This window comes from Mustela lutreola, chromosome 6 (genome assembly GCF_030435805.1).
Source record: "Mustela lutreola isolate mMusLut2 chromosome 6, mMusLut2.pri, whole genome shotgun sequence".
In the NCBI taxonomy this organism is placed as follows: Eukaryota; Metazoa; Chordata; class Mammalia; order Carnivora; family Mustelidae; genus Mustela; species Mustela lutreola.
In genome coordinates this window covers 68417296-68489384 of record NC_081295.1, presented here as the reverse complement: position 1 = coordinate 68489384, position 72089 = coordinate 68417296, and the positions used below count along the sequence as shown (strand labels likewise).

Sequence of the window (72089 nt, the reverse complement as noted above, 5' to 3'; positions counted from 1 at the left end):
CTGATGTGCTTACACCATCCGTTGTCTGAAGACTGAACTTGTAAGATTTAGGTGTCAAATCGCTTGCACCATTCCCAGTCCCCTGTCAAAGTATGAATTGCACTATCGTGGAGCCACATGGTTTCTCAGTCTTGGCACTTTTTAACCTTTTCATCCAGATAATTTTATGGAGGTGGAGGAGGGAGTTTCCATTAGCAGGATTCCTGCCTCTACTTAGTAGATACCAGAAGCATACTCTTGCCCCACCAAACGGTGATGACCAAAAATGTCTCCAGACATTGCCAAATGACCTCTAGGGGGCAGAATCATCCCCAGCTGAGAACCACTGGGCTATATGCCACACCAATATCCACTCTTAAGTTATGTAATTGATACTGTTTATAGATCTATTTTATGGAACTATGAGGTGTCGCTCTCGGCCGGCAAGAACGACTCGGAGACTCACGTAGCAGCGAACCTTCTTCTTTAATCGCTTTTTTCTTCTTCTCCCTCTACCCTTGGCGCATGCGTTTTTATACAGGCAGTGTTAACCAATCAAAATGCAGTGCTCATGCACCTCCCGCGAGAGTGGACCTAAATGAACAGCCAATCATATTCAGTCCCTTACAGCTCTTATAGTGGGCCTCCTGTACTGGCTCCCGACAATGAGGGGTTGAAAAGAAGCTTACACATGACTCACTGAGAAAGAATGTCAGACCAACCAGATCAGCAACACTTGTAACCGATGATACATCCAGAACACACTTGACCACAGACTACAGTATACAAGTTAATCAGGAGGAAGTGAAGTGGGAGGTGCATCATGTGGTATGATACAATGGATTTCTCTTTGTGTGTGATTTTTTCCTGCTTTTAAAGGTAACGAATGTGTTCATTACAGGAAAAGGGTAACATATAGATGTAAGAAGAAGAAAAAACAAAAATTAGATAATGATTATTGTCGAAATTGTCATCACACTGTTTCCACTTGACTCTCCTTTCTCTGACGTGAAGGACCAAGGACCAAGAAAGACTGTATCTTCAGACTAAGTAGTAGAACAAAGAGGTTGCATGGAGCAGAACTACAGCTGACTCCAGCTGACAGGAAACAAAAGCAAGAATTTGATCTTTATTTTATGTCACTAAGTTTATGGATTATTTGTTACTGCAGCATAACCTCATAAAATCTACCATATATTTTATTCTCGTCTATAAACATGATACATATATCATGAATAAAGTATAAACATAGTATTTAAGTCTACACATTTCTAGTTTTATATTTATATTTTAAATAATTGTGGTAATTTTCACTTATGTTTCTTTGTGATTTACTTTTTTCTCTTTAATCATTTTCAAATATAATTATTCCTCTCTTACATTAATTTGAATAACTGTCTGGAATTCTATTGTATTAAGCCAACTCCCTATGTTATTACAATTTTTTAAATATTTTATTTATTTATTTGACATATAGAGTTCACAAGTAGGCAGAGAGGCAGGCAGAGAGAGGAGAAAGCAGGCTCCATGCTGAGCAGAAAGCCCAATGTAGGGCTCCATCCCAGAACCCTAGGATCATGACCTGAGCTGAAGGCAGAGGCTTCAACCCACTGAGCCACCCAGGCGCCCCTGTTAATTACATTTTACTGTATTTTCAATTAATACCCTTATCCATAGCATCCCTACACAGAAATCTTTAATCTTTATGTGCATCTCTGATTAGTTTCATAGGATAAGTCAAGGAAATAGAAAACTGGGCAAAGAAGGTAATCACTTGTAAAGCTTTTTTTAGAAATTGCAAATTTGCTCACCATAATTATCACACTGGTAGTCTCCCTCCAGGGTAGACCCAGGTGTTACTTATTCATACCCTTCAAACCTTTGAAAATGTCATAGAAGGGCGCCTAGGTGGCCCCATTGGTTAAACAACTGACTTTTGGCTTTAGCTCAGGTCATGATTTCAGGGTCCTGGGATTGAGCCCTGCGTTAGGCTCCATGCTCAGTGTGGAGACTGCTTGTCCCTCTCCCTTCCCCATTGCCTTTCCCCCCACTCACTGGAGCATGTGTGTATTTGTGCTCACTCTCTCTTTCTTTCTCTCAAAAATAAATAAAGATAATCTCTAAAAAAACCAAAAATGTCATGGAACAAAATACTTTTTTTTTTTTCCAGTTTCTTTTCCTGGCTTGTTAGTGACATTATTTTTTGCATATTATTTTAAGTGTGTTGCTCCCTATTTTCAAAGTAAACAGGAAACAGGTTTATGAAACCCGATTTTCCTACTCAAGTTGGAAGAATAATCCAATAATACACTCTAACAATAAAATGCAGTAGAAATGTCAGCATGGAAAAAATTCATGTAAACATGATTTCAAGTGACCGTTGAAGGGAATGAAAAGGCAGAGAACAGTGTTCTATGCCTCACCCATCTGTGCATTCACTCAACAAATAAGTAACTAGAAGAGCCAGGCATTGTGTTGATTTTGAGGATACAGGGTCACATAAACTAGATAGGCTTCCTGTCTACACTGAGCTTGCAGCCTAATGGCCGAATAATTACACCAGCAAATCCATTGATTTGATGGTGTCCCAACAGGATAAGGTCAGAGCCAGTAATCACATGACAGAAATATCCAACCATGTCAGAGGCCCCTTCAAAACGTTCCTGTAAGGGAACATGTTATTTAGCAAGTAGCAGATAGAAGATTCAAATCCAAGTCTTCCTGATGCTCCAACTCTGTGCTCAGCCAAAGATGTGTATAGTATAATTTAGGAGGGTAGTACATAAGACATGTAGAAAGAGAATATATTGACAAAACAGTATCACCTTATATTTCAGGTTTGTAGATGTACATCTCTAGTCTAGAAAGGAATGTGTCTTAGCTCTTCAGTGATACTGCTTGGTTAACATTTCTGTTTTTATTATTAGCTCCTCTCATGATTTCCCTATAGTACATTGAAAAGTCAAGTTTTGGGGCAAAAATTATAATTAACATGTGTTTATGTGCGCAATATATTCATTTTATCTTCATGATTAAATGTTAGTTATTGAAGCGGAAATGGGTTTTTAAAAGCTGGATTGCTGTTTGGGTATGAAAAGCAAGTTAAACCTGACAATAAGGCATGTGCTTTAAATTTCCTTGGTTTGCAGCACTGTTTATTCTGGGGGCAATGCTATGCTTATGTCAACCTTTCTTGCTCTTCCCCACAAACTGTTACATGGTAGACTGACATCTGCCAACCTTGAAGAAACTATCTGAAAATAGCATATTTATTTATTTATATATTTATATATTTATTTATTTATTTTTAAGATTTTATTTATTTATCAGAGAGAGAGAGGGAGAGAGAGCAAGCACAGGCAGACAGAATGGCAGGCAGAGGCAGAGGGAGAAGCAGGCTCCCTGCTGAGCAAGGAGCCCGATGTGGGCTGGGATCATGACCTGAGCCGAAGGCAGCCGCTTAACCAACTGAGCCACCCAGGCGTCCCGCATATTTATTTTTTGATCTAATGCTGACCAGTCCAGCCTCCAAGATCCTCATTAGATAATGTGTGGTAAAAGCTTTTAATGTCTGGGATGACATTATATTGTGGATCACCAAAATTTAAAATTAAGTATTTTATGGAGAAGAGACCATCATAATTAAAGTGCAACTTTGCAAAGAGTAAGCTATTGTTTTCCTAATTCAGGGTCTCAACATCTTCATTAGCTTATTTTAAGTGTAGCCTAAACCAATGGTTCACCAGATGACAAAAAATATATTTTAACTGAGTTTGACACATTTTATATTTTAGTTGATGGTGTTGATTAATCTTGATGTTTGACTCTTGGTTAAGCAGAGAGGCATGTCTTTTTTTTTTTTTTTAAGATTTTATCTATTTATTTGAAAGGGAAAGCAAGCTAGAGAACAAGTGGGGAGTGGCAGTGAGAGAGGGAGAAGCAGACTCCTTGCTGAGCAGGGAACAGGGAGTCCAATGCAGGGCTTGATCCCAGGACCCCAGGATCATGACCTTAGCTGAAAGCAGACGCTTAACTGACTGAGTTAAGTCAAGTCTGACTGAGTCAAGGCAAGTCTTCCATGTATATATTTGTTATCTTTATTTGCTATGTGGCTGTTAAATAGACAGAGGGGCACCTGGGTGGCTCAGTGGGTTAAAGCTTCTGCCTTCGGCTCAGGTCATGAACCCAGGGTCCTGGAATCGAGCCCTGCATCAGGCTCTCTGCTTAGTGGGGATCCTGCTTCCTCCTCTCTCTCTGCCTGCCTCTTTGCCTACTTGTGATCTGTCTGTCAAATAAATAAATAAAAATCTTAAAAAAAAAGAAAAAGAAAAAAAAAAGAGACATTTAGAAGGATCCCTTGAAGGCTCAGACAAGTTCTTGAACAAGATAAAGGTTTAATAGTTATTTGAGACATTAGATAATTTGGGGGTGGGGTTTCTGTACACTCTTCAGGGAGGAATGACTTTCCTACTGTATTCTCTAGACCCCGCTCTCTTCCTTGATGCCACTCCAGATAGGGGCTTCCACCTGCTTCCAGCCAGTCTCCACCAAACCAAACATTTCCATTCATTCATTTATTTATTGGTTCGTTCAACCAATGTCTGTGGATAATCTACTACATTCTAGTTCTTGTGTTACACTGGGGCTACATAAGAAATCCCCAAATCCATGTCTTTTATTGTAGTCTAGGAAATCACAATACATACGTGTGTGATGCATTGCGGCATACAGATATATTCATTCGCTTTATGTCATATGATTTACAACAGCTCTGTGAGGTAGAGAAGACAGATATTGCTTGCAATTTGTAAATTAGATAGCTGATTATTGTATGTGTGTGGTTTATTTAATTTGTTTATTTGACAGAGAGAGAGAGAGAGCTCAACAGGGGTGCAGCAGGAGAGGGAGAAAACAGGCTCTCCCCTGACCATGGATCCCGATGTGAGGCTTGATCCCATGACCGTGAGACCACTACTGGAGCTGAAGGCAGATGCTTAGCTGACTAAGCCACCCAGATGCCCCCTTAATTATTGTGTTTTTGAGAATTGTATCTATACTATACTAGAATGAGGAACTGAAATTGTGTCTATTTGGTACCTGTCAGTGTTGATCTAAAGAATTGTGGTCACAGTGGGATGGTACGGAGGGAAGCATGTTTGATTGAGGAGATGGGGAGATGAGGAAGTAGAGACAAGGATTACTTACAAACCTCTTTTGAGGAAGTAGGGAATAGGGTGACAACTGAAGGCAGACATGAGGTCAAGGAAGGTTGTTAAGAGTTTTTTTTTTTTTTTTTTTTTAAAGATTTTATTTTTAAGTACACCCAACGTGGGGCTCAATTCACAATCCTGAGATCAAGAGTCACATGACATACCAACTGAGCCAGCCAGGCACTCCTCTTAAAAGTTTTCTGAAGCACGGTCATACACTGATAAGAATGAGTCAGTGATAAGGAGAATATTGATGATGCAGGAAAGAGAGAGAGGCAGGGAATAATTGCTAGAAAAGAATTCTCTGAAGAAGTTTGAAGAGGATGAGATCTGTGATAAAAAATAGCCTTAGAAGAGAAGAGAAAGGGTTAATTCAGTTTAGCAGGTGGGAACAAAAAGTATGGCCATGGTGAGGAGGATGGCAGATTTGGTGATTGGAAATGAGATGATTTTCTTCTAACTGACATTTTCCCAGTGAGATAAGAGAACAGTTAGCTAAGGAGCAAGTAGATATTGTCTGAGGTGTAGGAAAAAGGAAAGGCAAGGAAAGGTCATTATATATTCCATTTTATATTTTTAATGTAATAACTTTCTCCCCTTCAACTTCCTCTATAATGATAGAAAACAGTCACCCCCTAGAAATTTACATAATTGTAAAAGTCTTCACTGTTGTCGTTATTATTTATTTACTCTACAGCCATCCATAGAAAGTTTTACTTTAATGTGAGATCACATAGACTACTTGAACATTCCGCCTTACGGGACAAATTTACATTGTGCCACAGGCAAAACAGTGCTTACTATGTTCAGCTTTTTATTGCTCATAATGATGGTTTACTAGTTTTAAGGTTCAAAATATTTGCTGAATTAATGGTGGTTGTTTGTTATTGAATGCTGCGATAATGTCTTATAAAGTTGAGTGATAGTTCTTATAAATTTTCAGCAACATTTTTATATTTCTTTTTTTTTTTTTTTTTTTGATTTTATTTATTTATTTGACAGAGATCACAAGTAGGCAGAGAGGCAGGCAGAGAGAGAGAGAGGAGGAAGCAGGCTCTCTGCTCGGCAGAGAGCCCGATGCGGGACTCGATCCCGGGACGCGAGATCATGACCTGAGCCGAAGGCAGTGGCTTAACCCACTGAGCCACCCAGGTGCCCCAACATTTTTATATTTCTAAAGGCTACATTAGGAATGGATATTGTGCGGGCCAATTCTCCATGGTGTTTCTCCAGGTCTTGTGACAGCTTTCAATCCATACTCTGTTTTCAAGGGCATTTTCTGTGCACATGGCATAAGACTTTAAAGAAAGAGATCTTTCTGGAATAGAGGGAGAATCTGCTTCCTGACTAAACTGATAAAAATAATAGCTCTCTCTGGAAAAGTTTGGGCAGATATGTTTAGCAACTCCTTATAAGATTGGGGTTTCCCTAAGCTCAGAATTCCCCAGCTGTGATATATACTCAGTAGGATGCAGTACCCACTTAGACCCACTTGCTTTACTCTTCCCATGGGACTTAGGGAACAAGGGGAACCAATATGAATGAATCTCATGTTGCCTGCTGTGCTGTGAGTAGTAAAGTAATTCGTCTCTGACCCAGGAATTTCATGTCTTTGAAGAGCATTTATGACTGTGGCCAGCTAACTTGTTAACTTATAAATAAACACTACAGTCTTTTCACAGTTCCTGACATTTCAAAGGCTGATGTTGGCCCCGTCATTTAGCAGCATTTAAAAATGCAAAGTGTTTTTTCTTTTTCTTTAGAGTTACTTTTGACCCTAATCTTTTCTTTCCATTTTATTATTTTTAAATTTTAGGATTGAATTAATACACATAGTTATCTCAACCAATGTGTAAGACACACAATGTGTCTTAAAGTCCTTCATTAATAATGATTAAATGTTTGACTTTTAAAAATTATAACTTTTCCTCCATTTTTTAAAAAAGAACAGTTATTCTAAGAAGAGTTTTCTTCTGGGTGGAAATAGTAATTGTTTCTGAGTCACAGCAAGCAAAAGATTGAATTTTGAGCTCTGAAGATCACATTCCAGCTAAACAATTTCCCAAGGAACAGAAAGCCCAAGTACTTCCCTAAATATCAAGCAAATGACAGCAATAATTGGTAGGGGACTGCTTTGAACTGACGATGGAGAGCAGCTCACTGTGGTTTACCAAATTTAGACTTGGTAAAATGAAACCTAGTAGGTACAGGCAGAGGAGACACCAGGGTCAGTCAATGGGGCAGGCCAAGGACAGCCCAGCTGGCTTCTTTCAAAGACTACAACCAAAGAGAGGGTCTTGAAAGTCATCAAAGAGGGAGAGACAGGAGCAACATAAAATACTCTGGAGATGGCAAGGGAAAATTGCATCCTGTGCTTTTAGGACGGCAGGATGTGGGTTGACAGAATCAAACATGGAACTTTTCTACTCAAAAATGAGTCAGGGGATAAGACTGGTGATCAAAGGCAGGAAGTAAATAAAGGTCCCAATGCAGCTGGGACCCATGATGCATACCACACAGTGAAACCCAACTGAATTGTTTCCCAACTGGTAAGGAAACATCATGAAATAAATGAAAAGATGCCTAATTCTGGAAAATGTGGTGGGTCTTAGTTAGGTCTCCTGAATTGTCCAGGTTAAAACTTCATTAAATATAATTATTAACCATTTAAATATGCATTTATTCATTTTAAGGAACTTAATGTAAATCTAAGGAGTTAAAATTATAGACCATTAAAACACTCTTTTTTATTAAGCCCACTTCTAAATAAAGGTGTTAGGAATGAATTCCATTTATTTTAAAATTTTTATTTATTTATCTATTTTTCAAAGTAAACTCTATGCTCACTGTGGGGTTTAAACTCATGACTTGAGATCAAGAGTCACGTGTTCTACCCACTGTGCCTGTAGGCACCCCTGTTAAACTACTCTTGTTTGTGACATATTCTTGTACTCTTGTTGTGACGTAAACTAATTCATGAATCATTGTATTGGATTTCTTCTTAAATGCATTCAAGTAAAAAAAATTCATAAAAATGATAAAAAAAAAATGATAAGCTTTCACAAGTATTACTTTTTTGAGGGGTGATAAAATATCAAATAAAGCTATGCTGTTGTACTATTTCTACCTTTTTATTAGAAGCATGTGACCTTTGAGATCTTTTTTTGGATAATACTAGATGAGTACTTCTTTTCTTTTTTCTTGTTTCTCTTTTCTTGAGAAACAAGTTAGAATAGATCATCGGTAATAAAGTGTTTTTCCTTAATGCCAATTTAAAGGAGTTAACAAAAGGACCTTGATTAAAATTTTAATTCTCATGTTTATAGAATGTTGGCTACCCCACCGAAATAAATTGCCTCCACAAGAAAGGGCAATCAAATCAATGGGAGAGTTTGAAGATGAGAAGCTGTATGAAGTTTGCTCCATATGCCATTTATTTAATGAATGTTTAATGCAAGACAGGTGCTTATCTATCTGTCCTTATGGAGCTTACATTCTGGCAGGGGGAGACTGACAACCAACAAATCAAATCATATGCCAGGTGGTGATAAGTGTCATGGAGGAAAATAGAACAGGGAAGAAGGAATGAGGGATGCTGGGAGTGGGATGGGGATGTTGTCTGTCAGACATTGAAAGCACACATCTGATAGCAATGTTCCCTTGCTCGAGCCTTTCAAAGCCACCCCATTACCTTCAGCACCAAGATCACACTTCTAAGACAGATATTCTCCACCCTGCATGGTTTGACCCTTGATGAACTCTCCATTCTCAACTGCTTCAGTGCCTTCATGAACACTCTTCATTTTGGCCATATTTAGTTACACAAAATACCAGATTACGGCATGCTGTCTCATGCGTCTAGGCCTCTACTTTTTTATGCACCTTAGAATACCTACTCCTTCCTTCCCGGTTCTGTTTACCTAGTAAACTTCTTCTTACCCTTTAAGACTCAGATCTAGTATCATATCTTCTTAGAAGTGCTCTTGGATCCATTTTTCTGCTATCAGGTCAGTTTCAAGCGCTTCCTCTTTTCAGGACCCTGTAAATGGCTCACCCCAGTGCAGCCTACTTATAATTCCACAACACTATACTCCATGCTTCTCTGTTTTAACACCCTTCACACCGTTATATATGGAAGTTTGGAGCTACGTGGGTATAAATAAGTAATATCCTCATTTTGAATTGGTTTTCACTGCATTGTGCATTATTTGAGGATAAGATTTGCGTATGTTTGCATTTACACTCTGTGCATGATCATAGTCCCTGGCACATGGGATGCATTTCATAAATATTTTCTCATCAGTACATTTTATAAATCAACATTCCAATCAAGTTCTCGATATTGATTGACTTAGCCGCAAAAATCCCTTATAGTGGGGCGCCTGGGTGGCTCAGTGGGTTAAGGCCTCTGCCTTCGGCTCAGGTCATGATCTCAGGGTCCTGGGATCCTGCCCCGCATCGGGGTCTCTGCTTCGCAGGGAGCTGCTTCCCATCCTCTCTCTCTCTGCCTGCCTTTCTGCCTACTTGTGATCTCTATCAAATGAATAAATTTTTAAAAATCTTAAAAAAAAATCCCTTATAGTATTTTCTACACACTAGTATAAAGATATAGTAACATGAATATATCCACCCCAATTTCTTTCTTTTTTTTTTTTTTTTTAAACTTTTTGTTATTAGGGATGCCGTGTCACATTCTAAGGACATAATAATATATAACATCCATTGAACTCATACTATGAGCCAAGCACTGTTCTAAACATTTTACATGTAACAACTTATTCATTCCTCATGACAGCCCTGGAGATGGGTTTTATCAATTTCCCCATCTTGCATGGCCACAAAATGCTTAAATAACTTGTCCAAGATCTGTCATACAAGTAGATTTCAAACACAGGTAGCCCAACTCTCGTTCTTGTGTTTTTCACCACTATACCATGTTGTCTAATTTTTATTAAGCCTCAGAAATTTAAATTACTCATTCCTTAAGAGAAAGAAAAAGAAGCAGCTGAGAAATATTGGCAGAGAATTTGAACGACTGAAATTTTTAAGGGTTGTTTGGAATGGTGTGGAGGGTGCAAAGTACCTTAGGAATTGTGCCAAAGCTTTGAACTTAAGCCTCTAGGTACAGTAAATTAGACACATGATATTCTCGTCATCTGCTGTCTTCAATAATAATTCATTTAATCCAGTGAAGGATGGTAAGTGCTTTGGAATAAATACAAAATGCTGTGGTTTCCATGGGGTGCAGTAAGAAGATTTAAAACAAATAAGCAACTCTTGGTAGCCTGCAAATAGTTTTCTCACTATACACTATATGTCCTGTTGGTATAATAACAACAAACATTTGAAGAACATGTTCACACGCCCTATTTCATTTGATTCTTTCCACAACTCTGGAAGGTAAATAGTGCATATATGATTCATGTCTTACAGAGGCAACGACTTGAAATGTAAAAAGCATGAATGAGACATGTGAATTACATCTCATATATCTTCTCCTTATCCTGCTTTTTAAAATTATTATCAGATAAATGATAAAAAAATCTCAAAAAATTATTATCAGATAAACAAGCTTAATTGCAAATGATGCTATTTATTTAATATAAAGTGATAGTAAAACTGGGACAGTTCTTCATTAATGCTAAAAAAATGATTCCAGAAGTGATATCCCAGAAGAGATAAAAATGGACATATACAGGCCATATGCATAAAATCTCTTAACTTGTAGGACCTTTTAATTGCTTGTCTTACCTACCAGCATTCCAGCTGTTCTGGACGCATTTTTGGCAGCTCCTGCCTCCTACATTCCTCTCTGGGGAGAGCCTGGAAAAACCAGGAATGGTGGTTCCTAGAAATCTGCATGCAGGTCTTAATGATACTTTAGTGATAGTCATCCATAGTTCCTCAGAGGAAGCAAAATATTTCACATATTTTCTTTCACGTTGGATCATTCCTACAACTCTAAGTATGTATAGTAGATATTAATGTTCCATCCAGATTTACACATGAATAATTGGTTAGAATAATGTGACTCTATTTTCCTTTTAGAAGTTTCTCCTTGGCCTCTTCATATATGTTTTTGTGAATTTAGTTTTGCTATGAAGCACGAGAAAACATTTCTCTTCTCAAACCTATCATTTCTCACTTTTTTCCATCAAACGAGCAGCACCATCACTCAGTGCTTGAGTAACAAACTTAAGAAATTCTTGATATTTCTCTTTGCCTTCTCTTGACACCAAATCCATTGGCAAGTCCTGATGTCTCTTTTTCTAAATTATAACCCAAACCTGGGACATCTGGGTGGCTCAGTTGGTTAAGTGTCCGACTCTTGCTTTTGGCTCAAGTCATTATCAGTGAGAGATCATGTCCGTTGTGAGCCTCCCGTGGAGTCTTGTATAAGTGGGGAGCACTGAGCCGTGCTCAGTGGGGAGTCTGCTTGAGATTCTCTTTCTCCCTCTCCTTCTGCCCCTCCTTCTGCTTGTGCTCTCCTACCCCTTCTAAAATAAATAATCAATCTTAAAAAAATGAATTATAACCCAATCTGTCAACTTCTTTATAGTACAGATATTGTCACTAAATTTAGGGCTAGCATTCCCAGGACTTAGTATAGTATCTGCTATGTCATTGGTACTCAACAAATTATTTCTAAAATCCATATTTCTTTTCCTACACAAGCAGTGATATTCAAAATATTTAACAATATATATGGCAGGAGCTTGGAGTGTCAGTAGGAATACTGAAGTGCTGTAAGTTCTCTGCTATGCCACATCTTAACCCTTTAGTTACTGAAAAATTTGGAGGTCCTGCAGCGGGTATAGGATGGCTAGGATAGGAAGGTGGCATATTAGAGGATGCAGGACAAGGGCAGCATTTCAGTATTTTAACAACTGAACATTATATTTTGACTTTATCTGTGTGTAACAGCAAATATCAGCTACCACTTTGTCTAAGCTGACATCATTGCTCCCAGGGTTTCTTAGTTTCCACTAACCGCCTAATTTTTATAGTGATGCTTTTAACACAGTAGTTGCAGCAAGTTATTCCCATTTGGAATCCTCCAAAGGACTTCTCAATACCCTTGTAGTAAAACTCAAATTTTTTTAGCCTTACAAATCTTTTTTGGATTCCGCAGTTCATGGTCCTTCAACTAGCTATTTCTCCCCAAATCCTCCCATGACTGTCTTTTCTTCATCACAGGGGAGAACTGAGATATAAGCACACTCCTTCAGAGGGACCTTCTGACTACCCACGATTACAGAGTTTTGCCCATCATTCTGTATCTCATCCCTGAATTGCAATTCCCTACATGGAACTCCTTGCTAGATGTTGTGTTTGTATTTGTCTTTTCTTTCCTTTCCTTTTTTTTTTTTTTTTTTTAAGATTTTATTTATTTATTTGACAGAGAGAGATCACAAGTAGGGAGAGATGCAGGCAGAGAGAGAGGGCAAAGCAGGCTCCCTGCTGAGCAGAGAGCTTGATGTGGGACTTGATCCCAGGACCCTGAGATCATGACCTGAGCCGAAGGCAGAGGCTTAACCCACTGAGCCACCCAGGTGCCCCTGTATTTGTCTTTTCTGTCTCATTCTCCCCACATAAATTAATCAGAGCACTGGAATGTTCTCTCTCTTGTTCACTGCAGTATCCACAGGACCACCTAGGGCAGTGCCAGGCATGTAATAGGCTCTTAATAAATATTTGTCTTTCGATCAAATGAACGAGCCAGATACGCTACTGGGCTAGAGTGCTGATGAGTCCTGATAGCACCATTTCTTTTTCTTTTTTTAAAAGATTTTATTTATTTATTTGAGAGAGAGAGAGAGGACCCATGAGCCAGGGGAAGGACAGAGAAGTAGACTCCCCCTGAGCAGGGAGCCAGAAGTAGGACTTGATCCCAGGGATCATGACCTGAGCTGAAGGCAGACTCCTAACCCACTGAGCCTCCCAGATGCCCAACTGTAGCATTTCTTAAGTTTCAGAAGATACTTAATTTTTAAAAAAATTATTTATTTTAGAGAGCGAGAGTGAGAGAGAAAGCACAAGTGGGAGGGGCAGGAGAGGGAGAGAGAATCTCAAGCAGACTCTGTGCTCAGTGTGGGGCCCGATGGAGGGCTTCATCTCATCACCCAGAGACTGTGACCTGAGCCGAAATCAAGAGTTGAGAGATTAACTGATGCACCACTCAGGCACCCTAGGAAATATTTAATTTTTGTTAACGTGCTTATCAACTGAATATCACAACAGTAAAAGTGTATGTAGCTACTTTTTGAAGATGATCCTGTCAATAATTTGCTAAAATGGAAGTATTTTAAAATATGAATGTATTAGAGAAGAAGACAAAATGCTTCTCTTATAATAGGCTAGGCAAAAAAAAATTTTTTTTTAAATCTGAACTATGTAGTTTGGGAAATGTTACTGGAAATGTACTCATCCAAGAAAAGTAACTTGAGTCCTCATCTCATTTTACAGAAAACATCCTGGCAGCCAATATTACCATGTTGCAGCTATAATAAACAAGTGTATTTACCTAAATATTAACTAATCAGCAGGAATAGTCCATAGATTTAAAAAAAAAGAGAGAGAGAGAGACTGAGATACAAAGATTGGGAATATAAAGTGCTCTATTGAAATAAGGCAGGAAAGAAGAAATCTGCTACATTTCTTATTCTCTTTTAATTTTAGTTTTGTAAATTCTAAGTAGTATCCGATAAGAGTTTAGTATAGTATCATGGAATAATCCAGCAGCTTTGTGATCTGCAGACTATTTACGACATTAAAAAAAGGGCAGACAGGCCCCCAGTGAATGCCGAATTCATATATGAATGTGGAAATATTATGACCGCTGGACATGACTTGTCCTCGATTCCTCAGGAATAATCAGTTTTAGAGGGTCCAGGGAGAGCCTTTCCTGTTGGAGATTTTCTTTGTCTGTTTCCGTCAGCTGTATCTGATAGGAGTTAGGCTAAAAGTGAAACACAACATTCTGACAGTGAATCCGGCAGACAGATTCTTGGCTGCATTCTCAGCAGCACTTGAACTTCTGCTAAGCATGTGATGAAAGAGTGTTTTCAACTGCACCAGCTGTGGAGAGGTTAATAAAACAAAAGAGGAGAAACAAAAGTGCTCACTGCAGAAAGCTTCTGACTTTACTGATTTTTCTGGTTACAAACAGTAGGTCAGAGAGCTCTAACCATGGTATCGTTTTGGCCTTGAAATCATTTTAAACAAGTTGGGCTTCTGAATTAAAAGTTTAAAGATGATAAATAAGTTGCACATCCAAATGGAATTCTACGTATTTTGATCCAGGAACTTGAAAGTTCATACTTTGCCAGAGACCGGTGGGAGTTAGGAAAACTGTGTTTATTTTATTGGAAACTTAGGTAGCTCCTCCCACAAATAGAAAACTGCATGCCAGCTTTCTGAATCTCCAGATATGCGGAAGTCAAGGTGGTCTGTGGCCTGGGAGCAGAGACTTGTGTTTTCTGTCCCTCTTCCTGTGTCCCGCAGCTCCAGGAAAGGTCCATGGAATGTGGAGCCTTGGCCAACCTGCCTCTCAGGAGGGGATTCTGCAATCCTGTCTTGCGCAGAGAAGGTCAGTTGCTGACCCAAGAACCATTTAAACTGGAAGAAAAATGAAACAGTACCCTGGGGGACTGACAGCAGAGGCCTTACTCTACACGTTAGAGCGCAGCACGCAGGACAGAACTATCCACTCACCTCTCGGTGTCCTCCAGAGGCCCTCAAGCCCCTGTAGCTGAGGTCCAACACTCAATGTGCTAGGTCATCTCTGCGCTACCCATGAGCATTCCCATGAGCTGAAGACAGGTAAGCTACGGAGTCCCCTCGCTTTGCACAGTAATAAGGCTTCCATCAGGAGGAGAGACACAAAACCACTCTCACCGTCGACTTCACTCCTGGCCATCAGCCGGGAGGCCTGTTATGTATGTAAGTGTCTGAGGGTACAATGGATATGATCTACAACCTGTCGTCTGGGAGATATGGCCTCTATGTTTGTTGGATTAAATGGGGGCAGAAAAAGTTGTGGACATATAAAATTTGTAATATGTGAGAGAAGCTTTAAAAGGTATTTTTTAAAGTGATAGTTTGGTTATATTTTTAGTTATATGTATATATTTTAAAGATTTCATTTATTTATTTGACAAAGGGAGAGAGAGATTGAGAGCACAAGCAAGGGGGGAGGGGCAGAGAGCCGGATGCGGGCCTTGATCCCAGGACCTGGGACCATGACCCGAGCCAAAAGGCAAACGCCCAACAGACCAAGGCAGGCAGGTGCCCGAGTTATACATTTTTTAAAGTTATTTATGTCTTCATAAATTTCGGTCTTCATCATCTCAGCTGTGAGACTCAGAATCAGAAAACTATGAGATAAAATTGATTGTGTTAGAGACCGTTTCTGAATAGTTGCAGAACTCCCTGCAACTAGTCCTAGCACTGGACGCCTTCCCCTTCTCCTCCCGACCCTCCAGGATTCAAGCCCCCCTTAAGCTCATCCATTCTCTTTCCCTTAGCATCTTCTCTCCGTTGAGCAGAGATCCTCATGGAGCCTTCTCGGTGACTCATGGTTTCATTCTCTCAAGCAAGGGAGCAACACGGCAGCAAACACAGGAAGCAAAGAACACCTCTGTCCTGTACCTGAAGACAATCCGCTGTACAACATCTTGATTTATTAGGTTTATAAGTTAGGGAATGATTAATTACAGCAGTGAGGGATCTGTCCTTTTAGACTGTTATTTGCCACAGGATAAGGAATGGGATGCAGTTGATGCAAATGTGATTTGCAGAGAGGTCTGGTTTGGAGTACTTGAAGTCTCACGGAGAGGTGTCCTTTGGACAAAGTGTTCGAAGGGGTAAAGAGAGCACTGGGGCAAAAGTGGGAAGGTGTTGAGTTGGAAGGAACAGTATGTGAGACGCGAAGTAACCCCCCATTCTGTGCAATGTAACTATAAAATTGTCAAATGATGATTTGCATGTCAAGATAATGGTAATTTCCACTTCATTTTCACTCTGCAGCTGGCCTGCAAAGAAGAGAGTAATGTGTAGTGTTTTTCCATCTCCCATCTTACTCTCAATAATTCAAACCACCTAACATTTACCTATGCATCACTTATAGACATTGGCCATTTAAGAAACAGAAACAAAGGGCACCTGGGTGGCTCAGTCCTTTGGCTCAGGTCATGATCCCAGAGTCCTAGGATTAAGCCCCACCTTGGGCTCCCTGCTCCATGGGGAGTCTGCTTCTCCCTCTCCCCCTCCTGTTGCTTGTGTTCTCTCTCTCGATGTCTCTCTCTCTCTCTGTTAAATAAATAAAATAAAATCTTTAAAAAAAAAGAGAGAAAGAAACAAAATGACAGTTCCAGGTGCGACATCTTCAAAGATCACATTTATAGTGTTACTCTTCACTTCCAAGCAAAGCTGTATTTTTAGGGTGACTAACGTAGTTTTTTGGACCTCGGTTTTTTATGTCGAAAGTAGGGTTCACAGTACTTGGCTAAATATAAAGAAGATAATTCAGCATATATATAATCACGTTACCTAGCAGAGAATAGGCAAACCAGTTTACAGTTCTGCATCCTTCCGCATAAGAAATACAGCACCTACTGAACTTGATAGAGAGGTAAACATAAATGAATTCCCATAATATAATCTTTAAAACACATATAATCAACCAGCCAAATTAGATTTGAGGAGACACTTGGCTTCTAATTCAGAGACTACTTCATCTTTGCATTTCTGTCAGAGCTTTTGGAATGTGTGAATACGTTCAAGTGGGCCATAAGCAAACAAAAGTTTCAAATCTTCGTCTGGGTTTGGAAGAAGTAGAAATAGCATAACTCTTGGCCCCGAGACTCTGTGGCTTTCCCAAGAGACAAGATGTGCTGGGCGTGGAGCCTTAGATTGTGGAGGAGCAAGATTACATGGCTTGGAACAAAATATTATTCTACATGGCCCAACAAGACATGTTATCAGATACTTAGTACTGGCTGCCTACCTGGGCAGTGCACCAAAAAGAAGAGTGTGGGGTAGAGGAAATAATTATTGGAGGCTCTTATTCAACACCTCCCATGGGAGGGAGCCCTGGTACTGAGTCTCTTTTGCTGCTGTTGGGGGTAAAATATCCTTTTCTCCTGTTTTCAGGAATATGTTGCTTGAGTCAAACGATTATTTTAAAATTTCAAAATAACAGCATTAGCTTTAGCAAACAGAAAAGATCCTTTGCTGTTCCTGCTACTGCCAGCCACTGAGAGAGGCCTGGAGAGAGCTGAATCAGTGAGGGGCACAATAGGGTCTCCCCCTCCCCCGGGGACTCTCTTTTTGTGGGTTCTTCCCCAAGGGAGTTGAGTAAAGCACTCAATATGCAGAAAGATGGCCAGCCGCTGGCAGGTTACCTCTGGCTTGCAGCTAAACAAAATAAACAAAACAAGGGACCCATTGCAACATTTGAGAACTTTGCTTTGATAATCGAGAACCTGGAAAATTTTTGCAGCATAGATTCTCCAGTTCGTTCTCCCACAAAAGTTTGCTAGCCTGCTTGGCTGAGTCTGATTTTTGTTTATTCTAAAACTGTCCGTGAGTATATCTATTTCCACATAGGGACCACAATGCACAGAATATCTGCATGTCCTTGCCTTATCAGGGTTCAGATTCTCCCTGGATTATCTGCTGTTTAATATCTCAAATAAATACAATATTGTAGAGTGAAAATCTACAAATAACTTTCTAGAAAGTACAAATGGAAGCAGATTTCTTCTTTTTGGACTGTCTGCTTCATTCTCATAAGTTATTTTATTTTAATTAATTAATTTTTTAAAAAAGATACTATTTATTTATTTGACAGGGAGCACACAAGTAGGCAGAGAGGCAGACAGAGAGAGAGGGGGAAGCAGGCTCTCTGTTGAGCAGAGAGCCCAGATGTGGGGCTCGATCCCAGGACCCTGAGATCACGAACGAGCTGAAGGCAGTGTCCTAAACAACTGAGGCACCCAGGTGCCCCGCGTAAGTAATTTTAAATGGTAAATTTTTAAAAAGGTTTTATGATCTTTTAATCATGTACTAGAAAGTGAAAGACACTGGAAAAACCAGTTTTGAGATACTAATGACTTTCTGTAAAAGTCTGTAACATTGCTCTTAAAAATCAAGGCCAAACGTAAATATTTATAGATTTGTCAGATTAGTTTCTGTGGGTCTTTGTTCAAGAAGAAAGGATCCCCCCCGAAGACTTATTTATTGAATCACCAATATGATTTTTAAATTGTTGTCACTCTTTAAAATTTTCAGTTATTGGTGGTTTTGTGTCAGTTTTATCTGCTATTAAGGCTTCTTCTCCTCCTTTCATCAATGAGAGATCTGGATAATATCCTCACCGTTATATCTTCTTCCTCATCACCATCCCCATCTTTACCACCACCATCATCATCACCACCACCCCGACCATCATCATCCCCAGTATCCTCATCACCATCATCATCACCACCAACAACCATAATCATCACTCCCCCATCATCATGACCATCATTATCATCCCTACATCCTCCTCCTCCTCATCACCACTATCACCACCACCACCATCATCATCCCCACCATCCTCACCATCATCACCACCACCAATCATCATCATCATCCCCACCATCATCACTACCATCCTTACCACCATCACCATCACCACACCATCATCATCATCATCCCCACCATCCTCATCACCATCTTCACCACCGCTACCATCATCACCACCACCATCATCGTCATCCTCACCACCATCTTCACCACCGCTACCATCATCACCACCACCACCACCATCATCATCACCACCATCCTCATCATCAACACTATCATCATATTACTCACTTGGAACCATTATACATCCATTATGTTCATTGTCGTAATAACCCTAAAGTGTTTACAGGTAAGGGTCTGAAAGTTAAAGCTCCAAGGACTCAAGGCTAGTAAGTGATGGCTCTGGTAGAATTTGAAGTCAGGTTTGTCTCTTTCAAAATTCTTACTTGTCCCTAATTCTGAAACATGCAAAATTCTCAAAATCCAAAATATTGCCTCTCTGGGCATGGTAATAGTTAATTTATAATCCTTAATATATCCAGTGGAGCAAATCTTTGCCTTTAAATTGCCCTGTGTTTGTTCCTCAGAATCTCTGAGGATCTAGGGCTATCCCACACCATAAACTCTGTTGGTTTTGTTCTGTTCTCAAGGCATTCAATTCTCTGCCAGAAAACAGTTCAAACATGTTGGAAGAATCAAGCTTCCTGAATTGGGCAATGCATGATTTGGTTTAAAACTGATATAACAATCGGAAATTCTGCTTATCCACTGAATCATATTGATTACATGCCAGAGTCTTGTTTTTTATCCTAACCACACTCATCCCATTTTTTTTTTCATCCACAGAATTCTCATAGCCTACAAAGCAAATTTCAAAACAGATATACAAAGGGATGAAAACGCTTAGGTAACTTGATAAAAATTACAAAGGGGAAATTAATTACAAAGATAACTGTAAGTATCCGGAATATATAAGTAGCATCCAAGTTCCCAAAAATGAAATCATGTTATTTTATATTTTCAGAAAATGGAAAAAGAAAAACGCCCCTCAGAGTAAAAATAAAAGAAGAGATAAAGCCTAAAAATGGAAAGCAACCAGGGAGATAAAATGAAAGACAAACAGGAATGTTTAGAAAAATCAGATAACAGCGATCCAAAAGAGAGAACCCTCAGGACAGAGAAACACACAAAGATAAATACTGATGGAAAATAATCAGGGCACAAGGTTATAATTCAAAGTAAAATTTCCAAATTGCATATCCTGTTTGAAATGTGTATCTTAGAGTTTCCATGTGCTTGCTGCAGTGAGGAAGGGCACTGGATCTGGAATCAGAGGTCCTGGTTTGGGGTCTGGCTCAGTCATTTGTTATCTCTGTTTACTTGGACAAGCTACTCAAGGCCTTGTTTTCTAACATATAGATCAAAGAGATGCTGTTAAATGTCTTCCAGTGCGAAAGAACTTAATCTAGCAATGAGTAGAATTTCGAATGACAACCTACATGGCAAGATAGCATTTTCTTACCTTTTACTGATACTGTACTGATGACAAGTTGCACAGGACTCAATAGCAGTCAAAGAATGTCTTCTTTAAAAACAATAGCTTTACCCTATCACTGTCACAGCCACATTTTGCTAACGTTATGCCAACAGCATCTTACATTTTATTGTATGTGGTGGATATCTGATTTTCCTTACTGGTTAGAAACTGACTAAGCAAATAAAAGGTTAACGTTTTAAGGTTTATTGCCATTCTTGAGGTCTATATTAAATCAGTGTACAATGGGTCACTATTGTCATTTGGGTCCTCTGTAGAATATACTTTAGCTTTCTGCTCAAATTCTCCCTGTAATTGTCAAAACTGTAAAATCTTTAATTTCAAATACACAACAATGCATAAAAGTATAGTGCTGTAGTTAGCATAAATTTTAAGATGGTCTAATAGGATGCATGTTAGAAGTAAAGGTGAGTTTGACATTATAATTTCATAAAGAATTTAAAGTCACATGGATAATTTTTTTTTTCTGATAATGAAGAAGAGCTCTTTTCCCATCTTTTATTGTGTTTTTTAATGCCAATACCCTTGAGTAATATAAAAGTTAAGTCCTTCCTCTCTTTAACCCTGCCTCCCCATTCCATGTTCTCTCTCTCTCTTTCTCTCTCTCTCGCTCTCAATCACACACACACACACACACACACACGCACACATACCTTTGAGCACATCAGTGGAAGATGCAGGCATTTCTCATTTAGGGAATAATGAACACAGGCATTAAGGAAGGCAGGTGTTAAACGTGAGCTCATGTTGGAGTTTGAGAAGCTGGTTTGAGGGAAGGAAGCATAGATGGGAATCAGTATAATCTGAGCAGAGCTATTCCTTCTCTCAGAGCTCCATAACTTTTAGCTATGAGATCTTGAAACATTATTTAACCCTCTGAAGCACAGTATCCTAATCTGTAATGTGACTATAAAAATAGGATCTATGTTATAGGATTATCAGTAACAAATGAAAGTACTTCTGTGCTCTGTAAGCTCTCAAAAAAAGTAAACTGTTCAATCCACCTTTTTGGATGTAAATTGGTGGATTTTTTTTTTATTAAATTAAAATAAGGGAGTATTCAAATGGATAAAAGTAAGAAAAGTAAGTGTGAAACACATAAAGATTATAAGAGAGACTTTCGAATTCTAGAATAACATATTTAGAATACATAAATTACTAAGACCAAGTCATGAACAAATCAGATCCTTCTATCTTTATAAAGAAAAATGTAAATAGTTAATTATTCAGAAAGTGGTATTAGATATATAGATGTATTTACACAGGAGTCAGAAAAAATAACTTATCAGTGAGGTTGAAACAGATTTATAGCAGAAATGGGGCTAACAGAGGCTGGTGCCTCTGTTCCCTCAAAGAGATTTACCAAATAAGAATGGTCCCCTAGTACAATGATAGCTACTTTTAATTATTCTATGTTTGTCAGTTGTCTTAACTGGGAAGAATTTCTTTCTTGGTTTTCTCAGCCATTATTGATTGTGTGGGTAGATTAAAAGCATCCAGTGTCAGTTAACATTAAAAGAATCAATAACCAGATTATCACACACACACACACACACACACACACACACACACACACACACACACATTAGTAAGTGAAGGCAGAAGCCAATGCAGTAAAGGGACTCCCTATGCTTCCTTGGAGAGGAAGTCATTTTGGAGAAGAAGGACTGGGTTAGTCCTGACCCCCCTTCAGTCCCACTCATTCATGTCTTCATAACTGCGGGGCCCTGGGGTAGGTGAACAGGACAGTAGTCCAGGATTAAATGAGCTTCCAGTCACAGTAGGGAGCCTGGTCAGTCTCAGACTATCAAGGTGCACAGAGAACAGGTACATGGCTTTGCTTAAGGTGGTTTGAAAAAGGTGAGATTCCTCCATGACATAGATGATTTTGAGCCATATATGATAGTCTTTTCTACCATCTCCTTTAGCCATGGGGCTCTTAAAAAATATCACATCCTTGTTTTTTTTTTTTTTACATCCTTGTTTTTTTAATCGCTCTTTAACAGTATTCCATTCTAACTGAGGAATGCATGTGTGTCTATGTTTCTCATAAGCTAAGGAGAATTCAAATGTTGCATAATTAGAACTTTATTTTTTCATATAAAATTAGCTTTCAGATGGAAAATATAGATATGGGTAAGAAATCAGTCTTTTAGAAATCAGGTTTTTCAATACCTTAAACAGTGGAAAAATATAAGAAATTGGTAGAAATGTATATTTTACATTTATTTTTGAATATGTAAGTATCATCTACCCCTCTTCTTGTTTGCTTCTAGGGTTCTGATTAATTTTGTTATATAACTTAACTTTTTTAGTGGTCTAAAGTTTATAAATACAAGATCTATATTCCTTCCATATTAGAAATCCTATTTTCCTAAGAATAAATACTATTTTTGCCTTTCTCAACAACGTAAATAGGCAATTAGGAAACAGAAAGAAGAGATAGCATGTTACTTTAGAAAACCTTCATTTATTTGGACTTATTTAATATGCATCAGAAACACACACTGTAAAGACTATTTATATATTTTTATATACTTTGTATATAAATAAAGAACAAAAGTAGATACACTGAAGGAACAGAATAATTAAAAAATTACAGCAGTTACTAGATTTCAGGACTTTTTCAGTTGTTTCTACAATATTTTAAAAATATTTTTCAGAAGGTATACTATTAAACTTTATGATATTGTGCCAAAGGGAATATGCCGCACATAAATGCTTAAGATGCAATTGGAATCAGCAGGAAACATCCTGTAATTTGTTATCATGGCACCATAAAAATACGGAGTTATTTATTTAAAGCATAAATGAATAAATCTTTTAACAGTCACTTCCGACCTCCATTTTACTGATAAAGACCTGGTGAGAATATTGTTTATTAGAATAAAATACAGAATTTTGGACTTCCACTCAAAATTATTTACGAGTTCTCACTTTTATTTTTTCACAGTAGTGGAAATAGAAACCCAGGAGCAAAAGGGAATCAGGGGTAACTTTGAAGGTATGAGTTGGACCAGACTCCTGACCACCATCAGGATCTCAACCATGGGGACAACAAAGTGGCTTTCTCATGGGTATCTTGATTTTCAAGTTCTGGTCTCTCTTTCCTCTATAATATTTCTGTTTCCCTACCACCCCCATTTTGCCTTTTTACAAGTCTTTATGAGTTATGGGCATGATGTCCACCATAGGAAGGACTCTGAAGGGTTTTAATGATGTTAACTGCTAATGTTTCTTAAATGCTAGGTGTCAGGTAACTTCATTAAATTCTTGGTCTGTAAAGGAGCTCCTCTTTTCTCTATTGTTCAATGCCTTGGACAAAGAAGGAAGTTTTATCAAAATTGTGAGTGACACAAAATTAGGAGGATTAGCTAATGAGTTTGAAAACAAAAAAGAATTCACTAGAAGTATTTCATATGTTAGAAAGGTCGGTTGCATCAAAGAAGTGGAAGTGCAACAGGATAAATGAAAAAATTTTACATTTAGACTTAAATAATCAACGCCTCACGTGGAGAATGGTGAAAATATGATTTGGTGAGAAATGTTAAAAAAAAATTGGGGGTTTTAAGGCGAGTTCACGTAACCCAAGAGTGTGCATCTGTTCCTAAATACCTAAGTCAGTCATAAGCTCTATTAATTGAAATATAGCATTCACATCAAGGGAATTATTAGTCTAACCTCATTCTGCCGGTCACACAGGAAGTGCTGTATTGAGTCCTGGGCATCACATTTTAAGAGAGAAGTTGACAGCAAACTGGAACATGTTCAAAGGAGGGGCCGTGAAGTGTCTGGAAACCATATCATATAAGGAGTAACTGGGGGAATGTGTTCATTTAACCGGAGAAAATGACAAGTTGTGTTAAAAATTTCAAAGGCTGTTCTCCAGAAGACCGGGTAGATTTTTCTGCAGAGCTAGGGTATGGGGAGCAGTCACGGGGTGGCATCTTTAGGTTCCTAGAAGAAAAGGCTTTTCCAATAATTAAAGTTATTTACGGACGGGGTGACTCAGTCTCAGGGAGTCACCGGCTGCGAGGTGGGCTGGGCGGGGTCTGCGCGCTCACCTGGGAGAGGTAGGCGAGGCTGCCAGGTCCTTCTGAGTCGGAGGTCGAGTCCATGGCAATACTCTATCTTGTTTCCTCCAAGAAGCAGAGTCGCGGCCTCGGGTCCACTTTTCCTCTTAGTAGCTAAGGCGCATTTTTATTTCCATGAAAACACCTACTCGGGACACTCCTGTGCCTCCGGGGCATAAAGCGGACGCGCCCTCCGCCCTCGCAGACAGATGTGCGCATACGCGCGCGGAGAGCGGGTCCACAATCGCGTTTACGTCTTTCTGCTTCTTACCGTCTCTTAATTTGTTAGGAAAGGGGACAAGGTAGTAGGTGACAACAGTAAAATCCATTGAAATCCAAGTCACCGTCAGCAGCTGTAGCAGGAACCTTTTCTCTCCAGGTTTGTGAGTCTGACTACCGTAGTTGCTGTGTCGCTTGACACGCATGGGTCGGGCTGTGACCTTGCATCTTGGGCGGGAGAAGCTACCCTGGAGAGAAAGAGGTCAACACGGATGTTTGCTCTATAATGAAAATCACGAAGGTGTTGCATTAAGTTACAAAAGACGAAGTTGCAGGTGCCTGTGGAATTTCTTGGGGACGATAGAGTAGAAACGTCGTGTGACGCGAACAGGCTAAATAAAATCGACTATTGTTGGCATCCATCTGGATAGGGTTTTCTGAAGATCTTTGTGCATTAGTGACTGCTGTATTCTTCATTGTAAATGCTTCATTCGGGAAGACCAGGTCATTTATCTGTGAACTGAGAAATGGACTTTGTGTAGATGAGACTTTCTCTTCCTTGATTCCTCCTGCCCTCTTGTCTCCTTCCCATCCCCCATCGTCCTCCTCCTCCTGTTCCACCTCCTCTTTTTCCTCTTTCCTTTTTGCTTTCTCCTCTTTCCCCTTCTCTTCCTCCTTGTCTTTCTCTTCCTCCTTCTCCTTTTTGTTTTTCTCACAAAGGGGCACGATTTTTTGGACCTCTCTCCACAGCCCCCACACCCGGTATTGGGTCTAAGGATTAAGAATGTTTTCTTGGCTTTAGCTCTGACATTTTAACTTTTTCCTACGCATTGCTGTTTGCTGACTCCACAACTTTGCAGTGTCTTTTTTTTTCCTTCTTAGATAACAAACAAGGCGGCATAAATTATGGAGAAATTATTAATAAAATCTCAAGAAGTCAACTCAGCATGTGTTGAATAATGGCCGTGGGATGGTTTCCCTATGGTTGTGAGCTCCAGCCAGGCAGCCCTGGCCCGGGTGGCTCAGCCCGCTTGCCCTGTGTGGTTTGGGGCCTTTAACTATGGGGTAAGTCATTAACTGGCTGGGGAAGCAGCAGCACATTGTTCTGTTATTTTCAAACCACAACAGCCTCTGTGGAATCCAAGAGCCATAAAGACACGTTCTGATGCTGCCTGACAGAGGTATAATTCATGAACTCTATAATTTAAAAGGATTTCAATGCAATTGTAAAACTAATAAAAAATAAATTGCTTTTGGGGAACACTGGTACCTTTTTTAATCGATTGATTCTATTAATTTAAAAATACAATCAGCCTGGTAGCTCTCTGTGTGTGTGAAGATAAGAAAGATTAAATATGATGCCAGTAGTTTCAAGTAAATTCATAACATTGCTGTCCGACCCAAGAGGGGGTAAAGAGAGAGTGAGAGAGAGAGAAGAGAAAAAAAGAAAATCCCGGAACAATTTATGGCCTATAGCCAGTAACAAAGTGTTTCTTTCTGTACCTTTATATCATTCCCCCCACCCCATAACTGCTGATTATGCCCAAGTTGAAAAAAGAAAAAAAAAAAGTTTTGGTAACTTTCTAGAAGGTTTAGATTTCAGTCTGGATTGAAAAAAAAAAAAAAGAACCTCATACGAAGGGCTCTTTTTAATCAGATAATTGACCAGTCAGTAATTTTAGCTTGTCTGTGACACACCAGTTGGCAGGTACAGAGGCACGCAGCCCTGTGCTTTCGCCTCCATTCCCCCTTCTCTGCCTCCTGGGACTGTCAGTGAGCTTCCCTGTCTTATTGCTGGTCCCCAGAGCCTGTCCCCCGACGTTTTGAAGTTCAGAAAAGGAGAGCCAGCTGTCAGAGGTGTCCGTGCAGATGGCACAAAAGGGACTCCATCCCTCCATCACCCACCTGGGGGGACAAGGAAGGCCCCACTGAGCAGCTGTCTCTGATCCAGAGCACCCACGTTTCATACTGATCCCTAGTTTCCTGAAATCCTGGCTCTAAAGCTGTTTGGGAGGCTTTGGTGGGGCTTTAAATACAAGTACATTAACTCCTCTATTTTAACTCCCTCATCATGAGTAATGGCAACTCAAAAATGCCCTCTATAATGTCACGTCACAAAAGGCTCTGAAAATTATCCCTGACCCCTATTGTCTGCCCGTTTTCTTTGATTCCTTCCCGACTCATCACGTTCCCTGGCAGCCATGAATGAAATGTAACATGCTAAATGACTGACATCCATTAAAGCTCCTGGACAAGTCTTGGACCAGGTTTTGAAAGGCCCTTGGAAGAAAAAGGATTGTGTGCTCTTTGAATCTTGGTCTGCTGAACGGCTGCCAAGTGAGGGCTGCTGCATTCAAAGGGCTGAGTGAATAAATGAGAATAACATCCTTGGGGACCTGCTGGATCGGCTTACCTCTGAAAATGCTCAGCTTCACAAAGGGTCAGAGTCACAAGGTAAATGAAAATGGCTACGAGGGGACTTTGATGGCCGAAGCCCGGTAACAGTAGAGGACTTGAAAGAAAACTTTATTTAAAAAAATAAAAAAAAGAGGAAAAAGAAAGAAGGGGGGGGTGGGGGAACCTCAGAACTGCAAAGTCAATTGATAAGAACAAAACTCTTCGAGAGCCAATCTATGAATATTTGTGAATTATACGTGGGCGGTGCATAGATGAGTGTGTGCACTTACGAACATGTATAAACTCTTCATCTACCCACAGCTGTAAACATCATGAATTAATTTTATTTTACACTGGAATAAAAACTGGGTCAAGCCTATTAGCTCATTTTCGTGGTGTGTGTAAGGACTCTAATTTTGATCTTAGGTGCAAGTGATAAAAATCTAATGAGCCATCAAACATGTGATTTCTTTGGTCACTCCTTGTTTTGTAAAAATTTTTTAAAAGATTTATTTATTTATTTTGTTGGGGAGGGGCAGAGGGAGAGGAGGAAGCCGTGCGCAGACAACCCACTGAGTTTGGAGCCTGGAACTAGGGCCCCATCTGAGGATTCTGAGATCATGACCTGAGCTAAACCGAGAGTCAGAGGCTCAACCTACTGAGCCACCCAGGCGCACCACTTCTTGTTTTTGTTTTGTTTATTTTGCCTACATGTGATTTCTCAATTAGAATGATTTCTATTTACCACTTTAATGGAGGTGCATTAGAAGCAGATTCTAGGCAATAAATAAATAAATAAATGAATCAGAAAATCACAGGAATTCTTGACATGTTTCCATAGAGACTCCACATGGTACCTGCCACAGGATCAGTCTTAGGAAGCTTCTCTGGCTACTGACTTTTTTCAGCTCATTTTTAGATATGTACACTTAGGAAGCATAAAGAGATCCTATTGAATTCGTTACATAAGAATGCCTCCAGTGAAGATTTAAATGAAGTTCTGGTCCCTCCTTTGATTCAGCAAATGACAATGACAATGGAGGCTGTGACTCAATGGGGTGAAAACTTGTTGACAGAGGGCTGCCTTGGCCTTGTGGGCATGATTTCCAGTAGCTGTGATATGTTATATAAATTTAACCTTGGAGAGTATAGTGGATTGAATGGTGTCCTCCCCGCATCCCCCAACCCTTCCAAGAAGATATGTCTACATAGAATCTTTGAATCTGAACTTACTTGGAAAAAGTTTTTTTGCAGAAGAAATCAAGTTAAAGAATTCAAGAGAAGGTCATTGTGGATTAGGGTGTGTTCTAAATCCAATGACAAGTGTCCCTGTAAGAGAGAAGGGAGAAGGAAATGTGAAGACAGAGGCAGAGATTGGAGCAATGTGTCTACAAGCCAAGGAATGCCAAGAGTCACTGGTAGCCACCAGAAGCTAGCAGGGAGGCATAGAACAGATTCTTCTGTGGAGTCTCAGAAGGAACGACCCCAATGACACCTTGATTTTGGACTTCTGACCTCCAGAACTGTGGGAGAATAAAGTTCTGTCATTTTAAGCCATGCAGTGTGTGTGGTAGCTCCAGGGAATGGATACAGTTGGCCATGACCCAGTGTACTACTGTAATCACAAGGCCATCCAGCTTGGGATTGCTGCTCTTCTATAAGGTCAGGCAGTCCACTGATTGTTGGATCACCCTGGTGATGGGGGTACACTCTGCCCAAGCTCTTCCCTTTTGTCATTTTCCCATGATAATGCTTCCTGGCTTCCAGTAAGGAAGCATGCATATCTCCTCAAGTCATTATTTAGATAATGTCTGTAAAGAAAAATATTGTTCCCCCAAACTCATGAGTGTATGGGAAAATACTCTTGTTGTATTCCAAACACAGTTATCAGAATCAAGGCTGCTGGTGTAAAGGAAGGTCACCCTACTTCACAAGACAACCATGTGTCAATAGCAAAATTAACTGTTCAGGAATGAGGAATAGAGGTTTTCAGTGTCTTATATTCCAACTTGCTAGTTTGTTACCTATAGTTATGAGTCATTGTGTTAACGATTTGATTGGTGTTTTGAGGTTATTATGTAACACATTTTAATTTTTCTTTCAACTTAAAATAATGCAAATTTGGATTTCTGATACTGTTTTCTTTCAAAATCTCTGCTAATCAAGAATAAACAATGTATGTTGTATAGGAGAGGTCGGTACTTACTTGTATTTGTGCATATATATATATATATATATATATTTTAAGATTTTATTTATTTATTTGACAGAGAGAGATCACAAGTAGGCAGAGAGGCAGGCAGAGAGAGAGAGGAGGAAGCAGGCTCCCTGCTGAGCAAAGAGCCCGATGTGGGACTCGATCCCAGGACTCTGAGATCATGACCTGAGCCAAAGGCAGCGGCTTAACCCACTGAGCCACCCAGGCGCCCATGTGCATGTATATATTTTAAAGGGGCACAATTATATTTTATTTATAAAAGATTTTATTTATTTATTTGACAGAGAGAGATCACAAATAGGCAGAGAGGCAGGCAGAGTGAGAGGGGGAAGCAGACTCCCTGCTGAGCAAAGAGCCTGATGCAGAGCTCGATCCCAGGACCCTGAGATCATGACCTGAGCCGAAGGCAGAGGCTTAACTCACTGAGCCACCCAGTTACCCCTACAGTTATATTTTAAAGAAGATTTTTTGTTAAAAGACACAACTTACTATCTTTTCCTAAGTATCTGAGTTAAAAATCTTTGGGAGTGGCCAATTGAATATAAATTTAAAATCCTTCCACATAAACGAGTTCTGGGAGATTCTTCTTTAGTTTTTATTTATGGTACTGGATAAAAGAAACAAAACAGACTGTTTCTAGGACATAAGAGTGGTACAAGAACACATAATAAGCTTGAGGTCTTACAAATTAGATTGATTGAACAAAATACTTTCTGTTTTTAAATAAAAATTTCAAGGAATGCAACATTTGGGGAAGTGTCTCGAGTATACCTAATTATCAACAAGAAGTTTCTAGGTGTCAGTGGCCAGAAAAAGTTAATCTGTTTTCCTGCTTCAGTAATTCCCATGGAGTAAGATACTGGAAAAAATGGCTGAAAGTGTAGATTTATAAAGCAGGACTTGTAACAAACAGTTAATAGGTAAATGTCCATTTGACTGTTTAAAATCTATGTATGGAAGGAATCCTCATTGCAAAAACAGACAAACAAAATGTATATAATCCAGAGTGGGTATATCACTATTGTGTGTTCTAAAAATCCCATCTTTTTTTTTTTTAATGCCAAGTAAGACTGACACATGGAATTCATTACATTCTAGCTAATGGTTTCAGTCAAATTTATAACAGAGCTGAGTAGGCAGCGAGCATTTCTGGACCTGTGTCTCCAATCACAGGGAACCCAGAGACACAAGCATTCACACACAGAGGAAATTCGGTGCCCAGACTACTGAAGGCTAATTCCTCTGCCACCTACATTTTTCACTCCCATGAATAAAATAAGTTGTTTTGTTTTAAAAAATTAATTTAGCCTCTGTGAAAGGCCAAAATAAAGGATTGGTAGGATATATGATATTGTAGGATAAATGGTGTTGATTTTTGTTTTAGCTTTGCACCATGGTAAGTTCAGAGTAGAGTCTGATAAAATGGAAGGAAAACACTAGATTTCCTGATTATGACATTGCAGGATATGCTTTTAAAACAGCTTGTATGTGGAAGAAATAAGAAACAGTGATTTATTGACACTGGAAGTGAAAATTTGTGCTCATTCTTTTTTCGTGCATTCAAGTATGATTTGAAGTTGATATTTATCTAGCTACTTTTTAAATTCTCATTTTTATTTGGAGAAGTTTGTTAATTTTTCTCCGCTATTTAACCTATTTTGTTAACTTCAGTGAACTGAACTGTTGTTTTCTTTGGGATGTGGAGATTGGTGAAAAGAACTCTGCGCAAGTGTTGGTTAAATGTCTTTCTTTTCGCAAGGATACTTTGAAGAGCATCAGAGACAAACTTCCTGTAAGCTGTGGATTCTGTTGGAAGAGCGGTGGGGAAATTCTTTGCCTGTGTGTGTAGTTTTGGCCTGCAGGGGGCAGCCAAATGCAGCGAAGCTAAAAGAGCTGGCATACACCGCCCTGTTTTCATGCTACCTGAGTAACCCTAGTTCAGGAAAATGCAGCAAAAGCCAAAGTAAGCACTCCTACCCCATCTGTCACTGCGTGGAAGAGAGCTGAGGCAGCCATATTTAATCAACACTGAAGTCTCCCCCTGGGTGATGTTCGTGCCCTTCTGTAATATTTTATTCTAAGTCATTTCCCAGACAGCATTATTGATTCGTGTCATTATTCTCCCCCAAGCTCCGGGAGCTTGTGCAATGTGATACCAACTGCAGATCTCGTCGTGAACATAACCTCAGAACTGAAAGGTAAGGTGACTGCTGGCCACATTCAGTCTTACCCAGATGGCTATTACCCAGCGTACGGTAGGTATTTTAAACTCTTAAAATCTGACATCCGTTGGTTTTAAGGCATTAGCAAGAATAAAAAATTAAAAAATAAAATAAAAAAGAAGAAAAGAAAGAAGGAAAGAAAGAAAAAAGAAGAAAGAAAGAACGAGAGAGAAAGTGGAGTTTGGCACTTGTTTCTTCTTTCTGCTTTTTTACTTTATGACTAGTAGATTTACGCTCACGCTGAGAAGATACTGTACTTTAGGTATTTTGTGTGGGTGGTTTGGATGAGGAACTCCCCTCCCCTGGAAGAGTCATTAAAAATAATAATACATTTGATATTTATCTTGACTAGAGTTCTGAAATTCTTTCCTTTCCCTTCTCTCAGAGGTAAAGGAGAACAATAAACATTTTCTTTCTTTTCTTTTTTTTTAATGACAGAGAGTGAATTGTAAGAGGAATGGATGAGTGAGGGAAAGAAGAAAGGAAGAGAGAGGAAGTCGGAAAGGAAGGAAGTAAAGAAAGAAGGAAGGAAGGGGAGGAGGCCAGCAAGTTTCATTATTCCCAGAGGTCTTCTTACTCTTAGGAAATGACCCATTAATCTGTTTTCTCAAAGCCATTTCAATTTTGGGTCCATAAACATCCTTAAAAGTGTGCATAGTTATTTACCTTGTAGACACGGTATTTCAAGGAGTAACAAATGCTCTCCGCATCATCCCTCATCCAGACCCTTACACACATGCCCTTGCATCAAGTTCTGCAAAATACAACCTAGATATTTGCAATTTCAAACCAAGTTTCTGTTTTGTCTTGGGCCCCGTGGAGTAATGAAAGTTGAATTGCCCACTCTTTCCTCCTCCTCCTCCAGCAAAGGTTTTCTAATTATTGTATCAAAGTCCACCCCAGTAGTACTAATCCTATGTTGTAGGCACTTCAGGAATCTTTTCGTCTTGTTCAGTTTGCATTTACAATTGGAATTGATGATTGCACAGTAATCATTACCAATCCAGAGTTCTGCTTGTCACTTTCCAAAACCTAAAGCTGTTGTGGTAATAATTTGCCTGAATATCATGAGAGATGATAATCAAGATGATAATCACCATAATACTACTTATTCTTGAACTTCTTCTCTGCTTCAGGCCCTGGATTGGGCCACTCATATCCAGCCCTCCCTGAAGCTCTAAGGAGTAGGTATTCCATACTTTTCATATGTGCTTAAACTGTAGCTCAGAGAGATTAAATAATTATTATTGTTTTAACTACACCACTCAAGTTACTTCAAGGGAGATAACTATTTTCTAACGAATAATCTTCTAATAAAGCTTAGATAATTCTAAGAAAAATATTAATGCAAAACACTTGCCTCAGTAGGTATGAAGCATAATAATTAAGAGTCACTCATTACAGGATTGTACTATAATTATACTTATCACAGGACTAATAGGACTGAAAAGAAAATCTAATAATAATCCCAAGTCCAGCTAGGAACTAATTTTACTGAAATGTTCATTGTGCCAGATATCTGGCTGAGTGTGTGGCGCACTTTGTATCACTTTATCCTTGTGTGGTTTTAGGAGGCATTATTGTCTCCACACTTTAGACAAGGAAGCTGAGGCCTAGATCGATTTAGGAACTTGTCCAAAGTTACAGTTAGTCAGTGTGAACATTAAGTCTTTCTAATTCTAGCACTAAACTGCTTTGCTGCTATGTCCATAGTCTTTCTAATCTCTCCTGGTGTTTAGTACATGATAAAAGTAGCATTTTGGATCAGCCAGTGGAAAAGCAATATATTAGTCAAAAATTGGTGCTGGTCTGACTCTCCAAATTGAGGGAAAAGAAATTAAGTATTTACTTTAATCATACCAAAATAAATTCTAGATGGATCAAATATATAAATATAAAAAATGACTCCATAAACATCCTTTAAAAAGTTAGGATGAATATTTTTCTGTTCTTGGGAAGGCCATTCTATGTGTGACAAGAAAACCAGGAATCATAAAGTAAAAAGGTGGTAACTCTGACTACAAAATATTTCAAACATTTGACAGCAAAAGGTATTTTATGCAGTTTAAAAGGCAAATCGCATACTGGAGAAATATTCATAACATATATACTAGACAAAATATTAATGATTTTGATGTATAAAGAACTCCTTAAGTCAATGAAAACAATCGACATTTCATAGTAAAGTGGGTGAAGTTTATAAATAGGTACTTACAAGAAGAGAAATACAAAGAGGGAGCCTGGGTGGCTCAGTCGGTTAAGGGTCTGCCTTTGGCTCAGGTCATGATCTCAGGGTGCTGGGATTGAGTTCCACAGTCAGCCCCCCTGCTGGCAGGGAAACTGCTTCTCCCTCTCCTCCCTGTTTGTGCTCTCTTTCTCGAATAAATAAACGAAATCTTAAAAAAAGAAATACAAAGTGTCAAAAAATACCAATCAGAGAAAAGCAAATTAAAACAGGAATGAGAGAGTATTTTTCACCCATCTGCTTGGAAAACCATTTAACAATGGTTTAGAAAAATGAGTATCTATGAGATTAAAATTGCCAATAGGATTACTGATTCAAAAATAAAAACATACACTATTTGTCCTAATAATTCTACTTCAAAAATATTAAGTAGTGAAAATAATTGGACAGTTAAATAAAAATACATGCAGAAGATATTTAGAATGCTGAGGTAGATTTATCGCCACATTACTTATTACAGAGCAAAACTGGAGATAATATAAATGTCTATCATGAAGGCATTTCTGTTAGACATTACAGTATATGGATACAATGGCATAGTGTGAGCCATTAGAAGTAATGCTACAAAGCTATATTTATGATCACGGAAATGTGTTCATGTCATTTAACTTAAAAAATGCAAGCTACAAATCAGCTATGAAAAGTCATATGTGAATACTATTTTCTAGAGAGAAGACTAATGGCTATTAGTGGTTTTTAAAAAATGCTTATCATATTAAAGATTTTGTTTGTTTCACAGTGTCCAATGTTTACTACCAGGAAAGCAGCAAAGCTATTTTCCTTTTAGGAAGCTACTGGAAGAATATACGTGGGTTGGAACTGAATAAAGCTGAAATGGAAAGAAGGCAGATTCTGGGACTTTCTTCTTAGGCTTTCTAGGAGTTTTACAGCCTCATTGGAGGATCTATTCTCCTGCTGGGCAACCACGCTGTTCCTTTTTTTTTTTCTTTCTTTCTTTCTTTTTTTTCTTTCAGTGCTAACATGTTCAGCTCTGCCATTACTTTGGCTGGTTTATGGCTTTGGCTCGTCATGATTCTTGCTGTTCTGGTGCCATTTCAGCATTTATGTTAAAGTTGGCAGTAAGGCTCTGTGGGTATTTCTCACTTAAAATCACAGAGAAAGGGAGTTTGATTGATCAAGCTGTCTTTTCTTTTCTTAAGTCTAGGCCACATCAGATATCACTGGCTATCCTTGGGTTATCCTTGGGGCAGGGGCTCTCTTAATATATTTACTGGGTTGATTAGAGTATCTCATGATACCCAGGCCACTAAGATCAGACACTCACATAGCAGATGGAAGCCAGGCCATTTCCTTACAAGGGCATTTTGGTGGGCAGGCAAGGATTATCGACTTGGCAATTGAAGCTCTCGTATAGAGACTATCCAGCTTACTTCCTATGCCTATGCATTTAATAGTTTAAAGAGTGGTGGGGAAAAAGTCTATCAGAATTTCCACTATGTAATTGGATAACCTTGAAGATCCAGAAAGAAGACTCTGGATCTAAAACTATATCTATCTATCTATCTATAACTATATAGTTCTGGATCTAGAACTATATTTTGTAGGGAAATCTGTTTTTCTAGTTAAGAAAATTTTCTTCTTGAAATAATCGAATAACTTTAGCAAATTTGACGTCCGGGTAAAAAGTACCCAAACCATCAGGGAAATACAAATCAAAACCACAATGAGATATCCCCTCACACCAGTCAGAATGGCTAAAATCAACAAGTCAGGAAATGACAGATGCTGACAAGGATGCGGAGAAAGGGGAACCCTCCTACACTGTTGGTGGGAATGCAAGCTGTGCAGCCACTCTGGAAAACAGCATGGAGGTTCCTCAAAATGTTGAAAATAGAACTGCCCTATGACCCAGCAATTGCACTACTGGGTATTTACCCTAAAGATACAAACGTAGTGATCCAAAGGGGCACATGCACCTGAATGTTTATAGCAGCAATGTCCACAATAGCCAAACTATGGAAAGAACCTAGATGTCCATCAACAGATGAATGGATCAAGAAGATGTGGTATATATACACAATGGAATACTATGCAGCCATCAAAAGAAATGAAATCTTGCCATTTGCGACAACATGGATGGAACTAGAGCGTATCATGCTTAGCAAAATAAGTCAAGCAGAGAAAGTCAACTATCATATGATCTCCCTGATATGAGGAAGTGGTGATGCAACATGGGGGCTTAAGTGGGTAGGAGAAGAATCAATGAAACAAGATGGGATTGGGAGGGAGACAAACCATAAGTGACTCTTAATCTTACAAAACAAACTGAGGGTTGCTGGGGGGAGGGGGTTTGGGAGAAGGGGGGGTGGGGTTATGGACATTGGGGAGGGTATGTGCTTTGGTGAGTGCTGTGAAGTGTGTAAACCTGGCGATTCACAGACCTGTACCCCTGGGGATAAAAATACATGTTTATAAAAAAATAAAAAATTAATTTAAAAAAGAAAGGAAAAAAAAAGTACCCAAACCACTGGGCACTCTAGTACTTTTTTTTTTTTTTTTTTTTTTGCTTTTTATTTTTATCTTTAAGAACCATTAAGAAATTCTTCACAGCATGTGTAATGTGATAAATTTTTGCTTCAAGAAATGTAATGTGTAAATCTTTACAAAATTAAAACTCAAAGAAGATAGAAATAGCATTTAAAATGACAATTTAATCATTTAGCCCAAATTTCTTGATAAAAATTTATAGTAATATTAGTATCTTTATGTTGTACAATTTAAAGTTTGAATTTCTTCTTTTTTTTTTTTTTTAAAGATTTTATTTATTTATTTGACCAAGAGAGATCACAAGTAGGCAGAGAGGCAGGCAGAGAGAGAGGAGGAAACAGGCTCCCTGCTGAGCAGAGAGCCCGATGTGGGACTCGATCCCAGGACCCTGAGATCATGACCTGAGCCGAAGGCAGCGACTTAACCCACTGCGCCACCCAGGTGCCCTAAAGTTTGAATTTCTTTTTTTTTTCTTTTTTTTTTTTTAAGATTTTATTTATTTATCAGAGAGAGAGGGCGAGAGAGCAAGCACAGGCAGACAGAATGGCAGGCAGAGGCAGAGGGAGAAGCAGGCTCCCTGAGGAGCAAGGAGCCCGATGTGGGACTCGATCCCAGGACGCTGGGATCATGACCTGAGCCGAAGGCAGCTGCTTAACCAACTGAACCACCCAGGCGTCCCAAGTTTGAATTTCTTTAAAAAAAAGTTTGAATTTCTTATAAATTATAAATAACAATGATCTGCACTGAGCAATTACTATGATTTACTAAGTGTTGCTAAATGTCTTGTTACAAGTCACAAATCTTACTGATTTATAAACTGAGATAAGAAATTTAAGTAATGACTTTGTCCAAATTCATATATTTAATTATTTGCTTGAACAAAGCAAGCTCAAAGCTTGTGCAGTTATCCAGGGGGCTAATTTGCATGACCAATATCAATAACACTGTGACAATTCCTTAAGCAAATAGAGTAAATATTAATACTACCTTAAGAGACCAGTGTTTTAGGCCAAATTTGAGGATTAGATTCCATAGTATTATTCACTTCCAATTACATTTATAAAAGATTTTAATGCAAGTAAACATAATACTTTTATTTTGTCATCTCATTATTTCAAAACCGTGGTTAAAATTCCCAACATGTCGTGGAGTATGCTAGCATGAGGGGTTGAGATTGAAAGATACAACCCCTAATTTGAAGGAATTTAAAGTTTAGTAGAGGGGACAGACAAATAAATAGCTTAAAGTATGTGCTTTTCTAGAAAAGTGTGCTGGATGTAATGGGAAGCCTGGACATTATTCCTTTTTTCATTCTTGTTGGGAGTCATCCATATTAATATTCTCATGAACATTCGAGTATTTCAATATCCTGGTTTTGAGTGTCTTCTCAGGGTAAAGCCAACACGTCTTTGGAGCTAATAGATAGTCTACACATACACACACAAGCCCTTAGGCATAATTTCTACTGATATGAAACATGACTTTAAATTCTTGCCAAACAATACTTCTGTGGTGTTTTCTGCTTGATGAGAACTGTTGTATTGAGTTCTGACAGCAATAAAGGTGTTTCATCAGTCCATCTCATGAAGTGGTGGTACCCATCTAATGCAACCAACCAAACACTTTATAAAGTTTAATATTTTCATTTCATTTCCAAACACTCACTAAATACAGAAGATATATATATATTTTTTTAACACACCTTGTTGATTTTTTATGTAGGGTAAAAAGTATATGCCTTATTCAAGTAATTGGTATTCAAACACCTACACTCATCTTGTTTAAAATTTCCTCTTTCCTACTTTTTAATATCAACTTATAATCATTTTGTAGTGCCCTGGGTCATCTTGTTTTGTAGATAAAAATCACTTAATACAAAAAGGGGGTGGCAAAAAAGGAAAAAGTGAACTGATATATGACCTAAACATTTCCTTGATGGGCCATGCACAAGACCTAAGGAATTTTCTTGATGATCCGTTTCATTTCCTAGTTATACAACTTAGAAAAAGATAACCTTCCAAAAAAATTTCATTGAGAAAGTACTCTTCTAATATAATTGTGGGATTTCAATTTCAATTAAAGTGGGACTTTACACAGTCTGAAATTAAGAATCAGACTGGAATCTTTCAATCTTGGCTAGGTCCGTAAGCCAGCAAACTCACCCTGAGGGATAGAAAAATGGGTAGAATAAAACTCCTAAATCTTCAGAAAATGTGTTACTTCATTTTAAGACAAATATCATGTAGGAAAGGGAAGAGTTATGTCTTTCAAAGATGTAAAACACTATTTGTAGCCAGTTGTTTCAACCCAGCTAATAGAAACACGGTTAGGCTCTAGAAGATGAATAGGTGTTTTTCCAAGACAAAATGCTCGAAGGCTAAATGGTCATTACTGATATCCATGTTGTGACTCGTATAGTAGTTAAAATATTTCTGATTTGAATGCAGTTCCCTCCCTCCTCCCTCCCTTCCTTCTTTCCTTCCGGTTTTCTCTTTTCCCTCCTCCTCCTTCTTCTTTTGGCTTAACATGAGAGTGGGTGGGTAGATGTATGTTTTCAGTTGTGCCCTATGTCTGCCCATTTTCTGCCCATATTTCATTTTCAAGCCCATCTACCAACTTGGAAGTTGGTGTCTGAATTAAAATGGTCTCAGTACTGAAGTTTCTTTTTAAAGAGTTAGAGTAGTCCTTATCATCTTTAAGTTTAACTAATTCTTATGTATGTTGATTGGAAGACCCACTAAAGTAGAATAAAAGTATCTTTGACCCTCATGTTCCTCTGAAACACTTTTAAGTGAATTGAGAGAAAACGCAATAATAAATTAAACTACTAGTTTCTTTACAAGGAGTTGAAGCCCTTGGGAGGATCCTTGGTCCATTGTTCTTGGACCCATGGCTTACTCTTCTAGTACTCAGCTTTGATCTTGATTCTTGTAGGCTGTAGTTCCCAGGTTTCCATGATATCTGGCTTCTGGCTGGCTTTGATCAGTGGGAGCCTCTGGTGGGGGATTGGAGGCTGGCAAAAGAGAGAAGAGTAGGTATTTCTTAGCCTGCTCTGGGCCCCTGGTGGTATCTTAGCAATGATTCCCCTGTGGCGCTGGCTTCCACCAGACTTACTTGATCCAGCTTGCTCTTTCTTTCTTTCTTTCTTTCTTTTTTTAAAATTTTAAAAAGATTTTATTTATTTGACAGAGAGAGATCACAAGTAGGCAGAGAAGCAGGCAGAGAGAGAGAGAAGGGGAGGCAGGCTCCCTTCTGAGCAGAAAGCCCTATGTGGAGCTCCATCCCAGGACCCTGAGATCATGACTTGAGCCGAAGGCAGAAGCTCAACCCACTGAGCCACCCAGGCACCCCAGTTTTTTCTGAACAATAATGGTTTTTCCACTAGCGTCTTTTCCCTTTGTGTATCCAGCCCAGCATGGCAATGACTTCCTTTTTGTAACTATGCTCCTCACTATCACAAGTTTGGTTTCTTAGGTTCTCTAGCACTTGTGTAACCAATTCCCTGCATTGAAATCACTTGTAGTAATTTCTTTTTTCCTGATCAGATCTCTTTTGATTTAACTTATTTTTGTAAGTCATTGCTGAATACATTTTCCAGGAGTTGCATATTTCAGGGGGGAAAATAGGTTTGGTTATACCAACAATATTGGCTGGATATAGCAAAAGTTAGAAAATAAATCAATTTTTTTCTTCCCTACACGATACCAAACAGCCAGTTTAATGGTATTATTTTTCTTTCATAATTGAGTAATTTTTTGGATTTGTGTTGGTGTAATTTTATACCATAGTTGCTGTCTCCCCTATGGTTACTTAGAGAAAATCTACTCAAAAGCACAAAATTTGGAATTGAATGCCTCTTTGGCTGTCTACAGCTTCCTGGGGACATTTTTGGCTGCAATCATACCATTGGACATGTTGCATACACAAATAGGTAGTGTTGACTGTCTGAAAAATTTGAAATGGTCAAACTTACTGTGAGCTTAGCTAAGAAAAAGGAGAGAGGAGGAGAAAAGAAGGGAAGAGAAAAAGAAAAAAAAAGCCGACCTGAAACCCACGGGTGTTGTGAAGCCTGGCTGTCACAAACTGCTACCAGTTCAAGCCTCAGTTTAACCTAAAGAGATTTGCAAGAGATTGGATGTGTCCCTGTGAATGAAAGAAGAGTAAACTCACCTCACTTCAACATTAAGGACTATTTGTTATCACAAAGGACAGAAGTCCTTAACTGGCACTGGTCCAGTTGTTCAGGTTTGGACGCAGGAGCTCCTGGCATCCCCACTGTTTGGGTTCCTTCCATTGTTCTCTCTGCCATCTTGGATGCCCCTGAGGTCACTGTCACACAGAGTTCTAGGCAGTGCCTCCACAAGAGTTGAGCAGAAGAGGCCTTCTCTTCTTTGAGTATCTTTTATTTTTTTAAATTAATTAATTAATTAAAAATATTTTATTTATTTATTTGCCAGAGATCACAAGTAGGCAGAGAGGCAGGCAAAGAGAGAGAGGAGAAAGCAGGCTCCCCACAGAGCAGAAAGCCCAATGTGGGGCTTGATCCCAGGACCCTGGGATCATGACCTGAGCCAAAGGCAGAGGCTTTAACCCATTGAGCCACCCAGGTACCCCACTTTGAGTCTTTTTAAAGACCCTTTCCCAGAAGTACCCCAGGGGACTCCCTGAGTTAGGACAAATCACTCTGAAATTTGGACATATTTTAGAAGTAATTTTCATTGCTCTCTTTGCTTATAAATCTTAGGGACTAAGGACAGTATAAAAGTTTCTGATCAAAATCAGAATTTTTAGATGGCATACCAAGGAAAGCATGTCTTTCTTTTTAAACATATTTTAGGGTTGATACATATAAAATAGTTTGGAATTCTTTGCCTCTAGGAAATAGTACTAGTTACTCAGGTTTACTGGGCATTTACTGGATGCCAGGTGCGAGGGAAAACAATTGAATCTCACTGTTCTTTACAACCACTTAAGGAGGTAGTTACTAGTAAGATCCCCCCATTATATAGATGAGGAATTTGAGATATAGAGAGGTTTAATAATTTTTACACTGTTCCTTTGCTGGCAAACTTGGCAGAAAGCTGGGATTTGAACTCAAAAGTTTGAGCAGCAGAATCTCTGACTCCCAAAGCTGCAGGAATGCCAACACACATTTTATCCAGAATTACTCAAACAAAAGTCTTGGGACGTTATGGATTTTGCAGCTGTCTTGAAGCATCTCGATTATTGGAGGTTTTCTTAAAATTTTTTTTTTCTTGATTCTAGCAGTTAAAAAAGTGATGCTCTAAGGATATAGTCACTAATTTTTAATTATAATAAATTATATATCTGTGTGTATATATATATTTATTTCCCTAAATTAGCATCCATTCAAGCTGTTTGTTAGCTCAGTTCTTCTCAAACTTTACTGTGCCCCGAGAACCACTTAGGGATTCTGTTACATGCAGATTCTGAGTCAGGACTGTGGGGGGTGGGGGTCGACAAGCTCTTAGATAATGTTGATCCTGCGAGACTGAGGACTGCAGTCTGAATGGAACAGTATTCACTGGCCATGCAGGAGGGCCCAGGTGGCTCAGTCAGTTAAGGGGCTGCCTCCTGATTCCAGCTCAGGGCATGGTCTCAGGGTCCTTGGATCGAGCCCTTCATTGAGCTCCCTGCTCAGCGTGAAGTTTTCTTCAGGATTCTCTCTCCCTGTGCCCCTTCCCCTTCTTGCTTGCTTTCTCTCTCTCTAAAATAAATAAATGTTTTAAAAAGTCTTAAAAAAATAGCTGTTCTTATGGTGATGGTGGCCTGCAATGCCGCAGAGCTGGCTTCGACTGGCAGACGAGAGCCTGTTGTTAAATTTTCAGGAATCTTGGGAACCGTTGTCAAGCACAGTCATTACCAACAATCATGGAAATGTACCATTGCATGAATTGTGAACAAAGGCAATAAATACTCCTATCATAACTTGGTAATTATTTTACTACAACTCTCAATTACTGATGCTCTTGGTGTTTCTTCCTGTGTGTGTTTGTGTATCACTATATGACCATATGACACTACTCATCTCTTCCCATCTCTTTGCTTGGGGATGTCATGTTGACAGCTTGAAATCGATCATCATGGGAATGCTTATACCTTGGAAACTGGAAAGTACTACAATTAGGACTTTTCTCCTCAGAGAGCCTGTTGTTAAAATGATGACTAGCATACAACTCTGATAAACCCATGTTGCATTTATACTTTATGTTTACTGACTCCCCCTGACCCCCCGAAAAAAAATCTAGTTGTCATTCTAAACATGAAACTAGATTACGTGGAGTTACCTGCCTAATATTACAGACTGGGTAAGAGTGTGGGAGAGGGACTTTGAGTTCCAGTTGGTGAGTTGGCTAGACTATGGTTCCTGAGTGTGAATCTCTGTGTTCTCATTTGGGGAGGGGCAGGCTTCACACTCACTCTGTACCTGCCCTCTGTGTTGGTTGTTCATAAGAGAGGGGAATGCAGGAGCCCTGTTGGGCATGTCCAGGCTGTGCAAACACATAGCTTGCTAACATGAAGTGCTAACTCGTTCTCTTGTTTGGTCTCGAGCACCCCCTCGTTGTAGTCATTTGTTCTGCGTGGTCTGGGCACAGTTTCTTATTTTGCCTTTGACAGCTGAGAGCTATTCTTGGACCCCACCACATCTGTTTCAGTAACAATGGTTCTCTGGTCAGAGAAACTAATGAAAAAAGAAGTCCCGAACAAAATGTCGTCTCTCGTGTTTTCCATGTACGGGGAAACAAGGTTACCGGCAAAAGAAGGAAAACCTTTGCAGCTGGTTGGAGTTGTTTACAAGACTGTGACAAGCGATGAAAGACCTGAGCTGGATTTAGAGTTTGAGGCTTCAGGAGAGGACACGAGCCAGCCAGCTCTCCTGATGTGGGGTGCTTTGAGAAGGCCGTGCTAATTGGCAAAATTCTCCGGCATGATCAACTGTAGAAATAGCAACATGTAATGGGTCCCCAAACACTCGCTCAGTCCCGCTGGTTCATTCTTCCATCAAATTTTCACTCATCAAGATACAAGTACAAAGTGCTGGTGATTTCCTGGAAGGCTAAATAGTTTTTCCTAACCTGGCAGCAACAAGAGCAGGGATGTTTACATTGAGCTAATGAAATGCAAGTAATGGACAAAACAGAGCAAGATGGGGGACCAGGAGCCTATAAGGCTTCCATCATTTTTTCTTTCAGTTAGCTGCCGAAGTAAGAGAGGATGGCAGAAAACCTCAAAATCTCTCTTTTTCCTTCCTTCTGTATTGATGGGAACATGCTTCCTTACTCTTCTTATAAATGGAGCCTTGATGATGATTGAAAATGCTGTGTGTGTGTATGCTTTTGAGAAGCACAGCTTCTTTGGAAAACTTAGAACATTTAGAAGCAAAGCAATGACTAATGCTAAATCTAGAGTTCTTAAAAACCAGCTGATGCATATTCCTTCTACGAACATGTTGTCTCCTGCAGGGCCTGAGACAGGGCTAGGTCAGGCTGACAATTGTGCGGGCTTTTATTTTAAGCCTCTTAACCCCACACAACAGCTGCAGGAGTGCTGGGACCCCTGGGGAGCACAGCCCACCTGGTTCCCTTCTTTTCCTCCCATCCAGATGATATGTTTAGTTTTTTAGTTGCTAACAAGGCAACTACCCGTTTCCATGGCTGACTGCTTCCATCCCGGATAGTTTTGAAACTGGTTATGCCTTAACCTAGTGGTTGCCTCTCACACTCGTTTTGCGTTTAATGGTGTGAATCAGCGTGACTCTAAAGCAGTGGTGCGTGCAGGTAAAGGGTCTAGACACAGCCCAACTGTACAGGTTGGAATCCTGGCTCTGCCATTCACTGGCTGCAGGATTTGGAAACACACGAATATCTTTAGTCGTTCTTATATGGAACGTCCTCTATGTCAGGCATTCCTGGAGAACAGCACAATAGGAACGCATGACTTTTCACACCCCCGGGGAGAGTGCTTTCCTCAGTCTCCATTTTTCAGATGGGGACACTGAGGTACAGTGGGGCATGTCGGTTTGCCTGGCTTCCAGACATGTCACCCTATGGCTGTATGAGACCTCAGGCAACAAAACAGTAGCATATCTTACCCACCCTCTCATGGTCGTTCTAGTCCTAGAGGGATGTTTCTTTAATACCAAGAGAATAAGCATGGCACAATATCAGAATAAATGACAAACTTGTAAATGGAGTAAGTTCCGTTGTTTTAATCAACCACTGCATTCTTCTCATTTTTCTTATTTTGTAATTTACTGGTAAAAACTTTGGCATGTTCTGGGAAAAATTTTCCACCAGTCCGGACTGGCGTTTAGGAACCACTACCTCACTAACATATCTTGGAAGCATCATTGTTACTGTAATTAGTAATATATAGTATGCAGAGAGGTAATTATTGTATTTTTATCATTATTGGCTCATTCTGCTAAAAAAATAAAAAAGATGAAGGGCAATATCATTCAAACAAAGAAACACAAAACTTACTCTTAATTGGGGAGCAGTAGTGCAGATCGTGTAACTTTGATAATATTTGTGGAAAATTCTAAATTTAGTCATTCCAGAAGACACACATTCATCCCATAAAATTTATCTCCCTTAATTTCTGGCTACCACAGAACATGTCTGTGAGCACACACAACGTATCTGGGATTGTGGATAGTTCTGCTCTGTAGGTGTAAGCCAATCTGTAATGACCCATGTCTGCACACCCCGCCCTGTAGACTAGCGCCGTTGTTAGCCAACCAGAACGCCTCAGAGACTTCTCTGGACATCTGAAAACACTGCCAGGAGAAGAGGCTCTGCCCAGGTATTTCCCTGTCTTCCTAGGAAATATGGTCAGTTGATTGCGGTCCTATCCTGAGGCAGCAGAAATGAGGCAATCTGTTCTTTATCTAATGGATCTTCACTAATGTTTTCCACCAAGAATTACTAAATCCGCTGGACCGTCACAAAATAACAGTTAAGGCTGCTCTCGTTTCCCTGTGTCATTTTTCACAATCTGAAAACATGTCAAGATAGGACAAGATGGCGGAGCTTGGATTTTTCTTTTAAGAATTGACAGGGAGGTGAGAAATACCTCCTGGGCAAACATTCTTTGATAGACCGTTGCGTGTTAAATAAATGGCTTTTTTGTTGTCTCATTTTGAAAGTGTGAGCAATAGAGCAGATTCTTTTTTGTTTTCATTCCTCTATGTTTTTTTTTTTTAAATTCACCCTTTTTGAATTTTTTAGATTATGCTTTTATTCATAGAGCCCTTCTAATATATACATTGAAAGGAAATGTGTGGGTTGCTCTTAAGTTCCCACTGTGGACTTTCGGCTGACATTAAAAAAATTCCATTCATGCCTTGAGATTAATAGAAAAATCAGGGCTTTTGAAAATGATTTTATTTCCAAGAAGTTTGCCTGCCAAAATCTAAATATGATTTAGTGTAGATAACTCAGAGTTATGTGTAGAGGGAGTTAGGGTGAAGGGTTTATTGAACTCACGTTTTTGTAGATTAAAACCTTTGGTTTTGTGTGTCGTTGAAATGGGTTGACAAACACCATGGTCAGTAACCATCCCGTTCTTCCCCAATGGTCTGGTACAGGTCACACTTCACATTTTTAGTTCCCATATCGAGGGTATATACAGTTGAACCCTAAGAACATAAGCACTTTTTTAAAGACTAGTATTTTTTTTTAACTTTGCCCACTTTTCAGTAGCACTTTTGTTTCATGTCTTTATACTAACTCAGTGGAGTATATTCATATGAAAAGAAAAAAAGGACACAATCTTTTCTTTCAGCAACATTTTTTCAGTTGTTGGTTTCACTGAGATATGATTCTCTACCATCCTTCTTAATTGGTGCTCAAAACCTGACTCATAGTTTAAGGATACTTTACATCGAGTTGGGGATTTGTTCAGTGGCCTGCTCTGAGATAGAAGGAGGCAATATGATTCTCTTCCTTGGAGAACTTGCTTACGTGGAACCAAAATTTATGTCCTTGAGGTTTTGAACTTTGGGTCCCCTAGAGCAATAATCCGTTTTCCATGTGGCAAGCCTATCTGAAGTCGGTGATCACATCCTACTGAAGCCCACTCTTGAGGTTAAAAATTCTCAGATTCTTTAATATAATTTTGAGCAATGTCTCTATTCCTCACTGGAGTTGTCTGTCTTTTGAATTTACTCTCTTGCACGGCATGGCTCCCAGAATTGAGCACAACTCCTAGGAATGCCTGGTCAGAGTAGCACAGGGTAGGCTTCTGTCTCCCTCAGTCAGGGTTGCTGTATCTGTGAAGGAGGCATGAACACCTTTTGGGGAGTGCTGAATTTACCAGTCACTTCAGCCAATGAAGCCACTAGACATTTTTGTTTTGCTCTAGGCCATATTTCTCCTCTGCCGAGAATAATTTATTCTCTCTCACTTGACTGACTTTGTAGCAAATGAAAATTTGCTACCTTCATCCCTGCATCCTCCAATAGGAATGTGGAAAATGACAGAGCTGAGAACAGAGCCCTGTAAGATGCCCCGGGATCTCCCTCCACAGTGATTGGTTGGTTAGCACCGAGACTTCCCTTGACTAATAATCCACTAAGCTGTAAAGCATTGGAGCCAATCCACCCAGAGTGTTCATGAAATCACTTCCCTTGTTTGTGGGTTACCTCCCTAAGAGAAAAGTGAACTTAACAGGTGCGATTTTGTTCCCCTGAAATACGTTTTGTTTTGTAGTCATTACTCCTGCGTGAAATTCGGGTGTTCATCCTTTCTTAGCCATTTTTAGTGGTTGGGCAGTAACATTTATTGCTTGCTCTCTTATTGTGTGTCAGCAGGGGCTTGGGTTCATTTACAGACACTTAATGGTGTTTCTGTTATATTAGAAATATGTTATATTAGACTTCAGGTCTTTTTTTGGCGTTTTCCATTCTCTCTCTTTTAGCTCCAAGATGACTCTTGTTTTTAGAAAGTGGAAGAGTTCTCACCTCTCACCCACATGTCCCCATTACCTCAAGAAAATACATAGATTTTTAAAAATAATTCTTTCTTTTTTTCTTTCTTTCTTTCTTTTTTTTTTTTTTTACCAGCTAAAATCCCTTCCTAAACACAGAGACATTCAGTACTATTCTTCCCACATTTTCAAAACAAGGCTTTGCAAATTTATTATCTGTCCTGCTAAAAGTCTTTCTTCCATGTTTCATGTATTCATTGTTAAAGCTGACCGTTTTGGGAGCTCCTTGGATGGGACTCTTCTTAGCTACACATTTCTTTTTGTCCTAATTTTAGCTTCTGGGGCTCAGGCTGGGATAATGATAGTGTTATCTCAGAAATGTTTGAAGTCTTTCTTCCTAAGTTCCTTCTAGACCCACCCACTCTGTGCTCTTCCGGGGTCTAGGATCACATCTGCACCCCCTGGCTCCCAGGTTCCCGTCATTGTCACGTTGCTCATGAATCTCTTGGTCCACAGTTGATCCACAGGAGTGGTGTTCCTGCTTGGTTCCTAACATTTGAGGCCTGGGGGTCATGCTTAGGGTGCAGAAGTGTGCTCCTGTGAAAACACAAGGAATGAGGCTATCATAGAATTCCCTTTACTTTCCAGGTCATTGAGGTTCTACTTTTTATATTTCCACCTTGCTTTTTGAATGGTATAATTTGGTAGGGGCCAGGGAACACTAAACAAGGAACCAAATGACTGTTTTCTTGACATAGAGCAGCCATAAACTTGCTATGTGACACAGGACAAAATCTTGGCCTCAAGGGACCTTTTCTCCCTCCATCTTCAGGAGTTTGGCAAGATTATGTCCCCTCACCAATCCTACAACTTTAAAAATGGAGCCTTAAGACGATCTCTTATATTAAGGATCCAGGACAACATCGGTTCCAGTGACAGCCCATGTTGAGTGGTCTTATTACTGGAGTTTTGGGGTTCTAAAATTCTGTACATCTTACTTTTGTTGTTCTCGGTAGGGAAAAAATTTAATCAAGGAGAGTAGTGCAAAAAAAGAGCTAGCATTAATGGAACAATTTTCACAAACACAAAATAGTACCTTAGGGCATGTTCATATTCCCTTCTCAGAAATTTTTGACACCAGGCATGTTTCAAATTGAGAAATGATATGATCCTTGGGGAGCTTCAAAACCGAACATTTCTGAGGCAGCACTGACATTCATACAAGGTGAGATGAGACTAATGACATTGATATTTCGGAGGCAAAACGTGAATGTCCATATAAAGTGAGATAAAGACCATTATTAGTTAAGATCAGGTTGTCATCCACATTTATATAAAAAAAAATTTATTAAAATAAATTGTGGCATTGGTAGTAGAAATCAATACTGGTCTTACTTACTGGTTTTTGTTTTTACCAGAACAGAAGATGGGAAATTTGGTAGGACATGTATCTACTTGATTTTATGAGATTCAGCCAAAGCCTTCAAAAGACGTACAATTCACCCACTGAATTGAATTGACTACATTTGTGCTTCTATTATATGCTAAACAAATTCTTCTATTCAGTAGGTATGGACTGAAGTTATACTGGGTGCCAATCCCTGAGCTGGATAAATGGGGATATAAGAACGAATATGTTAGTTCAGCATTAACTCTTGATTTCAGCTCAGGTTATGGTCTCAGGGTTGTGAGATCCAGCTCTGCAGTGAGTTCTGTGCTCAGTGTGGAACCTGCTTAAAGATTCTCTCTGGGGCGCCTGGGTGGCTCCGTGGGTTAAGCCTCTGCCTTCGGCTCAGGTCATGATCTCGGGGTCCTGGAATCGAGACCCGCATCGGGCTCTCTGCTCAGCAGGGAGCCTGTTTCCCTTCCTCTCTCTCTCTCTGCCTGCTTCTCTGTGATCTCTATCTTTCAAATAAATAAATAAAATCTTAAAAAAAAAAAAAAGATTCTTTCTCTCTCATTCCCTCTGTCCCTCTGCATGCATGTGTGTGTGCTCTCTCTCTCTCAAAAAAAGAAAAGAAAGGATATATTATTTATTTATAACTATTCTTATTGAACCCACAAGTCAAGAAAGGAAGAGAGGCATTATGCAAACATTTGCATATTATCAGGAAGACTTAGTCCAGTCTTATGGTTCGAAGAATTCCCTTCGAACAGGTATTTAGACTAAAACCTGAAGGATGAGGTGGCACCAGCCAAATGAGGAGGGTGGGGGAGAAACAACCTTCCAGGAAGTGGCCGTATGGGATGGCACAGGTGGGAGAAACCCATTCAGTGAGCCCCCAAAATCTAGTAAGTTTGGAGCAAAGAGGAAGATGACGGGTAGCTAGGGGTCAGATTGTAGAGGACCATGTAAACCAGTTTAAGAGTTTAGAACCATCGGTTACTATGTCAAGTCTTGTCTGTAAACAACCTGTTCTTTGAGCCATGGACCATGTATTCTAGAGCTCATCATAATGTTTGGCATGTGATTAAATATATATTTATGAAAGGAAGCGGGGGACAGGAATGAATTTAAGAAAGAATGACTAAATATAAGCATGAGAGAAAACCTGAGCATGAGACATGGTGTTAATCATTTTTAAGAATTGGGAGATGGTTTCTCAGCTAAGGGTTCAGAATCTGGGTTTTTAAATAAAGCTAGAACATAGTCTATGACTTCAGGCAAGTAGTTTTGTCCTCAAAACCCTCCAAAATGTGATAGTTCATCTATCATCTCTAGCTCTGAAATTCAATAAATCTATAAAAAGAACTTCTAAATGAGTGTGGGGCAGATTTCTATCATTCAGAACACAATTGGCTGCAAATTGCAGTGTGATTCTTGTGGATACCACATCATGAGGAGAGAATCATGGGAAGTGTCTGTTTTCAGGAAGGTATATGGCCACATACATCATCCAAACTTTTTGAATCATCTTTGATTGAATATTCATCCTACTCCTAACAATATAGTTGGAAGAGCTGTTTTTCCTCAAATTTATATTCAGTAACGCCCTCGACATTTCTCAAATTGCTAGTGTCAGTTAGGACAAGAACAAAACAAGAATGTTAAAAATACATTGTGTATCTATGCCATGGCCGCAAAAACTGAATGCCAACTTGCCAGCGAAGGCTTTCTTTTCCGGGAACATAATTTGCATGTGGGGGTTTATTTAAATACTTTGAAAATGTGTCCAAGGAAATAGAGCAGTTGAAAGAATTATCAGAAACTGGTTGCGTTTCATTCTAAATCACACTTGTTTCCAAGACACTCTTGGTAAAACTAGAAGAGGATCAAGAGAGGGTGTTTGGAGCCTACTCTCAGTCCTCAAACACACAGGACATTTTTTCTTATTGTCTAGTTTGGTCTATGGCGACTTGACCTATTTTCCTATTTTGTTCCTCCACAATGTGCAGATTAAACATCTATTATTTGGCTTAGAACTTTGAAGAACTTTTGTGGCTGTCTATCTGTAAGACATTTTAGTATTTAGTAGATATCATAGCTTGGCTTACAGAAAACAAGCTTGGGAGCTTATAGAACCAGTGGGCTTGATCGTATTTTTTTTGAACTGGGCTTCTGCATGGGAGATGCAAGAGTAGAAGCCAGATAGGTATCATATAGGGGTAGACTAATCTCAGTATTTTGGTTTTTACAATAGAGTTGAAATAGCGAGCTGCTGAAGTGAGATGGAGAAGTTGTAAGGTCTTAACTCAAGTTGCATGACCTTGGGGAGTTCGCTCAATCTCACTGGGCCTCAATTTCCTGTCCTGTATGATGAATGAGATCATAGGAAACCCAGGGTGTCTCAGTTCCAAGACTCTAACATCTTCTACAATCTCATGGAGACAAGTTGCTTTTGTGTACAAAAGTTTGAAAATTGCGCACTTTGGGTCTGAGCTAAAATATCATAGAGATTCAAGCCTATTCTAATAAAAAAATTTACATCTTTTATTTAAGTAAAGACTGTTGATTTCTGGCAAAAGAAGTCCAACAGCTTCTAAATCATGAATTGTCCCACTTCTCGCTTTGGGAGAAACTTCGTTGACTAGCCCCAGTGAGTGCGCTTTAAATCTCAGACACCAAATGTGAAGAACCACTCTAATTATAAAGATATTTGACTGTTTTCTTTCACATACACATACACACATACTATATATATGTGTGTGTGTGTGTGTGTGTATATATATCTGTGCAATTATATTTACATATTAGGATTTGGTTCATTATTTGAAACATTTTTACTACCAAGAGCTTACATCTACTTTATGGATTAAAGAATAATGCTTTCCAAGTAGTAGCATGCAGGACAACGCTTTTAGTTTATAAGAAATGAAACAGAGTGGGGTAACTGGGCGGTGGGCATTAAGGAGGGCATGCGATGTGATGAGCGCTGGGTGTTACACATAACTGATGAATCCTTGAACACTACATCTGAAACTAAAGAGGTACTACATGTTGGCTAATTGAAATTAAAGAAAAAAAAAAAAGAGATGAAACAGAGAAATTGTTACAATCTGGGGTTTCTAGGAAATTTCCTCCAAGAAGTCAGCCTTAGTGACAGTAAACTGCTGTCTGTGTTAACACTTCACCTAAAGCATATTGTCCAAGTCTGCTGGACTCAACTCAAGAATAGAGGCTTTAACCTATCATGAAATGATTGTAGCGATGCATGATCTTTCTGATCTTGTTTGTCTGCCTGTTTCTGCCCTGGAACTACCTTTAAAGTAGTATGGCATTCTTAGCACTGTACTGCTTACAATAGATACCTACATTCTTCTTCTATAAAATGAGAGGAAGATGAGAGTCAGCCTACAAAAAGAAGAGGCCGTAAGAACAATATCTCAAAAGTATTCTCAGCTCTCACAGGAAGGCAATTCATGAGTATAATTTGTTTTTTTTTTTTTTTTAAAGATTTTATTTATTTATTTGACAGAGAGAAATCACAAGTAGATGGAGAGGCAGGCAGAGAGAGAGAGAGGGAAGCAGACTCCGTGCTGAGCAGAGAGCCCAATGCGGGACTCGATCCCAGGACCCTGAGATCATGACCTGAGCCGAAGGCAGCGGCTTAATCCACTGAGCCACCCAGGTGCCCTAATTTGTTTTTTTTTATTTTAAAATTTAGTCCCCGCTGATGACCAAAAAAGTTGAATGTGGCTGACCGTAAAATATGTAAGTGCCATGGAACAGAAAATCGTTAATGCCAGAATAAGAAGACCTGATCAATAAGGGAGAGACGAGCAGGAGATTTTTGTTTGCTTTTTGTCTGTTTATTTTTTAAAGCACTGAAACTCAAACACTGAATCATTACCCCCAAGGAATTTCTACGTCCTGACAAAATTGGCTTCGTGGTGGGAGAGGGCCGTTCAGTGGAATCGCTATGGGATGTGCAAGGCCCTTACTTGGAGGTTGCTGAGCCTGGCAAGTAATGGCGATCAGCAGTTACCCTCTGACAGCTATTTTGTGGTTTAAGGAAGACGGCTTGTGGTCACAGTCCAACCCCTGCTGGACAGGTATCCACATCATAAGAAACCACCACTAAATTTGGCACTACAGCCAACTATTATTGGCAGCAGAGAGAGAAGGCCTGAATCAGCATTCAGCCTGAGAAACCCTGACCATTGAACCTGGTCAACCCAGGCCAGGCCATGCTCTGCAGGGGACATGGGAGCATGGAAGGGATCATGGCTTGAGAGCATTTGACAGTCTATGGACACAGTGATCATTCCGATATCCAGGCTTTTCCGTCTAGCACAGTTTTATGCCCTTAATTTGTAAACAAAATGAACCCCCTCCCATATTGGGTATGATCTTTTATCGGCCGATGGAAAAATATAAACCATAGTCCAGGCACTCTCTTTACTAGGTAACAGTGTATCTAAGCCTTCCAAGTTGTTTTAAACACAGTCACTGTGCTAAGAAAGCTCACACTTTCACAGAATGGTAAAGCGATGATGAGGAAAAGCAAAGAAATGCATGCCCGAAGGTCATTCAGCAGTGAAAGCTGGTCTTTCAGTGAGCTGGCCGAGTCCTGGGCCGTTCAGTACCACCCACCTCCAGGGCAACAGAGGACCTGAGGTGGTTCTATCCAGATGGTGCCATTCTCCAAGCCTTATTTTCCTGAAACTTGATGTCCTCATAGGCCCCGGTATCTACTGCAAAGAAGTATAAACGGCTTATTCTTCCAGTAGGCGCTCACTTTGTTTCCTTCACTTTTCCATATCTGGTTATTTTTATTCAACACACAGTAAAATACATCCCTAAATGGAGAGAGTATACTAATGGATCAAAGGTGTTCCAAGGGCATTGCCACCAATATGTCAACAGTAGAATTTACCTGGCCCATGAGGCCCAACAGTCATTAAACAGGGTAGCAGTCTGGGGCGCCAATGAGCTCCGCAATATTATAGCTAACGTTGACCCCAGTAAGGTGGGTGCACCTCCTGCTGGTCAATAAATAAGGTAAATTTAATGGCAGCCTTTGAGGTGAACCAATGTTTTATTCCTTGGCCAAGGCTGGAAACCGTGGCTGGCCGTCAGGAGTTGAGGGTGATATTTAGGAGCGTGGAGAGGCAGGCAGAATGCTCGTAAAGAGCTTGGAAAATGCTTATAAACGTGGTTGAGAAGAGACAAGGCATTGGAAACAAAAGCAGATTTTCCAAACCAAATCTCTGAGATGCAATTTTTTTATTATTATTATTTTTTTCTGCAGACAAGCTCTGGTTGAACTGTGTGGTACAACTCCTAACAGTCTTTTGCCAGAAGGAGTCAAGTAAACATGGCAAAGAAATGTTTTTTTCCTTTAGGGGAATATTGACTTTTCTCTTTCCTGTGACTGTTTTTTTTTTTTTTTCCCCCTTACCCTACCTGGAAACCGTTATAGTTGCTATAATCATATCAAACTAAATACATGGAGATGAATTAGCCTTGAAAGTACTTAGCATTAACACATGGTAGAGTCAATGTAGTCAACATAATTTAGAATAATTAAACTTTTGTGAGATTTCCCATTTTCTTTTACCCTGTGTTTGCTTAATTTCTTTGGGTAGTCATAACTTTTGGCACTTCAATTTAAAATGTTTTTACTTGCTTTTTACAGTAAATCAAAGACAATTTTTTACTAAATTTCAAAGTGAAAAGAACAGGATATAATTGTGAGCAAAAAGAGGGGGGCTGATGTGATCAGGGAAATAGAATGGAATTGCTACCTTAAATGGAGATTATCATGATTGAAGATCAATTATGATAGAATCAATCAAATAGATCAGTCAAATGGAATTTGATTTCTAAAGACTCACAATTCTTAGAATCTATTTAACTGTCATTTAAGAGCAAAAAAATCATCTTAATTTTTTCACATTAACTGGCTTTTGAATTTCATAATTTTCTCTGTACATGATTTTTAAATTGGAGGAAAGGCCCAGTAAACTTTCAGTGCTTTCTTATTATCTCAGTGTATATTTAGGAAACATCAGGATATAGTTAATCTAGTATTTCTGGTAATTTAAATTGGTCATGTGCTAAGCAAACACTTCCAATCAATACCTGAATACTTCCTATACAAGCAATCTTATTTCCTCACAATAATGAAAGTAGAAGTCCTTGTTATTTTGTATATCTTTCAACTTGAAGTGGGCTGGCCCTTATATAGTGTTTATGTCAATAAAGTACCTGACTAATGCGGCTTTTTTTTTTTTTTAAATCAGCATGCTCAGCTAAGCCTCTAAAAAGCAGTGGACTAAAAAGTGTAATGTCACAACAATGAGTGTTGATTTACTTTTTTCTTTGGTGAAGAGCAGTCTGAGCCCTACAGTTGGATTCCTACAGAAAGCCTTATTTTCAAGGGCCACATGGTGAAGGCTCATGTAACAGTCATAGACACCACCAGGGGGTGCCAAAGGACAGCACCTGTTTGCATAATACCCTGAAGGGCACTGCAAAGAGTGGAAGAAAATCACCCCCAAGTGAGAAACTTGTGGTTGGATCCACCTTGGGCAATGGTGGAGTAACTTCTTATGATAATGGGTTTGTGCAAATGGTCATTTCAATCACTAGAAATGGACAGGGCCATTGCAATCATCAGGTCAACCTCCTCACTTTATGACGGAATCTACTGAGATCTGTAGAGAGCAAAGGTCTAAAACCCTGACCGTGGGCCGTGGCAGAACAGGGCCTAGAGGGGAGGTCTCCAGATTTTTCCTTTACAGCTTCTTCCGCTCCGCCATGCTATCTCCTCATAGTGAGAATACCGCAAGGGCAGTTCACACATTGCATTTGACCAGCCCCATTGTCCTTTTCAACACGGGTGAATGGAAAATCATCTCCTCCCCTGAACTTTCAGGTTCTAATGAATAGTTACTAAGAATTTTCCCTCTGTACCCCTTCCTCAGAGAGTCTTATGGAAGAGAATAGGATTCACTCGGAGGACTTTACGTTCTATTTAGGGAAACCACATTCTTCTTGGAGTGTGTTCTAATTCTTTCCTCGCTTTTTATCTCTACTTTTCCAGCGAGCACCAGCTGCAGGATCTTTCTTATTTCTATAGTCAGGACCCTGTTGGCCTCTTGTCAAAACTAACACAATCTCTCACGCCAAAAAATACATTAGGAGTTTATATCTTAAAATATATTAAAATGTCTCTGTGTTACAATGCATGCTAAAAACCCATTTTCAACCGATCCAGATCCGAAGGTTTTTACATAGGTAAAAACCCATGTTCTTGCTTTGTAAGAGTCCCTCTGCTTTCTTCATCAACAACTGAGGTCAGGCCTATGTTGTGGGTGTAGGAGAAGCCCACTGCACCACATAAATTAGAATTAGAATCATAACTGAAACCTTTTAGAGCACCTATAGATTTTAGTATGTCCGGTCTGTAGAGGAGACTTCAGCTTCTACTTCCTCCTGATTTGACAGCTGCCTTGCTATGGCCAGAGCTTGGACTAATGAGGTTACAGCTGTCAGGGTTAATCAACAGATCCAAATACGAGAAAGGAATGGGTAGCTGGTTTCAGTTAATTTGTGCAAATGTACAGATTGGGTGGGCAATATTTACACTGGTGACTCAAAACAAACTTTCAGGAATTGAGCCAAGTATGATCTCACCAGTTCTCAGCTCTACCCTGGGGAGATAAGACACAAATTACAGAAACAGGAGATGGAATACAAAAAAGTTCATAGCTCCAAACTCCCCCATGAAAAGCCCATCTACATCCAGCATGTTTTCCTCTTACGCGAGTATCTGATTCAATTTCCAATACTCAAGTCTGGTCATCCCTGAAAAAGTTCTCGAACTGTCCCGATGATTCAGCTTGGGATCTGTGAGTCTTTTACCCTTGCCCTGGGACTTTATGTAAGAGCTGCCCCTCCCCCGGTCCTGCGCTGGTGAGAGCATCCAAAGGGAGCGCCACAATTGCTGCACACCCATTTTGTTATGAAAACATGAAAACATCATTCTATTAATATAAATACAGACTGCATCTGCCAGGGCTAACTAGAACAGGTGCAAAGTCTTTAGATGCTTGCTGGGACTGAGAAATGAAAAGAGTGGACAAACAGTTTTCTGTGGTGGCACTGCTGGTGTCAATGTAACATTCATCTCTGTTGCATTCCTTGATGTTCATGGAAGGTAGCCCAGGGAAACTCAACACCACTGGCTTGCAAGGGAGAGAGGCAGGAAGGAGGAAGAGCAAGACAGCGACGACATGGTCTCTAGGATTCTGTTTATGCAAATAACTCTCCTCTTGATCTGGGGCTTGCATGGGTTATGTATAGAGTGCATTCTGTCGGATCTTCTCCTGCTGCGAGTTACGGGGTGCTGCCAACATAAATATTCCACTGGTTCTGAATTTAGAAAACAGCTTACAGTCTCCTGATGTGTCTGTTCTTCCTCTTTTTTTTTTTTTTTTTTTTTAATCTTATCCATGTGACTGCCACTGTGTTGCCCGTGGTTTCAAATTCACTTTGTAGTTTTCCAGGCAAGAGAAAGTCATTGCCTGAAAGGCACATCTGGGTTCCCGTCCCTATCAAGAGAGTTATCTCGAGTTCACTTTGTTTCATGGAGCGGAAGCGGGAAACACAGGTGCCCATTATGCCGCAGTCTTAACAAATAAACAAGAAATACTCTGTGTCATCATTGTGGATCTTAAGTGGGGGGTTTTACACTTTGGGGGAGCCCATGCTGAGAAGTGGGTTCCTAAGGATAGGAGTGTGTCACACGCACACGCATACTTCTACACGCATACATCTTTGGTAGTTTGGGATGGATTGTTGTCATCCCAGTCTCTCCCATAGTGGTGGGTAGAATTCTAAAATGATTCCCAGGATTCCTGTGTCCTGTGGTACACATCCTGGTGAATCTGTCCCTGGGTATGGGTAAGACCTGTGGATATGATGAGATATCGTCCCTGAGATTACCTTGTGCTATGTATGGCAGAGGAGGAGGCATTTTGAAGATGTCATTAAGGTCCCTAATCAGTTGACCTTGAGTTAATTAAAAGAGAGATTATTTGGAGTGGTCTGAGCTAATTAAGCAAGCCCTTTAAAAGAAAACCTAAAGCCCTCCCTGAGGTCAGAGAGATTCTCTGTGAAAGAAAATTCTCTGTGAGAGAGATTCTCTTTGAAATTAGGTGCTATGCTAGGAGAGGGCACCTGAGAAGTCTGCATGGCAAGAATGCCAGGGCCCTTCTGGGGCTGGGACAGACAGACCTCCAGCTGACAGCCAGGAAGAAAGCCGGGACTCGGTCCTATAGCAGCAAGGCACTGAGTTGAGTCACAGCCATGGGTGTTCGGAAGAGAACCCAGAGCCCTCTGTGGGCTCACAGCCCTGTTTGACACCTTGACTTCAGTCTGTTGAGACCTTGATCAGGGAGCCCAGTTAGGCTGTGAAATGATAAAGGAATGTCACTTCATGCTACTAAGTTTATGGTCATTTGTTACGAAGTTTGTGGTCCTTTGTTACACAGCCATAGAAAATGAATACACCTTTGTTCTGTACAAATGGTATCTAGATTTTGAACATCAACAGAACTGGTATTGCTAAGAAAGAGAAAAGTGTACCCACACTGTAGATGCCACAAATTACCTGTTAGAAGGAACTTCAAATTATAAATGGTGGCAGTGGTTGTTACATTCTTCTTGTCAAACATCTCATTTTCTTCTCTGCCTTAGAGTTGGTAGCCACTCTTTCATTTCTCAAAGGGGATTGAAGTTTGTTTGAATACTGATTTAAGGCTTCAAAGCACAGCATCGTAATCAAGACGCGTCCTATTTTTGTTATAAGATTTATTAATTATTCACGAGGTTCCTAGCTTTTTCTCTGGACTACTTTCTTTGTTACCAGCCTAACATTTGGGCTTTATAATGAGCAACCCAGAAGGAGAAAGGAGAAGATGACAGCTGGTACAAATGCCAGGGTTGGGCTTTTGTTTTGGGGAATTTGTCAGGCAGAGACTATCCTGACCATGAAAGTAGGGATCTCACGTCCCTGGTCTGAGTGTTGTTGTCCAACCGCAAGTGGTATTAAGAAAGCTTTCAAAATAAACTACATTAAACATAGACATAGATGTGAGGCAAAAGTGGGATTTTATTTTGTTTTTTCTTTTTTTTTTTTAAGATTTTGAAAATTTATTTATTTAGCAGAGAGAGAGAGAGAGAGAGAACACAAGCAGGGGAAATTGGAGAGGGGGAAGCAGGCTTCCCATTGAGCAGAGAGCCTGATGTGGGGCTCGGTCCTAGGACCCTGAGATCATGACCTGAGCTGAAGGCAGACTCTTAACCACTGAGCCACCCAGGTGCTTCAAAAGTGGGATTTTAAAGAGACATACTTTGTTCTACAGATCCCCTCAATGTTATTAAAAATCGAAATAAATGACTGAGGATTTTTGTTTTTGTTTTGTTTTGTTTTTAGAAATGACTTTTGTAAGCTGGACTCTGTTCTTTGAATTATGTAACCCTCAAAGTCTGGACCACAGGGGAGCAAAGACTTGTAAACCTAAACTGGGCACAAAATCTTAGGTGTTTTTGATGGTCCTGGCACTGAGTCCTTAAGGCCACTGTGATGTCTGAGATGAAGTTCTTGTCATAGTGCTTCCTGTATCATGGGAGGTCTCCCCAGGAACTCCATCTTCACCTGTGGATAAAGTCAGCAGGAGAAGGGCTAAATCAGACACACCCATGAGCATCTGTGGAGGCACGCATGCCCAACCTGTACTCCTGAGCAGAAGTGAAATGATGTTTTCAGCCTTGATTTCATCTCACAAATTATAAGCTCAGTTTAATTGCTAAGGAAAGAGGATAAGACGTGGTTTATATTGGGAGTTATTATTATTATTATTATTTTAATGGAGCACCAACACACAAAGCCTGGGTAGTGACATGTGAAAAGGGAAAGCTGTTTGTTCTTTTTAGAATAAGCATTAGCAAACTACAGCCTGTGTGGCAAGCCCAGCTGGCCCCTTGTTTTTGTAAATTAAGTTTTATTGCAACACCACCATGTTCATTTGGTAACATGGTGCTTACGGCTGTCTTCAAGCTACAACGGGAGAGGTGAGTAGTTGAAATGGAGACTGTCTGACAAAGATTAAAATATTTTTGCCTGCTCCTCTGTTTGCTAACCCCTATTTTAGAAAACCTTTCACTTGTATATTGTTATCATGGAAAACCATGGAAAGTATCTCTGCAGCAACAAAGTTGGGTCATTTGGAAAGATTTAGGGGAAGAACACATTTAAATGGATCTGTTTGGAAATTGTCCAGCTCTAAAAACAATAATTAACAGTAACTTTGCTTTTATCCAAACTAAGTGTTATGCAAGCATTACCCTATTTCATCCCATAATAATTTTATCGGGTACTATTACTCCTATTTTACAGATTATAAAAAACCTGAAGCTGTGTTGGGACAAGGAACTGACAAAAAACTGCTCCCTGTTGCATCTGGAATTCAAACTCATGTCTATCTGAATCCAGAGTCCGGAATCTAAATATCAGACTGTGATAATGTACAGAGATGGTAAATACTGGTACACTCCACACAAGGCAAACCCACCTCCCCCCACAAAGAGGAAAAACTTTCTTTTTGGGGGACAAATGCATATTTCGGGATTGAAAACATATAGTATAAAAACTAGTGTAGAATAAAAAGAAAAGATTAAGTTCACTCACTAAAGATGAACTTACCAATATAATAAGATTGTCCTATGTTTTGCCTGAAACTTTTTATTTCTTGTCTTTGATGAACAAGAGCTGTCATTGATCCAACAAATATTTACTGAGTATTGACTTTGGCAAGATGCCCCATAGCCACGGAAGACCACCCTTTCCTCTTGAGAGGAGGGATGTTAATTCACATAAACTTTCCTTTTCACCCTCAGGACAAGCGGAAGATGACGGTTGCCAGACTGACCCATTTCTTAGGTAAGAGCTCCCGGATACAAAGAGGTAGATTTCCGAGGCTAATTGAGTAAGATGCACATGGCAAGGAACCTGCGGCCTAACTTAGGATGTCAGTGAGAAGCCCTCGGTAAATGCTAGTAAATGAGATTGCATAGGATTGGTTTGCCTGTGAATAAAACAAGGCTTTCATTTACTAAGTTTTGGAAAAAGTCTCTGAAGGCCATGAAAACTGGGGATTAGGGGACATCAATTATACATTTTTTTTTTTTTTTCATTACAAGTTTGCAATCGCTTCCTGAAAATGTGTTCGGAGCAGTCATTCTCCATTGTGGTGGATTTTGCCTCTCGTGGAATATTGGAACCCGTCCGCAGCCTTTGTCCCAACGCTGGGGGATGGCTCTATGGGCATCTAGTAGGTTGAGATCAAGGATACTGCTCAGCATCCTACAACGTGCAAAGGACAGCCCATGCTGAAGAATCATCTGACCCCAAATGGTGATAGCACAGAGGTTGTGAAACTCTGGCTTAGGGGTTTTACTAGTGTTGGAGGGTGGTGAAACACTTAGGCAGTGTAGTTAACAGGTGGAAGGAGAGGCCAAGTCTAACTTGCTCAAGAAGAAGCTTGTGTCATAGTGGAATCTTGCTAGTCTCTACTTCTACAGCTGCTACTGACTTATTTGTGGGCATAGGATGCTTTTTCAGGTCCAGGTATTAAAAAAATTACTTTTTAATACCCTGGAATGTATTATTGGAAAGGAAAGCAGCTTCCCAGGGCTGCCATAACGATGTCTTACAGACGGAGGGGCACAGAAACGTATTGTCTCACGGTTCTGGAAGCTGGAAGTCCAAGACCCTGGTAGCAGCAGGCTTGCTTCTTGCTAAGGTATGTGAGCGAGAAGCTGCTCCATGTCTCTCTCCTAGCTTCTGGTCCTCTGCTGGCAATCTTTGGCCTCTGCTGTATCACGCCAACTTCTCTGTGTGTGTCCAGTTTCCCCTTTTCATAAGTCAGGTGGGTTCGAGCCCATCCTAATGATCTCATTTTCATATGATTACTTCTGTACCATCTCTACCTCCAAATAAAGTCACATTCTAAGGCATTGGGGGTTAGGATTCTGACATATCTTTTTGGGGAAGGTGGAGGGGACATAATTCCATCCTTCCAGCGCCTCACGCCAATACTATTTTAGAAACAGCCAACCCAGCCGTTCCACATTTACACAACTAGCTAGGTGCCCACTTCTCTTCTGAGACTCTACAAAGCAGGATTCTGAAGATACTCTGCGGGAAAGATGTAAATGAACTTTCCTTGGATGAAATTAATATGAAAAGGATTTGGCTTTCAGTTCACTCATGACAATTTTCTCTGTCACAATGAGTCATCTTAAAAATGCCTTGCAAGCCCAAAACAATGCAGAGCACCTAAGCAAAAGGGAAGATAAGTTTGCTCTCAGAAAGCCACATTTGTCCGGACGGGGAACATGAGCAACTTAATTTGTGCGGAAAGGGAGACTGAATTGGGCGGACTTGCTTCCATGATCGCCGGTTCGCTTTTCTAAACGGTCTCCCTGCAGCTTGTGGTCACCTTTGGTGGTCGGGCAGCTGTTTAAACAAAAGGCCCCAATGTGCTCGCTGCAATCCTGCCACCCTAAAGTGACCAGCCGAAATTACCTGTGACCTTTCCCAGGAGTCTGAGCAGAAAACCCTTCCCGAAAGAGGGAGCGATAAAGAAATCTGGACTTCATTCTTTCATGGGTTTGCTCATAGGAATGTTTATTGGCGAGACACTAAGAATAAACCCAGTTATTGAAGAGGGAGCTGGGAAGTTGACAAGCATGGCTAAACCCAGCAGAGAAATTTGATGAGGAAATTAGATGCTGTGTAGATGGTGTGTAGTGATTAGTCTTCTGAAAGCCAGGATTATTATATAAGTGGGGGGAGGGCAGCTTATTGTGTCCGACAGATTCCATTTATACAGGTATTCTTCCAGCTAATTAGACCCATAATGCTGCACTTGTTTATAAATTTCTAGCACACTCTTTTCCGTGGAGTCTTTTAATGAGAGGAAACACCAAAGCAGCAGTATTTTCCCTTCCAAACTGGGTCTTGGCAAAAGGAAATAAAATTAAAAAAACAAAACAAAACAAAAAAAACCCGGCTAAAACCTATCTTGTAACAGGTTTTTGCAGACTTTATATATTCATGACTATGTAGATTTGTGTGCACCCACAGCAGTGAAGAAGACTGGCTGTATGAGGTAGAGCCCTGCAGTCCCATAAAGGAGAGGAAAAGAGATGCGTCAAAACGCTCTCAAAATGAGCGTTGACACATCTTAGTGCCTTGTATCCTGGCCGTCCCAAAGAGCTCCTCTTCGCAACCTCCAATTCTCAAATAATTGTTCATCCTGAAAGGCTTTTCTAAGATTGCTTTTGTTCAGTTGATCAGAGGAGAATAACACGTAGTGGGCTTACCTAGCACAGCACCTGGCATAGAGTAAGTGCTCAAGAATGTGGATGACTTCCTGCCTCGTTTTAATTCCCGTTCGTCCCTTCTCTGTACCCCCAGCTACTTCTCTCATAGTCCCCCACTGAAGGCGAAGATGCCATGTGTTGGGGAAAATTGGAACCAAAGCACGAATCTTGGCTGTGCACGTGATGTGACCTTCGAGGGCGCTTCGCTCGGTGGGCTCTGCGTGGTTGCCTGTCTACCGAGCAGCTGCAGATGAAACGACTTTTTCAAACCGTGGCAGACATTTTCTATGTGGATTCCTTCGCAGCCATCACAACCCTTTGGTGGGGAAAAACTCAGTCTTAGCAAGACAAAATCTCAAGCGAATTCAAACATGGTCCAGGTTTCTGATAGCATCAACCAGTTTTCTGCCTGAAGTTATCAGAAGAAATGACATGCCCAACATCCAGCACAAAACTAACCAAACTACATCTTGGGAAATCTCTGACAACCACGTCCTCCTTGAGTTTGTTTCTTTGTTTGTTTGTTTAAATCATGCATGGCATCTGGACTTGTAGCCATTTGCTTTTGTAGGTTGTTCCTTGTTTAAACAATATATCCACCAGGTCACTAATCAATACCTCTTCTCAAAAGAGAAGAGGTATAGGTTAGTAATGCATTAATTTCTGGAGCTTAATTAGCTAACAAGGATAATTCATAACGAATCAATTCTTGTCATACAAAAGGCATGCAGTGGAGACTTCTTCAAGTTCCTGTGGGTTGAAATTGCACACCCTGGCACGGATACCTTCACTGGGTGATAGACGTCATCAACATTATAAGTGGATAAATTCATTTTCCTCCTCTAAGTACAACCCCATATTGTGCATTGATGCTTGATTGATGCATTGAGGAATGGAGAATAAACAAAAACCCCAATAAATTATTCGCTACTGGTAATGTGTTATTTAAACAAAGTTAGCTTTTCAAAAGGTAGACTATCCCTGATGGACACTCTACACATTTTATAAATTCAGGGCACTTGGGAGAATAATAGCACTTAAATCGCACACATTGCAAAGAACTTCACAGTTCTGTAGATATCTTTCCTCACTTATTCCATACAACAAACTGTTAAATGGGCAAGAAGTATTTTTAGACCCATTTTACGGATTAGAAAACCAAAGCCCAGAGAGCATAAGCAATTTTCCCAAGATCACACAGCTGGTGAATGAATGCGGATTCAAACCCAGGCAGTTTGGCTCCAAATCTGGAGCTCTTAAACATCATATTACCTCTTAATGGAAAAAAGAGAGAGAGAGAGAGAGAGAGCACTCATGGTGGAAGGAAGATCTCAAAAAGGGAAACCACTTCAAGTCAACTGTGTAAGCTTTCACTTTAAAAAACTAGAAAAAGAAGAGTATAAGAACCCTAAGAAGAAGAAAATAATTAAAAGATCAGAAAGCAATGAAATTGGAAACAAAACAGTAAAGAGAACCAGTAGACTAGCTTAGACACAAAACTGGACAAAAGAGAGTCGGGGTCTATTTTTTGCCTTACATTACAATAATTGATTGTAGTTTTTGATTCATAAGTTAGAATATTTATTTTTAGGATCTTAGTATAAACTAGCCCTTATACTGAATCTTCATATCTCCTTACTGTATTTATAAACTACCTAGTAGTTTATATTATAAGACCGAGAGTGTTTCTTTTATAGCCCATCAATTTCACACTTAAATAAAAAGCATGTGTTTTGAATGTGTATTAATGTTTTGTGCACACCCATTCTTATTTCACAGTGGTTCCACATATTGTGGAATTAATTGTTTTGGGCATAAAAATCATCAGCTTTTTCTGAAGTGAACATCTTGCCTCACAAAAGATATGGAAGGAGAACAGTGCCATTGAATTAGTCACGAATGCTTGCTCTGTTTTTCTTGCAAACTCTGCCAAACCAAAAGTGTTTCAGGGGTTTATTTTACCTTTCAATGGAAGGACCAATTCCTTGGAGGGAAATTATATTTTGCACATTACAGTTAAAAATTATGTTTATTTTATTTTATTTTTGCAGCGGAGGTATTGTGACAAAACCATTTTCTCTTTGCAGCCTCTATTTGCCAAGATAGCCTTGAAAAGTTTGCTCATTTTCCTTTCTGAGGACTCTGTTATTTCAAGTATTTTTTTCTCTCTCTCTCTCTCTTTTTTTTTTTTTTTTTTTTTTGCCAGCTGTGCAAATTTTTATAAAACAGCTTCAATATGAATCTTTTATGATTGTTCTTCAGTCATCTGAGTTATACTAAGCACGAAAGGCATAAGAGATGCCCACTTTGGATACTGGCTAAGAGAGAAAGCAGCATGCAATGCACACAAAGGAAATTCAATCCTCTAACAGCTAATTAAAAAAGCATTACTTTCCACCAGGGCTGACCTCCAGCCATATAAAGGATAAAGATGGCTGTCTGTCAATCATGTTTACCTAACAAATTCTGGCACGAGATCATGATGAATGGACAGATCTAAAAAGGGACGATATTGCTCAGAACTCCTAGGTACTCTTAATACCACCTTTAAAGAGACAGAAGACCTCATCAGTAATTTGAAACCCCTGCCTCAGTGCTAGGGATACACTAGGGCTAAATTTGCCAAGGACGTCAGATACTAGACACAAGAAGGCAAGAGAAACATATTTTCACATCTGCAAAGATTTTGATGTAAGTGTATTTAAGATATCATAATGAGTTAATATACCTTAATGTGTTTTTTTAAACTTTTTAAAAAATCTCTTGAGGATATACCAGAGAACTAACAGTAGACTGTGTTTGTTCTTCCCTGTAATTATCCCCAAATCAGCTAGGAGGAAGGAATCCTTGAAGTCATTTAGTCCATCCCCCTGTTTCTAGGCAGTCCAGCAAGAGACTTTTCTTCTTCAGTCATAAAAACACTAGATGAGTCAATAATTTACTTTCCTATGATACAGCAGATAGTGTAGGTTTTTATAGCCAAGAAATTTCTCCTATGTCTAAACTGAATCCTACCATTTTCAAAGCAGTATTTTGTTCTGCCCTTCATTAGGGAAAAAAAAAAAAAATCTTTTCCATCTGCCATAAAATATCTCTTCACAAATTTTCACTATGAGGACTACTTCGAAGAGAACCCTGATAGGAAAAAGTTCACTCAAAGTTCATACAAGGGAAGAGTAGCCAGTCTAGATCCTCTCTAGATCCAGGAAAGGTATGATTATCTCTTGCAGGCTCTCTCTCTCTCTCTTTTTTTCTTATTTTTAGTTGAGGTATAATTGACACTAACATTATGTTAGTTTCACATGTACAACATAATGATTCAATATATTGTTTGTATTGTGAAATGATCATGGTAATGAGTCTAGTTAACATCTATCACTGTACATAGTTATAATTTTTTTCTTGTGATGAGATCTTTTAAAATTGACTCTCTTAGCAATTTCCAAATATGTAATACAGTATAATTAACTTTAGTTACCATGCTGTATGTTACATCCCCAGGACTTTTTAAATTTTGTAACTGGAAGTTTGTACCCATTGACTGTCTTCACCTATTTCACCCACTCCCCAACCCCCTGCTTGTGGCAACCACTGATCTTAAAGTTTCTGAGAATTTGTTCCTGCTGTTGTTATTGTTATTGTTGATGTCTAGATTCCACATATAAGTGAGATCATACAGTATTTGTCTTTCTTTTTCTGAATTATTTCACTTAGCATAATGCCCTGAAGTTCTATCCATATTGTTGCAAATGGCAATATTTTTTCTTTTTATAGCTGAATGTTATTACATTGTATAGATATACCACATCTTCTTGATCTCTTCAGCCACTGATGGACTCTGAGGTTATTTCAATACCTTGGTTATTGTCAATAATGCTGCAATTCCATACAACTTCTGACCTGCATTTTTCAGGAGTCTTTACTATGTCCAGTCTGTCCTTATCATTCTTGTTGAGCTTACCTTATTTGCTTCAATACTTATTTTGGATAACAGCAAGGAAAATTTGATTTTTTTGTATTAATGGTAATAATGAAACTAACAGTAATACTACTAATAAAGCACAGTGTCTGGAAAGCAGAAAATATAAATTTACTATTTGGATGGTTTATACCTACATTTAAAAAAAAGATTTTATTTATTTATTTGACAGACAGAGATCACAAGTAGGCAGAGAGGTAGGCGGGGGGTGGGGTGGGAAGCAAGCTCCCTGTTGAGCAGAGAGCCCCATGTGGGGCTTGATCCCAGTACCCTGAGATCATGACCTGAGCCAAAGGCAGAGGCACCCAGGCGCCCCTATACCTACATTTTTGAGCTTCAGCTTTGTCCAGCGATGGCATGGTGGCAAGGAATAATCTGACCAAGTATGCCGGAGGAACATTCTCTCAAGATTCTTATTTCTTGGGGTTCTATTTATGATTTTTGAATGCACTTTAATTTATTTTGCTAACTCAGGCTGAGACTATGAAGTATCATATCTCTTTTGATATACTTTATTTTGCTTTAGTTAAATATTATGAATTTTTTTTCATTTTTTGGGCCATGTTCCTTCTCCAAAACCACATATCCATTCACCACATTTTTTTGGCATGCACATATAGGTTTGTAATACATTTACAATTGTTTTCTGATTATTTAATGAAAGTTAGTCTTGTCCATTCAAAGTCAAGAGGTAATAGAGAGTAGTGGCTCTGGTTTACTTATTCCCTGGGACAAGTTATAGAACTTCTCGTGCCTCAGTTTACGTTACTATGCTTCTTAAAAATAGGTATCATAATATTACTTTCTATTAGGATTATTATGAAGATTACGGGGATTGATGTAGTGCTTAGGACAATTTCTTTCTTTTTTTTTTTTTTTAAAGATTTTATTCATTCATTTGACAGAGAGAGAGATCACAAGTAGGCAGGGAGGCAGGCAGAGAGAGAGGAGAAAGCAGGCCCTCCGAGGAGCAGAGGGCCTAATGCGGGGCTTGATCCCAAGACCCTGGGATCATGACCCGAGACGAAGGCAAGGGCTTTAACCCACTGAGGCACCCAGGCACCCCAGGACAATTTCTAATACATAATAAACACTGTATATGTAGCTGCTATCTAGAGCTAACCATCCACCTAATGTTCTAACAATATCGTTGGTAAGTCCAAATAATTGATAAATATACAAAATTCTCTGAAGATGATATCTGGGTTTTTGCTCAGTTGCATTTGTCATATGTGTTTTTCTTTTTCTCCCCTACTGGCTGATATTCTAGCAGTTTTTCCTGGTGAGGCTCCTTCTCAGGTGTGTGCTACTTTATAATTTGCATAACGACCTTATCCCAGTTATTTCAAAGCATTTGTATGACATACGTAGGTAATTGTTTTCAGAGTCAACTTATCAACTTATGCCAGCATTCTTCTGATTTGTTAGAAGAAGATTTAGATTTAGTTAGTTAGAAGAAGTTAGTTAGAAGACGAAGATTAGTTAGAAGAACTTAGTTAGAAGAAGAAGATTTTGATTTCCTGCAAATCCAGGAAACAAATTGAGGGTTTTAGAGGGGAGAAGAGTAGGGGGGATGGGTGAGTCCGGTGGTGGATATTAAGGAAAGCAACTGCTGCGTGGAGCACTGGGTGTTGTACACAAACAATGAATCTTGTAACACTACGTCATAAACTAATGATACACTGTATGGTGGCTAATATAACATAATTAAAAAATAAATAAAATAAACATTATCAATCCAATTCAGTATTGGTCTCATTCATCACCTTCAAATTTTTCTTAATCCAATGGTTTTGATCTTTATAAATAGATATTTGGGTGATAAGTTTTAATATATTTCCCACATTTTGTGTATAATTTTGATGACCATAACCTGTTCCATATTTTTTTTTCCTGTGGTTTTTTTTTTTTTTTCCCCCTGTTCCATATCTTTAACTGGAGAATGAATCAGGGTCAAACTTTGGTCTTTTCCCCAATTACTAATAAGAAATTAAGTTGTATGTACCTATATATTCTGATGAGATTATAGCTCCTTTTTATATTGCATGTCCAATATTTATTATTTTACTGTGCAAGGCAATGAAATGTGGAAGCTGAGAACTTCAACTTAGTGATAGGAAGTCAGTGTCATCTTGGGGCTCTGTGTATGTGTTTGAGATTTCCTTTCCATTCCTAAGGAGGGAAAGAAAATTTGGATAATTTATGACATGTTAATGATGCTTAGTGGAAATATATCTGTATCTTGTAATGTTTAATAGTGGTGAGAAAGTTTAATTTGCCCTCTCTTTTACTCATGTTATTAAAAAAAGAATATTTGAGGGGCGCCTGGGTGGCTCAGTGGGTTAAGCCGCTGCCTTCGGCTCAGGTCATGATCTCAGGGTCCTGGGATCGAGTCCCGCATCAGGCTCTCTGCTCAGCAGGGAGCCTGCTTCCTCCTCTCTCTCTCTCTCTGTCTGCCTCTCTGCCTACTTGTGATCTCTCTCTGTCAAATAAATAAATAAAATCTTTTTAAAAAAAAGAATATTTGAGTGGAGAGAAAGTGAAACATTAAGTGGGGAATATTATGTGGCTCCTTTTTATTTGCTTTCCATGAGCTTTACCCTAAAATTCTTCTAAATGCTTGTCCTCATAATGGCTTTTGGCACTGTTATTTTTGGATAACTTAATACAGAATGCAGTACAAGAAACAAGTGTCAGAGTTTTGGGCTCTGAAGGCAAATTTCTGTAATCAATCATGAGATTTACAACAGATTCTAAAAAGAGAAGTGATTTTACGGAGAAAGGATTTAGGATGGTAAAATGTCATCATAGGAAAAACTCTAAGTGGCATTCAGTTCCAGCGTACTCCACAAGTGCAACTGACATTTCATAAATTGTCTACATTATCATATTATGTCAAAGGGTCATAAAAATTGGGACATTAACGAATGTAATTTAAAGTATTTGACCTCAAAATAAAGTCACTCTCTTGAGACCGGTAAGAAGTATAGCTGTCTCCCACAGAAAATTTCATGATGGAGCTTACTTAATTTCAGAATTACCATGGTAGAAGAGATTTCGAAGTGTACAGTTAGTGGCTCATAGACTGCAAAATCCAGAGAGTTACTTTCCGTAGCATGTTGCTCCTGCATGATGTGACCATCCAACACCATTCTGGAGGGGTTGAGGAGAGAGTGGAGCAGTTGTCCAGGCTCAGCTTTCAGGGAGGGGAATTACAGTATGGTGGAAAGTAAGTTGGATATTAGACAATCCATGAATTGGCCATGTAGACATTTAAAATACCTTATATGAAAAATGTTAAGTGAATAGTTTAGTTGAGGCATTAAAACAGTCTGTGCCACAATTCAAAGAGACCTGTGAGAGCATGAAGCTGTGCTTTCCCCTTTTCGTTTCGTGGAAAATTCCAAATATTTACAGAAGTAGATAGAATAGTATAATGAATCCTTAGTATCTATGGCTTGGTCTCAACACACGGCCAACACATATCACTTTGTTTCATCTTTATTCTCACCCCCTCTACTAATACATTATTTGGAAACAAATTCCAGACATCATACCACTTAATGTGATATACAATATCTTAATGTGATATAAGTAAGTATCTTAATGTGTATCCTTAACAGATAAAGACTCCTCAGTGTTTAATATATCCATAATACCACTATCCTTCTGAAAAATTTAACTCTGTTTCCTTAATATCATCAAAATCTCACCAGTGTTTACATTTCTTTGTTTCATATTTTTTCATAGTTAGTATGTTTGAATTAGGGTCCAAACAAAACTTATGAATCATATTTAATTGATATCTCTCTTTAGTCGCTCCTTTTATTTCCTACTCTTACAATTATTTGTTGAAAAAAACTGGGTTAGTTGTCTTGAAGTTTCCCACATTCTGGATTTTGCTGGTTTCATCCTTGTTTAATTAAAGTTCTGTTCCCCTTGTAAACTGACAAAGTTTAAAGGCTTGAGTAACGCCACATTTTCAAAGAAGATGGAAAAACTAATCCTATTAACCCTTCACTCATAAAGAGGGTGGAAAGAGTAAGGCTTAGAAAAGGAACATGTTTGAAGAGAGGAGTTAGTCTGTTATGGGTCCTTTTTACTTCAGATCAGGAGAAAAGGGCCTTAATGAGACCACACTGAGAACTTAATATAAGCCCCTGCGTTTAGTCAGTGTTTGGATCCTGCCTAAAAACCTGAAAGGTCAGTAATGGAAAGACCAGCTTCTTTGATGCGGAGCCAAGGAGACCTGACTGGGTTGAGATCCTCATTCTTCAAGTTTATCAGATTATAGGATGTGTGAGATCATCTTATGAGGCCACAGTGTGAACGAATGGCATGCGATTAGTTTAGATCTTGATTAGTTTAACAAGAAGGTTCCTTGGAAGAAGGCATTGGTGCCTCTGGGAAGAAGGAGCAAGAGATTGGCCAGGCTACAGATGGATTTGCCCTAGGTAAGGGAACTTGGAGAAGAGATCTGAAGCCATTGATATGCTGTAGCTTTTGGGGGATAGTTCTCCTAAGGACTGATAAAACCCCCCAGAAGTTTGAGTCATATTCTACCTTCTACCTATTTCATGGTCCAGTTGAGAGGAGCAGCTGGATTGGAGAAGCCAAGCTGATACCTTGTGATTGCGGCACATTGGAAGAAAGACCGAACTTTTATGAAATAGATGTGATTATTGCTTAATGTTTTCAGTACAATCCAAAATCATGATGATACCTGATGTTTCTTCTTTGGCTCACCCCACCCTAATTCTGGACTATAAGCTCCAATATGGACGGTTACTCTTACATAGATCACCAGCAGCTATTGCCACTGTGCCTGGAATGAACAATTGTTCAGGAAGTATTTGTTAACTAGCTTACAACTACTTTAACCTCTATGTCTGAATTAAATCTTAAATATTGGTATCACTTCAGCAGGGTTTTGCAAAATTTACTTAATGTTATCAAATTGATCTCTTTTGCATTCTTTGCAAGAAAAGAATATTTTCTTTTTTTAAAAGATTTTATTTATTTATTTATTTGGAAGTGAGAGAGAAAAGTAGACCCCCAACTAAGCAGGGAGCCCTTTGTGGGGCTTGATTCCAAGACCCTGAGATTAGGGCCTGAGCTGAAGGTAGA

The 72089-nt window shown here is 39.4% G+C and overlaps 1 long non-coding RNA gene across 2 annotated transcripts; it reads left to right on the top strand.

Moving 5' to 3' along the window:
- The first annotated feature begins 14601 nt into the window (after positions 1-14601).
- LOC131833783 (uncharacterized) lies at positions 14602-63906 on the top strand. 2 transcript variants are annotated; one of them, XR_009354631.1, is made up of 7 exons: positions 14602-15011; positions 31351-31418; positions 59994-60132; positions 60494-60536; positions 60797-60927; positions 61312-61398; positions 63078-63906. It is a non-coding gene; the product is annotated as an uncharacterized LOC131833783 (long non-coding RNA). The 2 variants fall into 2 exon arrangements; XR_009354630.1 differs by lacking the exon at positions 14602-15011 and having other exon boundaries at positions 29448-31418.
- Positions 63907-72089: the final 8183 nt, after the last annotated feature.